The sequence below is a fragment of the Cyprinus carpio genome, chromosome A12 (assembly GCF_018340385.1).
Source record: "Cyprinus carpio isolate SPL01 chromosome A12, ASM1834038v1, whole genome shotgun sequence".
NCBI classification, from domain to species: domain Eukaryota; kingdom Metazoa; phylum Chordata; class Actinopteri; order Cypriniformes; family Cyprinidae; genus Cyprinus; species Cyprinus carpio.
In genome coordinates this window covers 20,394,953-20,467,041 of record NC_056583.1, presented here as the reverse complement: position 1 = coordinate 20,467,041, position 72,089 = coordinate 20,394,953, and the positions used below count along the sequence as shown (strand labels likewise).

At 36.2% G+C, this 72,089-nt stretch overlaps 4 protein-coding genes and 1 pseudogene across 7 annotated transcripts; all 5 read right to left on the bottom strand.

Moving 5' to 3' along the window:
- Positions 1-15,662: 15,662 nt before the first annotated feature.
- On the bottom strand, positions 15,663-22,467 carry LOC109103969 (forkhead box protein I2-A-like). Of its 4 annotated transcripts, none has more exons than XR_006161394.1 (8): positions 21,827-22,467; positions 21,513-21,607; positions 21,315-21,365; positions 20,825-21,203; positions 20,566-20,742; positions 20,338-20,426; positions 19,612-20,256; positions 17,244-17,474 (listed from the first exon to the last, which is right to left on the bottom strand). XR_006161394.1 is itself a non-coding variant. In XM_019117305.2 (7 exons), exons 1-7 carry the CDS (start codon positions 22,179-22,181, stop codon positions 20,245-20,247), a joined length of 1,158 nt encoding a protein of 385 aa, XP_018972850.2. In that variant the 5' UTR covers positions 22,182-22,467; the 3' UTR covers positions 19,005-20,244. The 4 variants fall into 4 exon arrangements, 2 of the variants coding, with proteins under 2 accessions (XP_042623972.1, XP_018972850.2); XR_006161395.1 differs by lacking the exon at positions 17,244-17,474 and adding an exon at positions 17,694-17,793; XM_019117305.2 differs by lacking the exon at positions 17,244-17,474 and having other exon boundaries at positions 19,005-20,256.
- A 1,007-nt stretch (positions 22,468-23,474) lies between these two features.
- On the bottom strand, positions 23,475-29,604 carry zgc:112964 (uncharacterized protein LOC503764 homolog). Its single transcript, XM_042768036.1, has 9 exons — positions 29,452-29,604; positions 26,425-26,545; positions 26,300-26,323; positions 26,061-26,194; positions 25,704-25,982; positions 25,516-25,611; positions 25,278-25,434; positions 24,268-24,350; positions 23,475-24,176 (listed from the first exon to the last, which is right to left on the bottom strand). Exons 2-9 carry the CDS (start codon positions 26,474-26,476, stop codon positions 24,096-24,098), a joined length of 906 nt encoding a protein of 301 aa, XP_042623970.1. The 5' UTR covers positions 26,477-26,545; positions 29,452-29,604; the 3' UTR covers positions 23,475-24,095.
- Positions 29,605-29,776: 172 nt separating this feature from the next.
- On the bottom strand, positions 29,777-36,457 carry LOC109046694 (sushi, nidogen and EGF-like domain-containing protein 1). The gene is made up of 18 exons (XM_042768075.1): positions 36,352-36,457; positions 35,883-35,975; positions 35,727-35,771; positions 34,143-34,184; positions 33,946-33,978; positions 33,782-33,820; positions 33,564-33,599; positions 33,386-33,442; positions 33,192-33,224; positions 33,028-33,066; positions 32,130-32,150; positions 32,001-32,027; positions 31,780-31,913; positions 31,382-31,678; positions 31,199-31,294; positions 30,982-31,123; positions 30,811-30,893; positions 29,777-30,594 (listed from the first exon to the last, which is right to left on the bottom strand). The coding sequence occupies exons 2-18, from the start codon at positions 35,935-35,937 to the stop codon at positions 30,514-30,516; spliced, it is 1,260 nt and encodes a 419-aa protein (XP_042624009.1). The 5' UTR covers positions 35,938-35,975; positions 36,352-36,457; the 3' UTR covers positions 29,777-30,513.
- A 6,374-nt stretch (positions 36,458-42,831) lies between these two features.
- On the bottom strand, positions 42,832-46,946 carry LOC109099234 (sushi, nidogen and EGF-like domain-containing protein 1). The gene is made up of 12 exons (XM_042768035.1): positions 46,927-46,946; positions 46,392-46,480; positions 46,259-46,285; positions 46,049-46,081; positions 45,933-45,950; positions 45,811-45,828; positions 45,567-45,700; positions 45,172-45,471; positions 44,992-45,087; positions 44,769-44,907; positions 44,589-44,671; positions 42,832-44,499 (listed from the first exon to the last, which is right to left on the bottom strand). Exons 2-12 carry the CDS (start codon positions 46,438-46,440, stop codon positions 44,419-44,421), a joined length of 978 nt encoding a protein of 325 aa, XP_042623969.1. The 5' UTR covers positions 46,441-46,480; positions 46,927-46,946; the 3' UTR covers positions 42,832-44,418.
- A 2,473-nt stretch (positions 46,947-49,419) lies between these two features.
- On the bottom strand, positions 49,420-58,484 carry LOC122147049 (annotated as a pseudogene).
- Positions 58,485-72,089: the final 13,605 nt, after the last annotated feature.

Sequence of the window (72,089 nt, the reverse complement as noted above, 5' to 3'; positions counted from 1 at the left end):
TCATCTAATAAAAAAAATAAAAAATAAAAAAACAGTGTCCCATCCAATATTTAGTTTACCACTAAATATTGGGTGGGACATTTTGATGACAGGCTAGCAACAATAATATTCAACAGTAATATTCTCAGTGCGCAGGAAATGTGCAATGACTCCTGCATGTTTATTTGTTGTGCTTCATGAGAGTCTTAAAGGGCCTCTTTGTGCCGAAATGAAATGAGTTCAGCAGGTGACTCCAAACATTAGTTCTTGTAATGGTAAATCCTGTTAGATTGACAGCAGCTCTTTGGGTTGGAATGGCTCCTCGGCCGCGGGGAACCCGCTCTAGCTGTCAACCCACATGTAACTCAACTAAAATTAAAGAACTAAAAGCTCCAGGAGTCACACTTTCTAGAAACAATCCCATTCTACAACTGATTCTGTATGGAGTCAGTATGGCCTATTGAAACATTAGACTAACAAATTAACCTAGAGAGCATTGGTTCTCAGTTCCATTCCTCACGTACCACCACTCTGCATATTTTGCATGTCTCTGTTATTGAACACAACTGATTCAGATCATCAGCTTGTTAGAAGAGAGCATGCATGAACTGTGTTCCCATTGACATGGTCCCTCATTGTTCATTGCTCCCTACTCCCTGAGTTTACTTCACTTTGGAACTATTATTTACAGATTTGCGCTACACCACTGTCTGTCTTCACACATGGATGAAACTTATTAGAAACTACACTATAAACTATAATATAAATAGCAAATCAATAGAATTTAAATATGTGATGTTTATAAAGATATTTAACATATATTTCTAAACATAAATACTATATATATGATTTATATATATATTAGTGCTGTCAAATGATTAATAGCATCCAAAATCAAAGTTTTTGATTACATAATATGTGTGTGTACTGTGTATGTTTATTATGTATATATAAAAGCATACACCTACAATATATATTTTGAAAATATTTACATGTATTTACATGTGTTTATTTATGTTCATTTAATTTATATTATATATAAATATATTTAATAATATAATAATAATATAAACAATACATATTTTTCTTAAATATATACATGCGTGTTTGTATTTATTTATACATAAATATACACAATACACACACATATATTATGTTAAAAAAAAAAAAAAAAAATATATATATATATATATAAAATCTACTTTAATATTATTTATATTACTTTAATAATAATAACATTATAATAATAATTTAAAAAAAATATGAAAATATAACTCACTGAATTTATTTTTATGTTGATAACATAATTTACTATTAAACAGTTTGTATTACATAAAAAAAAAGAATGCTAACAGATGCATTTCCACTGATGGCCTCTGACATTTGGACCCCACTAACTGCACAAGAGAAACACAGAATACATTGACATTAATCCTAATTCTGAGATGTCCTTCTGCGTCTGTTGATCTGTTCTGATAATCTTTCCACACAGTTGCAAACAAAGCACCTTTGTTTTAGCAGTGACTGATGCTTCACAGATCCTAAACATGAGTGTGCTGTCAGTCAGGATTCACACGTGTTTATCTGAAGGCCTGTCCTACCAACTCTAGCTTCAGGTTTCCCTAGCAGCTCTAGGTCTCACTCAAGCAGCAAAGTGGCTGTTCTTTTTGGTTCAGCTTATCGATGGCTTTGTCCCTCAAATTTCTAGTTATTTGATCTGGCCTGTGCAAAGACGTTGGGGTAAATGAGGTATTGTCTTGTGAGCAGGTTCCCTTACCTCTCACACAGCTTTCTGTGCCACGGCAGGATGAAACCTGGCAAAGCGTCAGAAACAACAAAGAAGATTCCCTATAAGTAGAGAGGTAAGCTCAGCACAATCACAGCTTTATTTTAGGGGCTTCCTCCTACTTTTGAGAAAAAAATAAACACAACACCTTTCATAGTCTTCATGCATGATTGATCACTTCTGAGCTGAAACTGAAGCACACATTCTGATTTTTTTTTTGTTCATAAAATGTAAGAAAGATGCTTTGCCAAAGGGCAAGTTATTTATTTTTCATTGGCTCAAGTTAAAAAAAATATAGATGTGAATCATTACCCTAAAAATTTTTTTATAAAAATATAAATGTGAATCATTCAGTGCATGTATATGTGTGTGTGTGTGTGTGTATATATATATATATATATATATATATATATATATATATATATATATATATATATAGATTATATATATATATATATATATATATATATATATATATACTTTTAAATCTCAGCAATTTGATAGAATCAATGGGACTATAACACACACATTTTATGCCTACAGCCCTTTAAGACTGGAGCAGCGTGAAAGATAATAGTGTTATACATGAGAGTATCCTGTCAGCTGCCGTTTCATTAGGTGTAATTGCTCAACGATTGCTCTGTTTATTAAAGGTGACTGCCATTCGCCACTGCGGTCAGCAATATGTGACGGAGGTGATTGCTGTGTGTGTGTTCAGGAACATGCAGCCCTCCAGCACTGGCCTAATAAAAGAGCTGAAGAGATTGAGCCATTACCATGTCAGACCTCCTACTATTATGACCCATTAAAAGTGCTCAACCCCTGATTCAGACCCATTATATTTATTGAATCTAGAAACTGATTGATGTTGCGCTGGCCAAAACACCTCATACCATGCACACTTGCCCCAGCTGTGCTTAAAATCATCCAGCGATTTCTGTGGTTAGACTAGTTTTAAATCTACACAAGCCTGCATCTCTCTGAATCTGTTCATGCACAGATAGCCAATGCCAAAAATGAATTTTTAACAGCAGGTCTCAAATGAATAGGTCTAAAAATTATATCAAATATATGAGAGTTTAGAAATGGGAATAACAGAACTTACATAAGGTTGACGTTTTCAGAATTACAGTAATTAGATTTTTCGTTGAGCTTTATACATGCTTAGAATCAAATTAAATTATTTTGTTTAAATTATTTGTTTCGAGGGTAGTATTTTTTAATTAAATAAACATTTTAATTATGTGTGTATATGTGTGTGTGTGTGTGTGTGTGTGTGTGTGTGTGTGTGTGTGTATTTTGTATTTTTGAATTTTGTAATTCCTTAAAAACATTATTTCATTTTACTTAAAAATCTATTAAAAAAAAAAAAAATAGTCTAATACAATGGGTTTATCTATAATACATAATACAGGTACTTCACAAATATATATATATAATTCCAGCAAGATGTGAATGCAACATTTTTTAACTGTGTTCACTCTGGAATTTCTAAAGACTTAAAACCACAATACTGATGTTCAATTTGTTGAAATTTAAAGGCCTGGACTTATCATGATTCACTATTAATGAATCAACATCGTAAACATAGGGCTCTACTAGATGGGGCACAAATGCTTCAATGCTACTGCTAATTTAAAAAAACAACAGATGCATAGTTCGCGAGAGAAACTGAGGCAGATCCACTTTAATAAGTCAATGTATGCATTCTAATCTACTACAATGACAACATGAAGATAATGTGCCTTTTGATGGCGTTAGATAAAGCTAATGTGGCTAAACAACAGTGTATTGCACACTCCAGAAAGAGCATGCTAATCACAGTCACACTTCTGCTGCTGTTAACATGTACACAACCCACCTTCAGTCCCACAACCACGAGACACAGAGTCTGTCCTAAAATGAGTCTAATTCATGCAGAACTATTCCTTTTTTTTTAAGTACAAATTTAGCTTCGTTCTCCACTCCATGCAGTTACTATGGATTTTATGTTTAGTTAAATTGCATTTATGTTTGTAAACTTTAATAAAGTCAATTATATATATCATATATTTTACATATTTGTAATTGTAACTTTTTAATTTTAACAGATAAAAAGGGAAAAAAATAAAAATGTATTTATATATTATTAAAATTGATGTGATATATTATTATTATTATTATTATTATTATTATTATTATTATTATTATTATTATATTATTATTATTATTTATTTATTAAATTATGTATATATATATGTAAGAGAATGTATGTAAGATTTTTTTTTTGTTTTATTTATGTAAATATTGCTATATATATATATATATATTATATATATATATATATATATATATATATATATATATATATATATATATATATATATATAAACTAATTTAAAATTAAAAATATATAAAATTATATTATTTTGTATTATTTTTATTTTTTTTAATTAATAATGCAAATCTATTTCTTTTCTAAAAGGACAAACTCCAACTTAGTTCTGTTTGAAATACAGTTAATATGGGTTTTAGCTTCTATTGAACCATAGTTACAGATTCAGTATATTAGAAAGAAATGTAATCATAAGGGTTGTAAACCCTCATATCAAAGAGAGTGGATTCCACTGAATTGCCTGAATCATTGTAGATTTGCATTCATTTTATATTCAAATTTGGGGCTAGAGGCCCCGGCAATCCAAGCCCCCCAAACAAGCCCGGGCCCGAACCCCTCTAGCATTTTCCTTCTAAGTCTCCGAGCTGGTAGACGTGCCCTGGCACACCTCCCTCGGAGACGTGTGGGATAGTGGACCTGCTGGGAACAGACAGACAGGCAGTGCAGACAGTCTCTGGACTCCCCCACACAAGCCGTCCAGCGCTCCATTGATCCATTACTGCAGGCAGCTAACTGCATTTACATAGTGATCAGATAGTCATGCCTCTCTTTGAGTTGCATCAGGGCAGAGGGCAGGGTAATGATGGCTAATAATTACTCCATTTAGTGAAGGAGGGGCAGAGACAACGCTTAAGAATACAGCGCTGTTAGATCTGTCAACATGCAGTTGACATTCAATAATAAAGAATCCATACTGGCTAGTAGAGAATGCCTAAACTGTTTTTACACACAAACACACACAAAATTATTTTATGGTATTTGGTTGTTATTGAATTTCAACTAGTTACCAAAGAAATATTTCTCATTGTTTTTAACTTGATACACTAAAACTGAAATAAAAGAAATAAAAAACTAGGCATATTTAAAAAATAAATAAATAAATAAAATAAATAATAATAATAATAATATAATAATAATATTTTTAATAATATTAATAATTATAATAATAATAATAAAGGAGAAGTAAAACTAATAATGATAATAATAACAATAAAAACAAATTAAAATGATTAATAAAAATGATAATAATAATATCTAGAGATCACTGAGATGGGATTTAGTTTAGTTTGGCTTAGTTTAGTTTAGTTTAGTTAAGTTTTTTCTTTTTCTTTTGTTTTTCAAGTACCAAAAGTTACACTGAAGATTATACTTTGGCATTCATTACTTACAATAAAATTCTGGATTCATTTTTATCCAAATTAAATTACTGTTTTGTCTAATCTACTTATTAATTTTGTCAATCATATATATATAAAAAATCCAGCTCATATATATATATATATATATATATATATATATATATATATAATCCAGCTCATATATATTTATATGGATTTTTGATGCTGGCCATTCCTGTCAGGTAGCTCACAGTAGGGATGAGCCCAGTGAAAAGACTAAAGCGAGTTGTCAGTGGTGTCGCTGACCCACAGGATGAATGTTTGCTTAGGCTTAACCTGCTGAGAGGCAGCAGGAGTTAAATCAACTACAAGACCTTAAAAGATCTCTCCCATGTCAGCCTTAGAGGTACGACAGCACAGCTGGGCATGAATGACACAAACACACTCACAAATGTACAGAGAAATCTTACTTGGTAATGTGTTCTGGTCCAAAACACAGTGAACGCTATGTACGAAGATTTTAAGGCAACACAGATGCACTCCCACTGTCAAAAGGTAGGCAGCATAATTTTACTGCCTTCTAAGAGACCTTGTTCTGGCATCTTACAATGCACTTCAAAGAGCTAAGTGAAAATATTCATCCAAGATGATAGACAAATTCTTATTTATATATTGCATTCAGTACCAAAAATATATAGATGAAAATATTTCAATTTCATTAAAAACGCTATTTCACACATATACATTATATTAAAAAATATAATATACTGTATAATACACATGCAGTATAATATCATTTTACCCCATATTCCATATTATTGTATTGTTATCTAAAATGAAAACGATTACAAATTGTTTTCGATAATTGAAATAAAACTAAAATAAAATATTACATTTAAAAATTGCACTGAAAATGGGAAATGTTGCCTTGGAATAAGTTTAAAATAATCTAAAGCACTAAATTAAGTAAAATGAAAAACGTAAGAAATTCAAGCTAAACAGAAATCTTAAAAAAAGGAATAAAAAAAGTAAAAGCACATAACAAAATGAAAAATAACTAAAAATAAAAACTGAAAGAAGTATCAAAATTACTAAGCCTCAACAAGAAATCCAATCTAAAAGAAATAATAAAAAAGTAATAAAAACAGGAAAAGCACATAATAGAATGACTAAAATGAAAACTAAAATAAGTACTAAAATTACTAAAAGTAAGCTTAAAAAGAAATTAAGCCTAAATAGAAATAATAAAGTGATAAAAACAACAAAAGAACATAAAATTACAAAAATGAAAACTGAAATAAGTACTTCAATTGTTTTAACTAAAACTGAAATTAAAAAGACATTAGAGCTAAAAATAATAAAGTAATATAAATGACAAAGGCACATAACAAAATGACTAATCTAAAACTTTACTGAAAAAATATAAAAAGTTAATTCAAAGTATTAATAAATACTATAATCCTATATAAATAATACATAATAACACTGTGTAAAGCAGTCAAAGCTCATAGTCACCTATGAGGTTCCAGTTCATTTAGAATGCTCCCTTAGAAGGCAGCTGTCTAGGCAGTATTCAGACAGATTACTGTAACAGAGCAATAGTTTCACAGTATGATGTAAAAGCAATCTGACAAAACAAATCATGATCATTCAGTTATTCTACTCAGAGATGCGTGACAGGGTCGTAAAGAAAGTGTAACCTTGTCTTAGTTTATTAGAAACAAGTGGTTCTTTGTAAAACACCAGTAAACTATTATAGGTCCCTTTATGAGGAGCTGCAAATCCAGATATCTTTAGTTTGGATTGAGACGTCTGTTAGCCATTTTATGAGGAGTTGTGTTGGTAATCGAACCCCAGTTCGTTCTCTATGACAACAGCTGAGAATGCTGCTCCTCTCTCACTCTTCCTCACCATACATCATCCCTCTCTATTTCTGATCTTCCTCATGGACGGTAAACCTTCACACTTAATACTATCTGAAGCTTCAGTCTGCTGTCTGAGAGTTGTCCAGTGCATAACGCTTCTTTCTGGGCTGCTAAAAACAGGCCGCTCATCAAAGCTGAGCATGGCCCATTTGAAGTGAGGGCATGCAAAACATTTGTGGGATGAGCTGTCAACATCACCCGTCTCTCGGTCACCGCTCACTCACTCACTCACTCACTCACTCACTCACTCACTCACTCACTCACCCGATATGATGTCAAGGGAATGGAATGTGGCCACATGACAACATCTTGGCCAGAATGGCAAGAAATGATGTTGTTTTGTGTACCTATCAACCTTTACAACACATGCAACAGTGACAGAGATGTGCGCACAGTGAGTGTTTTAACCAATATTTTGCATTTAATTGTTCATTTGCATTCACATTTTTCTTAATATGTTGCTGTCTTCCATGGTATATGACTGTAAAAGTAACAATACGTAGCAAAACAATACGTAAAAGTAGCTATACGTAATACTTTTGTCTATTGCAGATTGTCATGCATGGCAAGTGACAATGCAGAGATTTTTTTAATAAAAAATTACAACAAAATAAATGATTTAAAAATCTACATTTCATAATAATAATAATAATAATAATAATAATAATAATAATAATAATAATAATAATAATATTTTACTTAATAAAAAATATACTATAAAATATAAATACACTTTGGGGTAATTAAGATTTTTTTTTAAAAAATTAATTATTTAAAATTTATATTTTTATTCAGCAAGGACACATTAATTTATTTAAAAGTTACAGTTAGACTTGACTTGACTTAAAGACATGTATAATGTTTCAAAGTATTTCTATTTTAAATAAACGCTGTTCCTTTGAACTTTCTATTCATCAAAGAATCAAGATTGTTTTAAAGTTTTCAAGACTGATAATAATCTCAAATGTTGCTTGAGCAACAAATCAGAATATTGAAATGATTTCTGAAGGCTCACTGAAGACCGGAATAATGATGCTGAAAATTCAGCTTTGCATCACAGGAATAAATTACATTTTAAAATATATTCAAATAGAAAATGGTTATTTTAAACTGTAAAAATATTTAACAATATTATTGTTTTTACTGTACTTATGATCAAATAATAATGCTATATTTTACACTACAGTAGAACAATGTGGATGGTTCCTTTAAACAAGACTCAAATGTAAAAACACCCTTAACATTTCCATTGTGTTGTTTTATAATCAGTTTATCATCAGATTTTTGTTCTTCCTGAAATTCAGTGAGCCCTTTGATGTTGACCACAGATGGTTTTTCACCAAATATATAATAATGAGTGTTATGAGGATGAGCACTGAGGGGGTGTGTTTGGTGGGGGGTCACTCTCTCATTTAAGGATCTTTCTTCTCTTCTTTAGATTGAGCAGATTCCTCAGAAGTCCGGCCCAGCCTTGAAGTGCAGGCTGGATTAGTCCAGAACACAAAGGGTGTGGTGTGGAAGAGGCATGTCTGGCCTCTTTTGAAAGGGTATCACTTAAAGTCCCCTCAGCAATGGATCATCTAAGGCTTACACAGGCCGGCAGAGGACACAACACTCTCAGACTGATGCATGGCATTAAGGGAAAGGTTGGGGGTTAGGAGGTCTTATTCTACCTGCACTGGGATGAAGTTAAGACAATGAAAACATGACATTTATGTGTGTCTGTATACCTACTTAACCATATTTTGGGGACAAATTTGTACCAAGAGTGAGCTAAACGTGAGAAAATCCTGCCAAAGCTATTTTGGGCGACGTCCTCATTTGTAAAAAAGGTATAAAAATAAAGTAAATAAAGTTTTTTTTAAAAAAAATGCTTGTACTATAATTGTAAATTGGGGAGAAAAAGAAAAAAAAGGAAAATTGTAAAAATGTAATTGTTTTGTAAGGATTAGGTCACAGTATTGATAACTAGCTATATATAAAAACAGCAGAAATCTATGCAGTGTCACCATTTATATAGCTAAGTAAACGTCTGTGATATTAAAAAAAAAAAAGTGTATAGTTTTAAATGCATGCTCAAAACAAAAGCAAAACAATATAATATGAAAGTAAATCTCACACATCCATTTCATCCCAAAATTCAAAGACAGAATAATGATTAAAAAAATAATATATATAATAAACAATTTATTTCAGAACTAATATTTGGCATTTAGCATTTAGCATTTAGCATTTAGTATTTAGTGTATATATATATATATATATATATATATATATAATATATATATATATATATATATATATATACAGATATGATACACGGATGTGAGGACTGACCTTTCACAGTCACAGTCACTCACCTCGTCAGACAGGATTTGTACACTTTGTAAAGAAAATGTGTGGCAAAGTCACCATGATGCTAAGATGTTTCTATATGGTTACTAAGGTGTTCTAAGTGGTTTTGAATGCATTGCTATGAGGTTTCTAGGTAATTTATTACTGCAAACAACAACATTCTGGTCCTAGATATGTCCTTCAGTGTAAATTTAAGAGATTTGTATGCATATTTTATCATGCATACGTTGAAAATTGTATGTCTGATTACTAGAAAGTTAAAAACATCTTAATTATGGTTTTTATTCTTACAAGGACACTGATTTTTGCTTCACAAGACATTAACTGATGGACTGGAGTGGTGTGGATTACTTGTGGATTGTAGTGATGTTTTTATCAGCTGTTTGGACTCTCATTCTGACGGCACCCATTCACTGGAGAGCATGCATTCGGGAGCGAGTAATACAATGCTAAATTTCATCAAAAACGTTCAGATGAAGAAACAAACTCCTCTGCATCTAGGCCTGAGTACATTTTTAGCAAAATTTCATTTTGAGGTCAACTATTCCTTTAATGTTGCTAACAAAAAATAAAGTAAATGATTATAAAATAAATGAGAGAGTGAACAATTTCTCTCACAACTGTAGAAAAGTCAACACTGACTTTATACTCAACACAATCTATCAAAAAAAATAAAAAAATAAACTGTTTTCCACAGCAAAATGATGAAGAGCTCAGCATGAGGGTGTGAAAATACCTTGAAACTGCATTGCACTGCCTTTTTTATAGACATTTTTTTCTTCTAGTCACTGATGCACACAGTATTTCCCAGTAGCCATATATGAGACCCATAACACACCAATATTCCCAACACAGTGGCTGAAACGTCCCTAAATCATTTTGCATGTCAAGTGCCGACAGCTCTGAGAGCTTATACGGGTCTGCCTCTATGAAACGCATCCATATGGAAGCTGCTGGACTGTTCTCTGGATCTCACGCCATTATCAGCCCATACATTACCTTTTTTATGGGCCCAGTAAGGAGACTGATGAAACCATACCAGAGTCATGCCAGTAGATGAGGATTATCCTCAGATATCGAATGTATGCTTCATGTTTTTTACAGAGCTGTGAGGAGCCCGATGTTCCCAGCCGCGTGTTGCAGCCTTAAATATTAAACTTCCTCCAGAGATCTCGCAGCAGTATGAGATATTAGCCTCCTAATTCCCGCTGACTGGTACAAGCAGATGTTGAACGTCAGGTTGAATGAAGACAGAATAAGTGTCTGAACTATCATGTTCTCCAGGTCAGACAGGGGTGGTTTTCATATCGCGTGTTCATTTGGTGATAAAGCTTGGTTACGAGGCTGGACACATTGCCCAGGATCCAGACACAACATTTACTGTATTATGGGTTTGACAGTGATGAACAGACCATAGGATGACTGAACCATCACTACTGTAAGTTATGGGTCTGTTTTGATAGAGCTGACTGGGCAGTAATGCTATCATGTACATGCATCAAATGCAAGATAAAATGGTTAAGTCAGGGTTTCCAAAGAGGTCATGAAATCTCACACAGATTTGAATCTTTATAAAGTCTATATATTAATGTTTTAGCAATAATCTATCATCTACATCAAATTGATTGACTTCAGAGAGGTTATTAATGCAACGGAACCATGTCAAATAAAATAAAATGTGTTATTAAACATATAATAACAATATCATAATAAGCACCTTTAAAACTATATATATATATAGATAGATATAGTTTTAAAGGTGCTGTGTAAAAATAAAGAAATCATATATTTTTTATAATGTTTTATAATGAAGTTATTCAAAGCTGTTTTGGCTTTTTAAATCATACTGAAGGAGTTCACATATATTTTGGCCAATTAAATTAATACATTTATTATTATTCTTAAATATAGAAAATAGTCATAAAAAAGAATGAGCAGGTGTGTGTAAACATTTAATTGCTAATTCATTTAGTACATTTCATTGATTGACTTCCTATAAATGCATGTCTACAGGTTTAGTCCAAAATAACCATCTCAAAGTCTTTGTCTTGACCTAGGATATACTTTTTCCCGTTCTTGTGTCCCTAACAGGTAAAAGCATCTGTCGGCTAATGGCAATGGTGTTTCACACTTCCCAGAGTGCAACACTATCCTCCAGTTACTCATCAGTTTGGTCTCAATCTGTGAGTCGCTGAGTGACTGCACTTCCCCAGGCCGAGTCTTATCAGTAACATGACTCCTCAAACACTGTTTTATCTTTACAAACCCACGCTTAGTACCTGATCTCTGAACTATTTGAGAATTAAAAAGCATAAAGGCACAAAAACAATAGTATATTTTCAACATCCTACCAGCATTGTACATATAAATGCATTGATTTTAATGAACTGATGCATGATTTCTGGTGCTACAAACCCCTCACCTTACACAACATCCTTTTTCCCGGGATTCTTGTGCAAGGATTAGGTGTCAGATGTTAGTAGAAAGTGATATTTCCTCTTCCTGCTCTGGGAAAACAGGATTAGATTAGATTAGATCAGATTATCAGATTAGATAAGATTAGAATAATCTTTTTCAAACCTCTTGCACTGAAGTCTCAACAGCCCGTGCTATGATGAAGCTCTAGTTTAGGTTGCTGAGTTTAAATCTCCGATTATGGTCTTTCCTCAGGAAGAGGACTAGAAGAACATCAGCACCCTTTAAGACCCCCACTGAGAGGCAGGCTGGCCAATCCCTGCCCCAGGGCATCCTCACCTCACATACAGGAGCCTGGCACCTGGGAGATGGGAAAGGTGAAAGGTGAGGGCCCCCAGGGGGCCCCGTGAACAGCATGCCTGAAGTGTCCATCTGTGGGTAAAAATATTCATGATTTACTACATGACACATAGTGGTGAAGGTCAAGGAAATAAAAATGTGCATAAATTGTGACTTCTTGTATTGTCTTTTAAATGCAAGAATAGAAAGTGATCAGACAATCTCAGAAATGATTACACGTACTATTCATTATAGAACATAAAAACATAAAATATAATATTATATATTAATAATAATAATACTATATAATTACACATTATATATGCACTATTATATTACTCCAGTTAATATTTCTTAGAGTTTATTTTTGAGCCTATTTGTGCATTGTAGCCTATTGTAATAAAAATAAAAGAAATAGAAATTTAATATTGTTATTGCCAATAGATCTATCTATCTATGCCCCAAGCTGTTACATTAACTGTTGTCTCAGTGGAATTTGCCATTAAAAAGCATATTATAACAAAATTTATATAATAAAACAGCAAAAATATAAAAACATCAAATCATTAATTTGGTCAACAAATATTGTAATTTGTGAATTGTTTAAAATTGTGGCCTATCATTTAAAACACATGACAACTTGTTCTATGACAAACCTTCCTGCTAATGTCGATTTTTATTATATAGCTACTTGCTAGACAGCTAGCCTGAAAAAAAAAAATGATGATAGCCTATTTGAATTTTAGATTTCAGAATTTGCAAAAATCAGCATAATCTGCCAGAGTTTTAAATGCTCATTTCACATGGCCGTTGTTTGATGACAGAAATCACAGAATCTGAGTTAAGTGAACCATGTTAATCCTACCTGTACGAACAGGCTGTACAAACCTTCTTCGTGTCACATTAGCATTAGCGAATTAATATTATTGCTATTTTAGCATCAGCTATCATGAGGAATCCCTGTTGGTATCAATCTGTAACATGCGTCAATACTTTTTTTGTATGCATGAATAAAAGAACTTAAAGGGATAGTTCACCCAAAAATGAAAATTCTGTCATTAATTACTCACCCTCATGTCATTCCAAACCCATAAGACCTTCGTTCATCTTCGGAACACAAATTAAGATATTTTTGATGAAATCCAAGAGCTTTCTGACCCTACATAGAGAGCAATGCAAATTAAACATTCAAGGCCCAGAAAGGTGCCAAGAACATTGTTAAAATAGTCCATGTGACATGAGTGGTTCAACCGTAATTTTATAAAGATTTGATTATACTTTTTTGTGCGCAAAAAAACAAAAGAAAAAAAAAAACGACTTCATTCAACAATTCTTCTCCACAGAGTTATCATCTACCACCATATTACTTTTAAGTGAACTATCCCTTTAAGGCACATGTAGACTAAACTAAACTAGATTTTGAACATAACTTTACTTTATCTTAGGCATTATCATTGATTAGCTGGTCTCCTGAGATCGCATGTTCTTTTTACCACAGATATATTCTAACAGAGAATCCATCCTGCAATAGTGGAACAACAATGTCCTTTGTTAGAATAAAGGCACACAGAGTGAAATGCACTTTGAGTGCTTTCATTTGTTCTGTGTTCACTAGAGAGCAGCAGGGTGTCTCTGCTGATGCCAGGTCCGTTTGCGTTCCAGCACCGTGGACACGAATCTCCTGTCAGTTCTGCTTTATCCCAAACAACAGAGACAAATTAGTTGTATTGCAGTCAGGCCTATGTGTTTATTTTCATGTTCTTTCTTTGATATGGGACCTGAAGTAGACTGACTTTGAAATGAGATCAGAATGAACAAGAACCATACAAGCCAGAAAAACCAAAGTTTGTGGCACAATCCTCTAAACTGAACTTCCTCTTGAAAAATCAAGATTCATAGTAGAACAAAGGGTGTTTACAGTCTGATGCCATATAGTGGAACCTTTATAAAGTCAAAAATTGTGCAGTTTGTTAGAAAGATGATTTAAAGAGTTTTAAAGCACCCAGAAATGTTCATATGAAGAACTTAGAATGATTCAGGAAGAATTTCTCCAACACGTCAAAGAGCTATTCGACAACTCAAGAACCTTAGAACCACTAGATTTTTTTTTAAAGAGTGAGGATGATGTGAACCTTACAGCATCCCAGATCATTCTCAGAATGTCCTGTCAAGGTTCTCCTAAAATTATGAACAAACATTGTTCCAGTAGAATGCTTGTTTGTTTGTATGTCTGGATTTTAATGTTGTTATGAATCATTTTTGTATGGTTTGTTTGTTGGTTTTTTTTATGTATTTTTTTTTGTTGTTCTTCTGTTTTTAAATATTAAAGATACAGGTTTCAGTCTAAAAAATAACATTCCCATAAATTTGAAAATTATCAAATGGAATGCTCCCTTAAAGTTTCCTCTAACATTCTTTTTTTTTTTTTTAATATTCAAGAAATTAAATGTCCTGAGAATGTTTTCATAACTTACCGGGAACATAGTTATGTTAGCTGGGATTTTGATACACCATTAAATAAGCAGTGTAAATAAAAGTTCACAGACAAACTTTTGAACTCTCCAGATATGAAGCTGTGATGACTTGTCGAAATCAGCTGTATGCAAAGCGACAAGCGGAAAATGTCTCAGTCTCACCTACTGTTTTCATGCAGCTCAGCCTGAATGTAAGTTAATAAAAGAACGGGAAGTTGAATCTCTAGATAAACCAGCGGATCATATAAAGTAATTTACACCATCACCCAACTGAGTCTGTGCCATTCAACACCAGAGCTTGTACAGTAAATAAACAGGCTGAAAAACATCCCTGAGATAATGAGGACATTGAAGAGTTAAATGTGTTTGGCTTTTTGCAGAAAGCAATTAGGAGAGGACACAGTGGGGGCACAGATTAATTCAAACGCTCGATTAAACCTTAAATTCTTTTGATAAATAATTGTCAACTCAAGATGTTTGCTGGAGTTGAGCTGTTATGGGAAAAAGATGGGCGCTGGTTAAATTACTTTGAAATGTAGGGATTCAAAAAGCCTTTTTTGAACACATCAACCCATTTTCACTCAAATTTCAAGTGTAATCCGATCTTTCTGTGCTTCTGTTTAAAACTAAACTGTACTTTAGTGCAAAAGCTAATTAAAAGTTGTCAGTAAACTGCCTGTTTGATTGCAGCCATCCACAAACAAACAATATATAATTGCGAGCTACTGTAAACAAACTACATAAACATGCAAACATGTCTTAATTGCTGTTACAGTCTTGTGCATCTCTGTGGCCACCCGCTGATTGCGTGGGAACACTGAGATGCACTAGGTGTTTGTGTTTGTTGTGCCATTGAGCAGATAATGGGAAAACATGCATATAAACAGCAAATAAACAGAAACTGATGCTACAGACATTTTAGATATATGCATGTTTATTTACAAATCAAAAACATTCCATTTAAATAAAATATATCTACATTTGTTCTATGGTGGCCTAGGAAATAGACATGTGTGGACTTGTTAAGTATAACAGTTTGGTGTAACAATAGCAGAATAAATGTAAATGACGCACTTGCTGATGCATCCCAAAACACCAGGCAGTCTGAATGAAAATGAACTGTGCAACCAAGGTGAACATGTATAGAAATAAAGTCTAATGTAAGAACAGATTGTCCATGTACTCACAGAGCACATCAGAGGTTCACAAACTCTAAACTTCTGTTCCGTCCCGGCTGTATATGAGATTATTGACACTGAAATGGTTGGAGATTGAGTTGATCAAGCCACTGTTATTATGGGATGCTGAGTAGTAGTTTAGTCTGTTGCTGCTGAGATGGCCTGGTTCTGATGGAGGGGCAATTTCATGTCCTGACATGCTGTGCGTAAAATCCCCCAAGTGTCCAGAACTGACGTCTCTGCTTCTGATCCCGTTGCTGTTTCCAGCCACTATCGAGTTCATGTTACCGATAAAGTTGTTAAAACACGGGCTGTGCTCTGCGGATGGTGAAGGGGACGATTTGGGGTCGCTAGTGGTCGGAGAGTTTTGGAGGCTCTGCGGGGACGCGCTCATCAGACTAGACGTGTCCGCCAATTTGAGCGCGTCCTCGGACTTTACAGACAGGTTACTGGCGTTTCCGTCAGCTCTTCTCTTTCTCTTCCTTCTGAAGTTGCCGTTATCGAACATTTTCTCGCAGTTGGGGTCCAAAGTCCAGTAATTTCCTTTCCCTTTAAAGAAAAACGGAAAAAAAAATGTTAGCATATCACTGAACTCGAATGCGTAATAATTATGCACGCTTGACGAAGTCGAATTTTTGATCTGTGAATAAAGAACATTCAAACTTACCAGGGTCATCCTCATCCCGCGCGACTTTCTTGAAGCAATCGTTCAAGGACAGATTGTGTCTTATGGAGTTCTGCCATCCGGCTTTACTTTTCTTATAAAAAGGAAAGTTGTCCGCCACATACTGATAAATCTGACTGAGCGTCAGTTTCTTATCCTGCGCGTTCTGAATAGCCATCGCAATCAGCGCTGAATAGGAATAAGGCGGTCTGACCATCTTGAAAAGTTCTTGTTGACTTGAAATGGACAGCCAACTGAGATCTGCGCTTCCGAAGCCCGTGGGAGGAGGAAGAAACTGCCGCTGGTTCGACCCAAATCCTGACTGAATGTAAGAGCCTCCGTTCGGGCCTGAGAGATAGGGGGATGAGGTGATGCCCGGGCTGTTCATCCACAGGTAAGGGTTGGCTGTGGGTGACGTGTATTCGCCCAGGCCGTAGCTGGAAGGATGCGCGGGTGGCCTCTGCGCGTGGTGGTGGTGATGGTGGAGGTTCTGTTGGTACATGCTGAAGTTGGTGTCGCAGTACACGGTCATGTCCAGGATGTCCTGCGCGCTGTGGTGCTGGAGAGGACTGGTCTGCTGGCTCGACGGCTGCTGCCCGAACGCGTTCATAATCCGTTCTCCCTCTAGAAACATGAGTTTCACCGATCAGCACCGCTGAGTGTGCTCGTCTCGGAGGGTTTACTCGAGAGTGCCCGAGTGCGCGTCAGGGGAGGGGTATTTAAAATTAACCTGTCCGGGGAGCATGCAGTGAATGAACTGCTGCTTGGCAACCCCTCCCACTGTCACACTTCTCCTCACTTAACTTCATCCAATATGCATCAATCTGGCGTCGAGATCATTCATGTGATAAGCATCTGAGATTCAAGCTGAAATCGAAAAAGAAAAAAAAAAGAAGGAAAAAAAAAAGAAAAACGTGTTTAACAAAAGATTAAAACCAAGGATACTTATTAATTTAAAAAATAAAATAAAAAGAATAGGTTGTAGATAAGCGTGGTCAACCTTTAAATGTCTCAGGTATGTGTAGATACAACCCTTAAAATCTTGACTATATAAATAAATAAATAAATAAATAAATAAAACCCACTGAACTTTTTCACTGTTAATGCCCGGAGGGGAGAAATATACAGTTCGTACGATAGCGGGCATGTTGTCACACTGTAATGTGTTAGTTGTTTACGTTGGAATCTGCCATTGGAATAACAGGTTGTTAGCAGAATATAAGTAAAACGGTTTTAAAACGAAAAACAACTCAAGAAACATCCCAACTGTAAAACGTAGGTTAAAGCATAGAACCACTGTTTAAAAAAAATCGCAATACATTGCATTCATTTTAAAACGACTTGTCACTACCTGACATATATTTATTTTAAGTATAGCCTTAAACCTGCCATGAGTATTGACTGAATGTAGGCCTACGCTAGGTCAGTGTGGTTTATTGTGTTCCCTATCCAGCAGCTATAACACAAATTATGGAATTAAATTTCGGATCATCACAACCTTATTCTAATTTGAGACGATTGAATTCGATTATTGAAACCAACATATAGGCCTAAAACAACTGCTAGAGAAAATAAGCATTTGGACATTTGACTCAAAATCTCTGATGACAAACTTCTCGTCTATGTGGTCATGTTTTTGGTGGAAATTGTAGCGTTTATCAATTAAATGAGACGTTTAGTTTGGACAGAAGGTAATTATGTATTATCATCACTGAACATGAAATTAGTCTTAATTGGACGAAACTCCCCCACCCCCACTATATAAATGCAAATGAACAGGACATTCATCTGACGAGAACATCTAAAAACCAACCAACATGTAGAAAATGTTGGTCTACTCTGGAAATTATGGTCTACTCTGGAAATATTTCTCTCACTATAACTACTGTAATTTAATAATAGTCGTGAATATACATCTAGTCTGGTGAATATAATTAATAAAAATATGCATAATTATTTAAGATGTTTATATATTTTAAAAAATAAAATGTTATCTTGCTTAGTCTTTGTTAACTACGCCTAGTTAAAGAGTAAACAAACATTTAGGATAAAAATAAAATACCTGAACGAAATGATGGCGATGCTATTATTAGCTTACATCATGTGCACATCATTCACATTGTGATAAAGCTGATAAAAGTATTTAACGGGCAAAAAAAAAAAAAAGTATTTTACGGGCCTGGTGGAGGTGCACAGAGATGCTTCTCTATCGCCTCCTTCTGGAGGACATGAACATTTCAACTGTGTAAAATGGTGACAGATGCAGTAAAAATAAAAATACAAGACGTAGAAAATGACAGAAAATTACAGATGAGAAGTAGATCTTTTAATCTTTTCTTTTTGACATGAGACAAGTATTTAAAGAGCAGGTCAAATGGTATTTTAAAGTGACCTAATATTGTGTTGGAGTCCCCTACAACAGGTTTAAATGCATCTAAGATCAGAAAACATTGTATTTTCTCAGCATATACATTTAAAATTAGAATCATTTTTCAATGATTTCGAAACAATTCGTTGGAAGCAGTTCTGAGTTTAAGATCTGTAATCTGCTTCCATCAGCCTACTCTGCTCTGATTGGTCAGCTGGCCAAGTCTGTTGCGATTGGTCTTTCCGTATCCATCTTTTTCCTCAACGCGGAAGTAAGCCTATGGGTGAGACTTCCATTTCATTAGCCGCTATAGGTAAATAACGAGGAGAATAACAACGTGCAGTAAACGGTAAAACTGTTTGCAGTACAAACCAGTGTGTTCTTAATTAAGATAACTGATTAAAATAATATGATAGGACACATCAATTATCAATATCAAGCAGCAAAACTAACTGTTCTGGACGCAAATGTACTAGACCCATAAAATTTACAAATGGCGGCGCCCATTTTTACGTCCGGAAAAATGTGGATACAATGCTTCGGAAAGGATACGCCCATTAGCATAATTATTTTTTGGCTCCGGAGGGTTACTTAAACAAAGATGCTATATTCTTACAAAAATGGCATCGATATTACCTTATCAATTCGAGAAGAACATCTGAGACGGGACCGTGGCATAAACCTCTCTGAGTGGCCATTGCTAGAACCTCTGGGACCCAGCTGACTTTGCAGCCACCTCACTGTCCAGGGCAACTTTTGAGAGTGTGCAGTCATGACAAGGAGCTTGAAGACCAGATAGCCACTACAGAAAGTTCTGGTACCAGAGCAGCAAGACTGGGAGACCCAGAGCACCGTAGAAGGAACCTCTGGGACATCAAAATTTGGACTTGTGTGTAGCCATGAGAGGAACCACTGAGGAACCAGGGCAGTGGAGCTCTGAGACGAGGACGCCCGTTACATGCCTTTAAGCTGGCCATGGCAGGAACCTCTGGTGAGCAGTGCAGTTGAGACAGGGTCCTCTTGGACTGATACAGTCATGTTGTAGAGGCAGTGATGGGACAGAGACATATGCATGCCTAAGCGAGCAGCACCGCCAGACGGAAGTACTGCTGCTTCAAGCCATGGCACAAGACGCAACCATGGCCTGCCGGCCCCGCAAGACGCTGAGGCTTCACGGAGGGATGGAACGTCTTCCTGCCAGCCCGCAAGACGCAAAGCTGACAGGAGACTGGGGAAATGTCTGGGGTCGAAGCTCCTTTTCGCCACGACTTATATGGAGACCTGAAACATCACACCAAACAAAACATTAGCCTAAATACATTACACTACAAAAGCAAATGTGGCTGATCTCAGGCTCAGTACCTGAAACCAGTCGTGGTGAAGGATCTTCCCCAGATCGAGCCGTCCCTTAGGTTTATGCTGCAGGAGACTACAGATCAAACGGCAGCAGTCTGTGCAAAAACATGGAAGCGGCATCTCATTATGACCCGAAGCCTTTACATCTGCACTATTCACTTGTGAGATCAAATCTGGAAGAGCATTTGTATGATAATTGGAATCAGACTTCTTTTTATGTGATGAAGAGCTCACCCTTCGACAGTCTAGGCTCTGACCAAAGGTTTAGTTTGGTCTTCTGCAGGTCCTCGCCAGTTGGAAAATGGCCGAACAGCATGGCGAACAAGATGACACCAAGAGACCACGACATTGCAGACTTTGCATGGTACTTGCCCTTGACCCTGTACTCAGGAGGGTAGTACTCCATGGTGCCTGGAGGAAAGAGATTTCATCTCGTATGCAAGTTTGCATTACCAAAGCATTTCCTCTGTCAGCTTTGAGGGATAATTCATACCATACAATGTCGTGTAGGCGGACTTTCTCATGATGTCCCCACACCCAAAGTCAATCAACTTGACCTGCAGGGTGTCCTTGCTCACGATGAAGTTTTCTAACTTTATGTCACCATGGAATACGCCACGGCGACAACATGTGCGAGCTGCCTGCGTTGCCTGCCGCATGATGTGCCGAACTAAACCTTCATCAAGCCTGCCTCCGTGGCCCTCCAAGAAGCTGACTAAGTTCTCGCAGGGCGATGGACACTCGAGGACCATGACATAGTTGTCCCGAAGGTCCTGCCAGTCCAGCAGCTTTATAATCTCTGGCGCACTGGGTCCCTCGTTGGCCAGGAGTGTAAGGGCGATCTCCACAGGTAGGGGGTTTGGATGACCAGGCTAGAAGATGGACAGTTTTAAAATGGTTTGTTTACTTAAAAACCATTTATAGTCTGCGATTAAAGTTTACCTGAGATGTTTTAAATGAAAATAGTGAGTGAGATGCCTTACAATAGTTAGATATTCCATGTCGTGCGTCTTCATGACGTCTTTCACTGCCACCTGATCAACAAAACAAAAGTAAAACAGTTCACATGTGTGTAGATGTCATACAATTCCACTCATTAAACCTGAAGACTGTGGACAGGATGTGAAAAGGATGCGAAAAAAAAAAAACAGTTTCATAAGTTCTCATTTATTTGTACGTACCTTAAGGCCATCCTCCACACGACACGCTTCATGAACGACGCCAAACCCGCCTACCCCCAGACGATCACCGAGCTCATATCGGCACATAATGTCATCTATTAAAAGAGAAATAATTGCATTTGACACTTTTTATGTGGTTATTTTCAAGGGGACCTAAATAGTTTGGGTGAGGGAAAGCAAGGCCCTAGATATTTTATATATATATGAAAATCATCCTAGTGACAGTCTTTATTTAATAATTAATTATGCAATTAATGGATACTCATATCAAGGTTAATTTCTGTGTGTGTGTGTCACACAGTCATATCATTTACCATCAGCACTGCTGGCTGGCGATGGTGACTCAATAAGCTGCACCTCAGTCTGACCCGGGCGGATCATCTTGAGGTGTTTTCTGGCAGCTTTAAGGAAGGAGGGCAGCCTCCAGAACCTCTTTTCCCTATTCTTCTTCTTCTTCTCCTTCTCCTCCTCCTCCTCACCCCATGCCTCTCTCCGCTCCTCCTCCTCCCTCCTCTGGGCGTCTCCCTCACCGATATCGACAAGCGGCTCATCGCACGGATGTAAGTGTTGCTCCGCCTTGTCGGTGTCGGGTGTCGGGGGTGTACTGGACTGGTGATCGTACACCGCGCCATCATTCACCGGAATAACTCGAGAAATTCGCTGTCCCATCACTCAGATAACCGCTAACCACTCTCGTCTTCGAACACTACTACCAACCCACAAAATGTTTCACGGAATTCCATGGCTTTATATACCGCGCGCGCCAACATTCTAAACTTTTAAATGCGCTTTATGGCGTCATAATTGATGACGCACTGTCTTAATAATAATGACTTTGGATATGTAAATTACAGTACATACAAATAAGACAAAGATCATTAGCTAATGAAAACGAGGAAGAAGAAAAAGGTAAAGAAAAACGGTTATTAAGTTGTCATGACTACCTGCAATTAAATAGTCATATCGTGAAAAAAAAAAAAAAAAAAAAATGAATGTATAAAAATGTAAATGTATGTATGTTTTTTTTTTTATTCAGTAAGGTAAAAAGTAAACATTAACTAAAATAATAAAATATTGAAAATATTAAAATATATAAAGATTTATTTAAAAAAATATATTATATTAACACATAAAATAGGGTAAGAATAGGACCGTATGTTATCTTATGTGTTTCTAAAGTCTGACCAGCAGATGGAGACATGACTTTATCATGATCTTTGATACTGATATCTCACTGTGATATGATCTCTATCGCTTAGGTTGAGACAGTGAAACTTTCTCCGTCACTGTAATAAAAGTACATATATATGGGGAAATATTAAAAAATACAACAAATTGAGATCTCACCACCAACCTAAAACCTTGACATGAGCACGTAAATAAAATGCTTCTTCATGCTTGTTTACATAGTAACTTAAAAACGAGGTGTATTTGAGTGTAGTGTTTTAATAAAAACAAGACATATCGTGTGATTCAATTTATCCAACAGACAGCTCAGCATGTCCTGAAACAGCCTCGTGTGTGGGCTTTTTGTGTGTGTGTGTGTGTGTGTGTGTGTGTGTTTGTGTTGTGTGTGTGTGTGTGTGTGTGTGTGTGTTTGTGTGTGTGTGTGTGTGTGTGTGTGTACAGTAGGCCTATTAACATTGGCAATGTCATGTCAGCGTTTTCTGAATTAAAAAGCCCTGTGTGTAATCAGATAATAGTTTAAACAGTTTAAGTGTGAAACTGTCAGAGCGCATAATATTACAACTAGAATATCATAATAAATTAAAGAATCTCCTAATCTAATAAAATCACAAACAACTGGTTGTATTGCAAAGTTTTAGCATTTCATGTAGCCTACCCTGAGGGGAAAAAAAATGTGTATAAACAAATGTCACTCAGAAGTTACTAGAAAATTTCACAACTAATTATAAAGAAACAGTCAGTAACTGAATTAAGTATGAAATTATAAAGTAGAAAGACTGGAATAGTATTTTATGGACAATCTTTACAGCGTAAGTATCTCACTAACTCTCAATAAGCGTCTGTCTCCTCATGGTGAGAACATATACATTATATTTTATATTCATATATTCACATTATAAACATTTATAATTTGCTGTTACAGTTACCACACACCTCAGGATGTAACATCAACCTTTTCTGAGGAGAAAATTCAAAGCTAAAGCTAAATAGCAAAATGCTTCACTATATAACAACTAAACTGCTTCTTGCTTCAATATCTCATCAATAAAAGTTGATATTACAGTAAATATTATGATTTTCTAGTGAATGGAGCCATAGAGGAAGAACAGGTTTACTTCAAATATTCATATACTCTAGGTTATCTAGGTTAAACTCCTGCTACACGTCATTTGCATTTGAGAACACATGAATGTTCACCCTCCTGTAGAGTGACATTCCTGGAGACAATGACAAATGACAATGATTTACGTTCCATGTTAGATCTGTTTTTTTTTTTTTTTTTTTTTTTTTCCTCTGGCTTCCCTGTAAGTTTTATTTTAATGGTGGGTATATTTGATGTAAGAGATTTAATGAACAGGTCTCTGTTAGAATTTCTTTCCTTGTACGAGGCTGATATTACGGTTGAGTCTTTTGCACCCTTCTTAATTTCAGTTTGACGCTGTTTGGCAGCCCGTACTTGATCAGCTCCTGTTGTAGCTAAAATATAGATGGACAGAAAGATCAGAATGTCTATTAGCACCATTATTTGCATAGAAACATACTATGTTCTGTAGCAAGTGCAACTTACTTTCTCTAAAACAGTCTCAATGTTTGCACTCTCTCTTAGGTCTGAAAATGAAGTAACTCTCATTTGAATTCCTATGATGTTTTCTAAGGGAAACAATGCACACATAAATAGTATGTTTAATTAATCACAGGAATAGTTTACTCAAATGAAAATTTGCTTACAGTTTACTCACCCTCAGGCCATCCAAGGTGTAGATGAATTTGTTTTCATTGGAACAGATTTTGAGAAATGTAGCATTCCATCATTGCTCATCAATGAATCCTCTGCAGTGAATGGGTGCCGTCAGAATGAGAGTCCAAACAGCTGATAAAAACATCACAATAATCCACACGACTCCAGTCCATCAGTTAACATCTTGTAAAGCGAAAAGTTGAAATAAACAAATCAATCATTATGGTGTTTTAACTTCAAACCATTGCTTTTGGTTAGTCTTCAAAGTCCTCCATCCAAAATATTGCTTTCTCTAGTTATTAAAAAAAGTTGTCATTGATTGAATCAGAAGAGAAACATGCACAGATCAAGAACCTTTTGGAACCATTCAGAAGCAACAGTGTAAAGTTAAAACACCTTAATGATGGATTTGTTTCTCACAAACACAGCTTTTCACTTCACAAGACCTTATTTGATGGACTGGAGTGGTGTGGATTACTTGTAGATTTTTTTGTGATGTTTTTATCAGCTGTTTGGACTCTCATTCTGACGGCACCCATTCACTGCAGAGCATCCATTGGTGAGCAAGTGATAGAATGCTACATTTCTCCAAATCTAATAAAGAAACAAACTCATCTACATCTTGGATGGCCTGAGGGTGAAACTATTAAAACTTGTTTATTTGCTTGTTTCTGGGTGCACTGGGTACATTTTGCATCTGGGTGCATTGTAGCATTTGGCAGACGCTTGTAGCATGCATGTTCTCTGGAAACTGAACCAGTGACTTTGGCATTGTAGTGCATGCTGAGCAACAGGAACCTTGATATTATGCCACACCTAACTACAATTTAATTGTGTACCTTGTAGATTGTTTTGATCTGGTCCACCTTCCACCCTGAAGGCCCATCGGCCTGGAACATTGACATTGGTGGAATTCTTGAGGTTTGGAGTAAAGCTCCCATTGTCTGACCCAGGAATCTTAAAGTAGGCCGTGGAGTTTATTGTGTCATAACCAGCCTGTACAAACAAGGAAAACACATATTATTGAGAGAAATTATCAAGTCATATTTGTTCCACTGATACAGAATCTTGTTTTACCTGCACATTATTATATCCCACAGCACAGTCACCATAATTCATGAGAATAAAAGACAAATCACTGCCCGAGATCAAAACCACTTGAAACGATGTTTCCTGCAAAGTTGGGGAACATTGATTGTCATGCATCTCTGGAAATATCACATTTGTAACCTTGAGCCTGGAGGAGTTATGACAAACTAACTCACTGTGCCAGAGTGGTAAAAGTACGCAACTCTATCCCAAGTTGCAACAAGGACACATTTAGCCGTGAAGCTCAGACCTGGGAAGTACTGGTTTATATCTCGAGTGGCACGAGTGAGAACACTCCCGGTTGAGTATTGCTGATATGAGATGATGCCATTTATACTGACGTCAACGTCGGTCCAGAGGGGAGCAATGATGTCTTCGCTTCCATTGATGGGAAAGTATTGAGAAATAAACTGTGATGAAGGCTGGTTGAATGTAAGGTGTCCGTTATTGTTAACCTAAGTAATAAAAGATATTAGTTATCCATGCCACATTTGAATCATTCACAGTTTGTATTAACAGAACTAGATTCTCACATATGTCCTGTTGTACATACGCCCGAAGAACACAAAAGGACTCCACAGGTTGATAAGCGTGGAGTTTTCATCCTCAACGGTAATATTAACAGTGTCTCCTGCCACTGAGCCGAATGGATAGAATATCGCTGGCGCTGCAAGTAAAAATGGACAATTTCAAGCTCAGTTCATGTTAACTTCATACAGTTCATTCTGACTTTTTATGTGTTCTAGTTCTAAGTTCTAAGGTCAATAAATACCTGCCTGTGCTTCTGTTACCCTGCCTGTTGAAGAAAAAGGTTACATTTGAATATGATTCTTATAGACAGTACATCGTCTTTGCCATATAATGAAGGACATTATTCAAATGGATGTTAAAACTCACTCAGTGACAGGACTGATATGAACACCAGCAGATAATGTGAAACTGGAGACATTCTCACAATAAATATTTGGATGAGATCAGAGATACCAGAATGCCACTGCTATAAATTCATACAGAGCAACTAGAACACAAGAGAACAAAGCCATCTTAATACATTTTTTGATTTAAAAGTTATACAAACACTTGTCTCTTCAGATTAAAAAAGACAATATCATATTACAGGGTTCCTACACATTTTTAATTTCAAAATTCAAGACTCAAATTTACAAGCCTCTTAGTAGATTTTCAGAAAAGTTATTTTCAGCTTTATATTTGATAGATTCTGCAGAACAGTCATCTGTAAATATATTTATTTTCTCAGGTTCTTTTTTAGTTGAATTTCTCTAAGTGACTGCACAGAGCACATAAAAAAAAATGATTTAAAATGTTTTTTGCATGCTTACAAATTACAATTTCTAGTTTTATATATAACCTATTTCATTTGTGTGTCACTGCCACAATTGATGTTTAATTAACAAGCTTCGGGAGGAGCATGTTCAGATAATCAATCAATTCAGCACAGGTGGAGCTCGTCTAGATAATCAACTAGCACGATACGTATATATATATATATATACACAGACACACACACATAGATAGATAGATAGATAGATAGATAGATAGATAGATAGATAGATACAAACCCGATTCCAAAAAAGTTGGGACACTGTACAAATTGTGAATAAAAACAATGCAATGATGTGGAAGTTTCAAATTTCTATATTTTATTCAGAATACAACATAGATGACATATCAAATGTTTAAACTGAGAAAATGTATCATTTTAAGGGAAAAATAAGTTGGTTTTAAATTTCATGGCATCAACACATCTCAAAAAAGTTGGGACAAGGCCATGTTTACCACTGTGTGGCATCCCCTCTTCTTTTTATAACAGTCTGCAAACGTCTGGGGTCTGAGGAGACAAGTTGCTCAAGTTTAGGAATAGGAATGATGTCCCATTCTTGTCTAATACAGGCTTCTAGTTGCTCAACTGTCTTAGGTCTTCTTTGTCGCATCTTCCTCTTTATGATGTGCCAAATGTTTTCTATGGGTGAAAGATCTGGACTGCAGGCTGGCCATTTTCAGTAGCCGGATCCTTCTTCTACGTAGCCATGATGTTGTAATTGATGCAGTATGTGGTTTGGCATTGTCATGTTGGAAAATGCAAGGTCTTCCCTGAAAGAGACAACGTCTGGATGGGAGCATATGTTGTTCTAGAACTTGGATATACCTTTCAGCATTGATGGGTGCCTTTCCAGATGTGTAAGCTGCCCATGCCACATGCACTCATGCAACCCCATACCATCAGAGATGCAGGCTTCTGAACTGAGCGCTGATAACAACTTGGGTTGTCCTTGTCCTCTTAAGTCCGGATGACATGGCATCTCAGTTTTCCAAATAGAACTTCAAATTTTGATTCGTCTTACCACAGAACAGTTTTCTACTTTGCCACAGTCCATTTTAAATGAGCCTTGGCCCAGAGAAAACGCCTGCGCTTCTGGATCATGTTTAGATATGGCTTCTTTTTTGACCTATAGAGTTTTAGCCGGCACACATCCTGTATGTGATGCAGTGCCGTCTTAGGGCCCAAAGATCACGGGCATCCAGTATGGTTTTCCGGCCTTGACCCTTACGCACAGAGATTGTTCTAGATTCTCTGAATCTTTGGATGAAATTATGCACTGTAGATGATCATAACTCCAAAATCTTTGCAATTTTTCTCTGAGAAACTCCTTTCTGATATTGCTCCACTAGTTTTCGCCACAGCATTGGGGGAATAGGTGATCCTCTGCCCATCTTGACTTCTGAGAGACACTGCCACTCTGAGAGGCTCTTTTTATACCCAATCATGTTACCAATTGACCTAATAAGTTGCAAATTGGTCCTCCAGCTGTTCCTTATATGTACATTTAACTTTTCCGGCCTCTCATTGCAACCTGTCCCAACTTTTTTTGAATGTGTAGCTCTCATGAAATCCAAAATGTGTAGCTCTCATGAAATCCAATATTTGGCATGACATTTCAAAATGTCTCACTTTCAACATTTGATATGTTATCTATATTCTATTGTGAATAACATATTAGTTTATGAGATTTGTAAATTATTCCATTCCTTTTTTACTCACAATTTGTACAGTGTCCCAACTTTTTTGGAATCGGGTTTGTATATAGACAACAAGCACGCCATATATATTTACTATTTGCTCAGTCCGATTATGTAAGTGCAGACTCTTGAATCTTACCATGAAGAAAACTAAAGCATTAATAGAGATCTACTTGCTCAAAATTTGGCTTTCCTTATGGTAGTACCTCTAATATCAAGGCCTAATGTCCAAATTAACACATTCTCTATGGTAACAGAGAAACCGTAGCACGAAATGGGCTGTGTTCATTTGCCAAGTTCAAGGGTCTATAAAAAAAAAAAAAAAAGACTTGTACTGTTTTATAAAAAAAGTGTTCAAAAGTTCCCTTTTGTTAGGGCAATACATCATATTTTTAAGGCCTGATGGAACAATAGGTGGCTCAGTGTGCATTGTCCTATATACAGTATAAAAGTTACTCGTGCGCACACAGTTTATTTTTTATTTTTGCAAAGGTCCTTTTACAAGCTATTTAATACGGTGGTAAGAATGTTGTGTGAAGAAACCCAAAATGCTTATAACCTGCATTTTTGCATAACGTAACAGTGCACTTTGAATTCATTCAGTCATGTTTGACAATCACTGAAAAATCACTAAACAGCTGCCATGAAAACACACTTTTTTATATGACACGTTTATTTGAATTAAATTCTTAATTTTCTATTACAGAAAACTAAATAAGGGCAAAAGTTCCATGCTCTGCTTTCTTTTTTTTTCATGCTTTTCAAGACCTGGAAATCAGATTTCCATACTTTTTCAAACTACGTTTAGAAACCCTGATATACATACATAACATTAGAAATAAGTTATCAAAACACCATATAGACAAAAAGCTAGACAGTACTTACTTCAGACGGCTTCATATGGAGTATGTTCTTGTACTTGCATTGCTGTAGGTTAAAATCTGGCCCTAATTATCATAGCACCAAAGGGAGGGACATGTTCAGGGCGAACAATGACTGACCTTTTCACAGTAAAACTCAATGTTCTACATTCTTCTACTAATGCTAAACAACAAGAGTCTCCATTGAGTTTGTATTTTTTGTTTTTTCTTTTGTCAAGATTTCATCCCATTACAGTTGTGTCTGGGTGAATTCCTTGTGCTAGATTAAATCAAGAAATCATAAAGGTCATGCTGTAATTTGCAAAGAAAAACAGTCTTATAGTGGAGTGTTTTGAGTATATCATTTATTAGTGATAATAAAAGCAGTTTGGAACAGAACAGCAGAACTTTGAAAAAGAAAGGAGAAAAAGCTTCCTGTACTGTTTGTAATTGATGTCAAAGGCTGGGCATCAAATCAAACTCTACACTATTTTGGCATCAAACCATCTTTAATGTGGCAGAAGAAAGACAAGTTAGACAGGTGCCAACATAAACAGGTTGTATGACATGCATTCATCCTCAAAAACTATAAACAAAACTTTAAAATGATGACCCAGACTACATTAATTATGAGGAGTTTGCACATTATGTTTCCATCTGTGCAAAACCAACTGAAAACTGCTGTACTAAAGTACTGGTAACATCCTTTTCACAGTAAGTCGATTACGTGAAGGAATTTTGGATGAGTAATGTTTCTAGTAAATGGAGATGTAGAAGAACAGGTTTAATTTCATTTTTCAAATACTACAGATCAGTTTGATTAGATAAAACAGGGAGAATAAAAAGCACAATTTATTCAAGCTAAATGAACATGTTATATAACTCATTTTTATACATCATTTTATTATTTGTGCTGAATCATATGTGTGCATCAGTGATTAATGTGTTAAAAAAATTAATGATGTTGAAGAGTGAAAAAACATAAAGGGTCCCTTCCTGTAGAGTGACATTCCTCTCGTTTCTACATCAGTTTCTACATCTTCAATAGCAACAGCATTGAGATCAAGTTTTAATTCCCATCCATGTATTAAGGATTTATCTTTTGGAGTTTTCTTAACTTTAGCTCAAATTTACTTGACACTCCATATTTGATCAGCTCTTGTTTTATCTGAAACAAAGATGGACAAACCAATCAAAATGTGTTTTATTTCCATTCTACTCTACTGGTCATAGTTACTGGTAAAATTTCTCAGAGTAAAAAATAGAAAAGGCCACAAATTCAAATATGTAAGATAAGAGACAAAGGTTTCTTTTCCCCCCTAAAAGACAGAAAAGGGCTTGCAATGACTTCCAAATGACTTTTATTATGAAAAGTGCAACTTGCTATCTGCAAAACAGCATCACTGTTTTCTCTCTGTGTTAGGTTTGAAAATGACTGAAGTTTCATTTGAACTCCTATGACGGTTTCTAAAAGGACACACACACATAATAAGACATTCTAACATGATATAAACAAACTGATAATGGTAAAACATAATTTTGATTAAAGTTCTACCTGATCCGTTGTTCACAAGAAAGGCCCAACGCCCCGGAACACCTACGTTAGTCGTGTTCTTGAGGTTCGGGATGGAGTAGCCACCATATGGATCATAATGAATTTGATAGTAGTCAGTGGAGCCTTTTGTGTCATATCCAGCCTATCAAAATCAATCAAATGTTATTACATACAGAGCTAGTAAATCATTATTTCAATACTGTAATGTTTGTTTTACCCCCACTGCATCTGGTATCCCAGCACAGTCACCATAATGTATCTGAATGTAAGAAAAACCACCATCTGAAATTAAAACCGCTTGAACTGTGATTGCCTGAAAAGAAAAGAAACAACATCAAGATTCATAGTTTATACAGCCTTCAGTCTTGTCCCTGAAAAAAGAAAGAAAGGAACTATTTACCGGGCCTGAGTGTTGATTAAATACATTCATATCCCATGTAAGCACATAGTCCCATGTTGCAACAAAGACCCAAGAAGCAGTGAAGTCCCTTCCAGGGAAATACTGGTTTATATCCTGAGTGGCACGAGTGAGAACACTTCCACTGGTGTACTCCTGATATGAATATTTACCTATACCAAGGTCATCAAGGTCAGTCAAGAGCGGAGCAATGTAATCTACAGCTCCATATGCGGGAAAAGGGTAAGGGTTTGTTTCTGGTAGAGAGTGGTTAAATGTAAGGAGTCCGTTATTATTAACCTGAAATAAGAGAAATCAGTTCAAATACAGCAGTAAACTATGAACTGGCGGATCACAACATTTGCATTCATATTAGACTGGCCATAGAACTGGATTCTTACGTATATGCTGTTGTATGTGCGGCCAAAGTATGTAAATGGGGTGGAGAAGACAACATGGTAGTAGGTATCACCACCATTTTCAAGAATTTTAATGTCCCCTGCCTTCGCGCCGAATGGATAAAATATTGCTGGTGCTGATGAGAGAAAGAACACAAATTCAGAAATCTGAATCTTGTAATTACAGTGGTTCCGACAAAAACAATTAAAAAGTGGATAAATACCTGTCCATGGAGTTGTTGTTGCAGCGGCTGTTAAAGAATAATAGTGTTTAATTATAAAACACTTCTGTAAATAACAGTAAAAAACACATTGCATAGTCATACGATGAGTCTTTAATCAATCATTATTACTTGTTGAGACTGTGGTGGTTTCTGAAAGAATGAACACAAATTAAAACACAGTAAAATACTGTTCATCATGGTCTCACTTCATCGGTGGAGTTTTTATATATTTCCTACTAAAACGGGAAGCATTTGGGGCATTTGGCTATAATTATTTAATTAGATGACAGCGTTGTTGGTTCAGGTGTTGCTGTAATGACTGTTGAAGAAAAGAGTATTAAATTATAAAACACTTCTGTAAAATACATAACATCATTTCATGGGCTTATAATATTTGACCTATTTCCACTCTTCAGATGTCCCATACTTAAGAAATAAACACAAATCCACACACATTTTAGCTAATATTTTATTTAATAGGATTTTTTAGATATTTTTGGAGAATATATTTTTATGAGTAAAAATATCCATGCCCTTGGTTCCACTTTATTGACGTTGAATGTTTGCACTGAAAGCAATGGGCTTTAGTGGCCGCATCAGTAAATAGCAGGTTTTGAGAAAAACATTTTTAATTCAAAGGTCTGTATCTACCTGCTGCTGCTGTTGTTATTTCAGGTGTTGCTGTAATTTCTATTAAAGAAAAGGAACATAAAATTACAGCAATCTTTTGTAAACTGTAAAATGTAAACAAAAATGTTTTTAAATTTTAAAACATTGTTTTAATTTTTTTTTAAAGATGTGCAGTTTTGTTACCTGATGTGGTTTCTGTAGTGGTTTCTGGAAGAATGAACACAAATACAAACACCATTAACTACCTTATGAACTCACTTGATGAGTGCAAAAAAATAAAAATAAAAAATAAAATCTCTCCTATAGATGATGCTCATTGCTCACTGATTTCTTAGGTTCATAATAGAAGACGTTTTTTAAAAACACATTTGGTTCTAATTCAAAGGTCTATGCGTACCTTTCAGTGTTGTTGTTGGTGCAGTTGTTGTTGTAGTTTCTATTAAAGAAAAAGAGCAAAAAATTATAACAAACTTCTGTAAACTACATTAGAAAAAATTAAACCAAACAAAAAATGCAGCATAACCGTATGATGATTTTTTAAATCACTTGCAGTTTTATTACCTGGTGTGACTGATGTAGTTTCTGTAGTGGTTTCTGGAAGAATGAACACAAACACCACAGAATACCTCATGAACTCACTTGACAACTGTGGTTTTCTTTCCTGGTAAAGATTCTCACTGATTTTTCAGGGGGGACTTAAAAAAAAAAAAAAAAAAAAAAACATATCTAGTTCTAATTCAAAAGTCTACAAGTACCTAATGTTGTTGTTGTTGGTGGTGGTAGTGGTGGTGATGGTACAGCTGTTGTACTTTCTATTAAATAAAAAGAGCATAAAATTACAACAAGCTTCTGTAAAAATCATATGAAAGAAATTAAATCCAAAAATGCTCCATAGCAGTATGATGATTCTTTTATCACTCGCAGCTTTATTACCTGCCGTGAATGATGTCGTTGCTAATATAGTGGTTTCTTGAAGAATGAACACAAATACAAACCCCAATAAATACCTTATGAACTCACTTGATGAGTGCAAAAAAATATATAATAATCTCTCCTATAGACAATGGTCCTTACTCACTGATTTCATAGGTTCATAATGGGAGATGTTTTTTAAAAACACATTTTGTTCTAATTCAAAGGTCTGTACGTACCTGTCAATGTTGTTGTTGGTGCAGGTGTTGTTGTAGTTTCTATTAAAGAAAAAGAGCATAAAATTATAACAAACTTCTGTAAACTACATTATAAAAAATAAAAACAAACAAAAAATGCTGCATAACCGTATGATGATTTTTTTAATCACTTGCAGTTTTATTACCTGGTGTGACTGATGTAGTTTCTGTAGTGGTTTCTGGAAGAATGAACACAAACACCACAGAATATCTCATGAACTCACTTGACAACTGTGGTTTTCTTTCCTGGTAAAGATTCTCACTGATTTCTCAGAGGGGATGTTTTTTTTTTTGTTTTTTTTTTAAACAGATCTGGTTCTAATTCAAAAAAATCTACAAGTACCTGGTAATGTTGTTGTGTTTGGTTCAGGTGTTGTTGTAATGCCTGTTTAAGTGAAAAAAAAAGTGAAAGTGAAAGTCGTGACATTTGCCAAGTATTGTAACCCATACTCGGAATTGGTGCTCTGCATTTAACCCATCCAAGTGCACACACACAGCAGTGAGAAGTGAACACACCGTGAAGTGGGCAGCTATATCCAGCGCCCGGGGAACAACTGGGGGTTTAGTGCCTTGCTCAGCCATGGGTATTGAGGGTGGAAGAGAGCGCTGTTCATTCACTCCCACCCACAACTCCTGCCAGCACCGAGACTCGAACCTGCGACCTTCCGGTTACAAGTCCAACTCTCTAACCATTAGGCCACAGCTGCCCCATGTTTTATTTTTTTTAATGTTTTTTTAAAAAAACATTATTACATTTAGAAGAAATACATTTATAAATCGTGGTCTAATGGTTAGAGAGTTTGACTTCCCACTGCTCCAGGTGTGCGTTCACGGTGTGTGTGGGGTCACCATACTTGGCTGTTTGTCATGTCACTTCACTTCATTTTATACACAGCTCTCTGGAATAGTTGATTCTGATTGGTCAGTTATGACAAGATAACAATCTTCTTGCCAGAATGATTGTTTTGTATGGTGTAATGGATTTAATATACTAAACTGGTAAGATTTATAAATGTATTTCTTCTAAAATAACATTTTATCTCCTTTAATGTGGCGAAAAGCTGTGTAATTAGTGATACTACTGTACATTATGCCTTAACCCTTTAACTGTCACCTGTGGGACGCTTGGCGCTCTTTTTTTTTTTTTGTCCTTTGTCTCTATGAAATCTTTTAGTAATCATCATAAATTATGTATCATTTGAAAGCTTAGAAACATTCATCCCGTGAAAACCATTTTGAAATCGGACATTGCGTTACCATGGAAATGGTACTTTAAAATCTTATAGCTGTCTCCTCCCTCTTAGTGGGCAGTGTCAAGTGTCATATTACAAAATGATCATATTACATAGAATAAAAACTTTTATGATCTTGGCAACAAACATATAATTGGAAAGGTCTGAGTCTCAGGATTCCATATTTGGTGGTTATTTTGAAATCTAGAGAAAAATTCATTAAACAAAATTCAAAGGATTTTTGATGGCACCCAGTGGCTGTTTGTGGCATGACGCGCTAAATAAAATCTCACAGGAACCTCATTTTTTTTCATATCAACTTCAAATTTGTAACATAACTTATTCAGACACAAGGCTTTAATTTTATACCAATTGTAGAGTAAAACCTGTTATGTAAAATATTTATAATAAATAAAATAAAATAAAATTAATATAGCGCATTTTATTTACAGTACATTTAAACTTCTATAACTTTTTGATACTTAATTTTTTGGAAAAAATTCCACTTTTGACAAAATCTGCTAATTTTCTTCTTTAAAAAGAGCAACCTTAGGTCACTTAAATGCCTATAGTGCACTTAAATGCCTATTTTAAAAAATGGGGGTGACAGTTAAAGGGTTAAATGTCCACCTGGTCTGAACTTCATCTAAGCTTAAAGACATTTGTTAGGAACTGTTTTTCTTTGAGGAAAGTACCTTCTGTTGATAATGTTATTGGTGCAGATGTTGATTGTGTTCTGGCTGTCAAGGAGAAAGAGAGATTATTAAATTCCAAAACACACATTTGTTTGTCACATGTTTTTAGTCTTTTTCACGTTAAGACCGATAATCAAACGGATAACAAAATCTTACTCAGTGACAGGACTGATATGAACACCAGCAGAGGCTGTGAAACCAGAAACCTCATGATGAAGTCAGAGATAAAACCACAATGTAGAAGTCCTTCTGTAATCAGAAAGAGCTTTATTCTCACTAAGCAAATGGTAATCTGGAATATCAGAAATAATAATAACTTATTAAAAATGAGATATTTCCAGATTTGAAATTCAATATAAATTGTCTGAAATACATATTAAAGCCTAATTACACCTATATAACGTGGAAGATGATTTCATTCTGAATATTATTCATGTATAAAGGTAAATATTTTTTGTACACTGATATCTTCTATCATATTGCTTCTATTGTTTTATCATCTTCTATTTTATAAAATCATAAACATGATAAGCAACTTAACTGCACAATCCATTACACATGTAAGGATAAATTGAAAGAGCATATACAGTAGCTTAGTAATATTAAATAGAAAGATTTGACTTACCTCATACAGCTTCTTCTGAGCTGGTCTTGCATCTGCTGTGAGTTAGCAGGAAGTTTCATGAGTTATTAAGCACGTCCTGGCACTGTTTACAGGGAAACATCTCCTGGAATGGAAGAAAAAAAAAGGTTTTGTTGGAATTTGGACTTATAACCCGAAGGTCGCAGGTTTGAGTCTCGGTGCTGGCAGAACTTGTAGGTGGGAGGGAGTGAATGAACAGCGCTCTCTTCCTCCTCAATACCCATGGCTAAGTGCCCTTGAGCAAGGCACTGAACCCCCAGTTGCTCCCCGGGCGCTGGATATACAGATGCTGGTCATATAATTAGAATATCATCAAAAAGTTGATTTATTTCACTAATTCCATTCAAAAAGTGAAACTTGTATATTATATTCATTCATTACACACAGACTGTTATATTTCAAATGTTTATTTCTTTTAATTTTGATGATTATAATTGACAACTAAGGAATATCCCAAATTCAGTATCTCAGAAAATTAGAATATTGTGAAAAGGTTCAATATTGAAGACACCTGGTGCCACAATCTAATCAGCTAATTAACTCAAAACACCTGCAAAGGCCTTTAAATGGTCTCTCAGTCTCGTTCTGTAGGCTACACAATCATGGGGAAGACTGCTGACTTGACAGTTGTCCAAAAGACGACCATTGACACCTTGCACATGGAGGGCAAGACACAAAATGTCATTGCAAAAGAGGCTGACTGTTCACAGAGCTCTGTGTCCAAGCACATTAATAGAGAGGCGAAGGGAAGGAAAAGATGTGGTAGAAAAAAAGTGTAAAAGCAATAGAGATAACCGCACCCTGGAGAGGATTGTGAAACAAAACCCATTCAAAAATGTGGGGGAGATTCACAAAGAGTGGACTGCAGCTGGAGTCAGTGCTTCAAGAACCACTACGCACAGACATATGCAAGACATGGGTTTCAGCTGTCGCATTCCTTGTGTCAAGCCACTCTTGAACAACAGACAGCGTCAGAATGGGCTAAAGACAAAAAGGACTGGGCTGCTGCTGAGTTGTCCAATGTTATGTTCTCTGATGAAAGTAAATTTTGCATTTCCTTTGGAAATCAGGGTCCCAGAGTCTGGAGGAAGAGAGGAGAGGCAGACAATCCACGTTGCTTGAGGTCCAGTGTAAAGTTTCCACAGTCAGTGATGGTTTGTTGTGCCATGTCATCTGCTGGTGTTGGTCCACTGTGTTTTCTGAGGTCCAAGGTCAACGCAGCCGTATACCAGGGAGTTTTAGAGCACTTCATGCTTCCTGCTGCTGACCAACTTTATGGAGATGCAGATTTCATTTTCCAACAGGACTTGGCACCTGCACACAGTGCCAAAGCTTCCAGTACCTGGTTTAAGGACCATGGTATCCCTGTTCTTAATTAGCCAGCAAACTCACCTGACCTTAACCCCATAGAAAATCTATGAGGTATTGTGAAGAGGAAGATGCGATATGCCAGACCCAAGAATGCAGAAGAGCTGAAGGGCACTATCAGAGCAACCTGGGCTGTCATAACACCTGAGCAGTGCCACAGACTGATCGACTCCATGCCACGCCGCATTGCTGCAGTAATCCAGGCAAAAGAAGCCCCAACTAAGTTTTGAACCCTGTACATGCTCATACTTTTCATGTTCATACTTTTCAGTTGTCCAAGATTTCTAAAAATCCTTTTCTTTGTATTGGTCTTAAGTAATATTCAAATTTTCTGAGTTACTGAATTTGAGATTTTCCTTAGTGGTCAGTTATAATCATCAAAATTAAAAGAAATAAACATTTGAAATATATCAGTCTGTGTAATGAATGAATATAATATACAAGTTTCACTTTTTGAATGGAATTAGTGAAATAAATCAACTTTTTGATGATATTCTAATTATATGACCAGCACCTGTATAGCTGCCCACTGCTCTGGGTGTGTGTTCACGGTGTGTTCAGTTCTCACTGCTGTTTGTGTGCACATGGAATGCATTAAATGCAAAGCACCAATTCCGAGTATGGGTTACCATACTTGGCAAGTGTCACAACTTTCACTTTCACTAGGGGAAGTCGTGGCCTAATGGTTAGAGAGTTTGATTCCTAACCCTCAGGTTCTGGGTTCGAGTCTCGGGCCGGCAATACCACGACTGAAAGTGCCCTTGAGCAAGGCACCGAACCCCCAACTGCTCCCCAGGTGCCGCAGCATAAATGGCTGCCCACTGTTCCAGGTGTGTGTTCACGGTGTGTGTGCACTCTGGATGGGTTAAATGCACAGCACAAATTCTGAGTATGGGTCACCATACTTGGTACATTGTCACATCACTCACTCACTCACTCACTTAGTATTCTTCTTAAAAAAATAAAAATAAAATAAAAAAACTCTCCTTGATGAATCTTTCCTTCAAATATAATCTCACCTTTACAGTATATATCAATATAAATACTTTATATTGGACTGTATATCCTTCACTTACTCTACTTACTAAAAATAAGTATCAGAAACTAGTATGTCCCATGATGCAGTACCTGCAACATGCTGTATTAAAATATGGCATTACCCTGTACAATTCCAGTGAGTTTTTTAGGCTTTACACATTATAAGACCTGAGAATGACTGAATACACATTCCTTGAGGGAATTCAGAAAGCACAGCCATATGATTTTTTACAAAATACTAGTAAACACTGGGGCTTAATACTGCTGACTAACTGGTAATTTGACACCTTTCCTTCTTCTGACTGCCATAATTCTATATTTTTTCAACACTTTTAAATGTAAAGAATAAACTGAATGAGGATAACACAGAATAAATATCAGCTGACACATGAACAGGTGATAAACCAGAATTGATATTTTGTGTTCAGAACACTGTAGCACTGATACAGAAAACGAAGATGATAATATCAGTTATCAATATAAGTCATTGTAGGATCTATTTTCTGTCAATCATGGCACGCAATTTTTAAAGGTCCTAGATCCCGTTACTGTTTTATTAAGTAACTTAAAATAGCATTCAGAATAGAATCAATTTCACTTTCACAATGAGAAAGTTATTAGACTTCAACAAACGATTTACAAAACATAACTATATAAACCTGTTGTTTATTCAGTATTTATGTCTTATAATATTGTTTTAATTATTAAGCCACATATTAAGATGTCTGATAAAACACTTGTTAAGTACATAAAACATTGCACAGGTGTCCGCCATTAATCACAGATGACTATCTGGTAGGACTGTGGTGGTTTCTGAAACATTGAACACAAATACAAACACCATCAAATACCTGATCAACTGACAAGTGCAGTTTTCTTTCCTGATGAAGATGCTCACTTATTTCTCAGGTTCATGTCAGGTTTGCTCCACTGATAGGTGGCATTTTTAGTTTGTGCAGATGTTGGAAAACTGGAGACAATCTCATGATGATTAAGTCAGAGATAAAACCACAGTGTAGGAGTCTTCCTTCTGTAATCACAGACATTGTATTTATTGTTCTCACTGCAAATGTTTGTAAGAGTTATGAACCTGTACCGTACCTGTTGGAAAAATAGTATGTGCATTATAATCATTATCTACTAATAAATAAACTGCGTATCCACCCAACTTTATTTCAGACTACTCACAAAAACCCTCTTGCATAATATCCAATGAATAATTAAAATCCATTGGTTATAACTGAGCTTGTCAAACTGGAGTTTTTTCCTTTGTAATAGCAAATCTTATGAGAATTTTGCAAAACAGCATGCACACATTGATTAGATTTATCAAATGCTTTAGCAGTGTGACCGAATTTCACATTTAAGTGTCACTTTGGCCTACAATTACACCTTATGCTCATTATTTGACTCTAAATATAATGAATAAATATATTTATTGGTGTCTTGTCATAATGCTGTTTTACAAAATAATGAAAGCATTAAGCTACTTGATTGGCTTTATTAGCCTCTGTTTTCTCAATTTTATACTTTTAAAAAAAACAGCAAAATATAGTCATTGTTATGTCTTTAGTCCAATCTATTACACATGGAAGGATTTGTTTTCTAAACATATGAGTGTAACATTCAAGATCAAGATATGCCTTTCCCTCAGACAGCTTATTGTACCTCATGTGGTTTAGCAGGAAGTTAACATTGATTTAAAATGTTTAACATTAAACAAATGGTCTTTCACTACAGATATAATCTTACAGTTAGATAAATAGCATTGCAAACCTGTACACACACACACACACACATACAGTATAAATATATATATATATATATATATGTATATATATATATATATATATATATATATATACACAGAGGTGTAAAAGTGAACGTGAATAAAAAGAACTGAAACATCAGTGAAAATCTTACTCAATTAAAAGTACAAGTATCTGGCTAAAAACATACTTGAGTAAAAGTAAAAAAGTAAAACTTTAAATTGTACTCAAGTATTAAAAATGTAGAAGCACTTTTTTTTTCTGACAGACATACAGAAGTTTGATTAAAGGGAGAAAACAAAACAAAATGTCATGGCACAGGTCAAACACATATATCTAGTGCAACTACAAAAACAATTAAAATGCAGTACAGTGGAACACACACATTCACACACACACACACAAAAAAAACATAGAATGGGATTAAAAGGAAACTCCATCCTTTCCACCCTCATGCCATCCCATATTTATATATGACTTTCATTTATCAGATGAACACAAACAAAGAGTTTTAGAAAAAAAAAAGAAAAAAAAACATCTTTCTTTGTATAATGCATGTGCATGGGACGTCCAAAAATGACACTTCAAAACCTACACAAAGTGAATATGACAGTAACTCATACAACCCCTGTTGATGAATCAGTGTCTTCTTAAGCAGAACAATAGATTTGTAAGAGAAACTAGAAATACAAATACTAATATTTTAAACTTGACCTTCTTATTACTCTGTGTGTGGTTTCTGAAGTGGCCCTGTCCCTTTGCATTATATGGACTAAAAATCTTTGCTTGTGTTCATCTGATGAAAGAAAGACATAAGCATCTGGGACGACATGAGAGTAAGTAAAGAATGAGAGAATTGACATTTTTGGGTGAACTATCCCTTTGAAGAGCAAGATGTGATGCAGAGGCTAGAAACATATTCCAGACAGAATACAAGAGTGATGAATTAATGAGGAGAGTCATGGAATTAAAACAAACAACATTAATATTTTGAAAGGCCACTTTGTGTGTGTGTGTGTGTGTGTGTGTGTGTGTGTGTGTGTGTGTGTGTGTGTGTGTGTGTGTGTGTGTGTGTGTGTGTGTGTGTGTGTGTTGTCTATTCAGCTTCACTGTCTAAAGGGTAATTAAACTTCAAATAGTTTATTTGGGGACATTTAGAGTTTTTTCTCTGCAAATTTTGATAAGTAATTATTTGCGACTAATTTGATGAATTAATGAGCAAATCATGTAATTATTAAGATTGCTATAGATAGATAATTGCTATTCAATGTGTCATATTATTCACTACCTGGTAAGAACATCACTAAACATGAATTACAATTAATTTAACATACAATGTTCATTTAAACACTTTTTTGGTTTGTTACATTTAATATATGTTTAATTTAATATAAAAAAAAACAATAATATTAATTTTATTTATATTACTTTTTTTTTATTTATCTTTTTCATTCTTGTGATGTATTACAAAGCTAATAGCTCTCTCAAAACAGAAAATAAAACTCTGCTACCTCAATTTGCTTCCTCAGATTTGATGGTGAACTTTTGAAGTCAGACATTATCTGATGAAAGTCATAACTGAAGTAGAAATGTGTGTAATTTACTTTTCAAGATTAAATAAAATTGTAAGGAGTAAAAAGTACTTTTTTTTTCTTCAGAAATGTACTCAAGTAAAAGTACAAGTAGTCATTTAAAATTTTACTTCAATAAAGTGCAAATCCCCCAAAATAATACTCAGTAATCAAGTAAAATTACTCAAGTATTTTACAACCCTGTACATATATATATATATATATATGTACCATATCTCAAAATCATGATACCACAGCACTCTTTATTTTACATTGCTTGAGGGAATTCAGCAATGGCAACGTAATACTGTTTATAAGCACAGCTATTTATTAGCACAATATTATAATTATTGCACATGTATTTAATGCCACCAGTTACTGTTACTGTCCTAGAGCTCCAATGGACTCTTTTCACACTATAATGAAGCATTTCTGCAACAATCATAGCATCGTAAATTTGGTAAATTTTCATTATACTGTTTTGTTATATTACCGTGGTATTAAAAGTCCAGAAAACCCACTACACTGTGTAATGGGGTTTTTAATGCAGCTGCTGAGGGAGTGACTGTAAACTTAATATATTTGTATCTTCTGACTGTCATAATCGACCATTTGTTTTCCCTCTTGAAAGCTTTGGAAAACCTTATAGTGGGTTTATTTTCTTTTGCCGTTGGAGGTAATGGGAATGCAAAAATTATATATGCAAATATCCTGTATGAGAATCACAAATAATAATATTTATTCAAAAATCCCACTGACACATGAACAGTTGATTCTCTAGAAACCATAAATTATACTTTGTATTCACACACTTTAGTAGGCTACTTACAGAAACTGCATAACACTTTTTAAAATTCATTATTTGTGAGTCAGAGTGACTGAACAATCTCAGTATCAGTCACTGTATGATGATGATATATCAGATCAGATGTCACTAAACGCTAAATAAACAACACAATAATATCTCTTTTGTGACGGACTTTGTCGCCACCTGCTGTTCAAGTGAATTAAATGAAATTAAGACTAGAGTTTTTCTAGACGCAGAAACACAATCAGTTTAGCCTGAAGTTTTTAGTATGGAAATATAGATATTCAATAGTTTAACTATCATTTTAGGGCTAGAAAATGACAAACGTATGACACTAACAAAATGAACAGTGGGTTTAGTCAGTGGTAATAGTATTAATGTCTGATTACTAAGATTTCCACAGAAAACGTTGAGTTTATCACTGTCAAATGAAATCAATAAAATAAATCAAACATCCAAAAAAACATAGCTACCATTAACAGTACCCAAAAACTAAAACATGACGTTAGTAGGCTAATGAATACAATGTAAAACTATTTTGTGAGCTAAAATGGCATTTTATTTTCACAATAAGCATGTTACATATTAATAATTAAAGATTATGACAGCAACATTATTGTGATGTAAAATGTTGAGCTTATCAAACTATTTCACAAGCTGTGTCCAAAATTGTGTATTTTTTTGCAAACTTACATTCGTCTTATTATAAGTCAGTGCACCACCAAAATGATTTTGAAACTAATATTAAAATTAAAGAGTTGTTTTAAAGTAACTCACTCATCGTCACTAAGCTGCTGTCTCCTTCTAGAGGTGAGTAAAGAAATATACAATTTCCCCTCCCTTCCGAAAACTAACCATGGTTTTACTACAAATAAAACCAAAAAATTAAAAATAAATAAATAAAAAAATAAACCCTGGTTACTATAGTTAGATCTTGATAACCACAAAGTAATCATTGTTTTGCTACAATAGCCATAGTTTAACCATGGTATTTGAAGTAAATCTGTGGTTATACAAATGGTAATCAATACACCAAAAACAACAACAACAACAACAACAAAAACATGGTTACTTCATTCTTACTATAATAAAGCAGTGACCATTAAGACCATTCAAAGTTTAAAAGGCAAAACACATATTTTACAGCTTGGTCAAGTATTTGTCTTAAGTTCTGTTTTAGTAAATGAACTTAGACTTTCATTTCTTAAGTTTGAAGAGTTTTAAACCCAAAAGCAATTAAAAAGACCTGATATTACAAAACATGATGTGACAAAGAAAAAGACTGATGGATCATTTTTTTTATGCTCAATTATGTATGTATATAAATGAAACAGAAAGCAAGTTGAAGAGTGAGACATTATACAAGTTCCTTTTCTGTGCAGTGACATTCCCCTCATTATCAGTTTCTGCATCTTAATAATGTCAGTGAAATTCATCATCATAGACTTTATGAACCAGTTTGTGCTTTAATTTCCCTCCATGAATGAGGCTGATGTTACGGCTGTGTCTTTTTAACTTCCCTTAACTTCATCTGGATGCTACTTGACAGTCCACGACTGAACAGATCTTGTTTTATCTGAAACAAAGATGGATAGACAGATCAAAAATCAAAATTTATGCTTTTTTTTATATTCAATGTTAAATTTAATTGCTTTAGTGACTTACTCTCAGCAAAACAGCCTCAATGTTTTCACTCTGTGTTAAGTCTGAAAATGATGTAAGTCTTATCTGAACTCCTATGATGCTTTCTAAAGGGACACAAAGACATAATAACCCATTATAACATGATATAACATGGCTGTATGTCACGTCACTTGTGACACATAATCTTGATGAAACTCCTACCTAATCCACTGTTTGCACTGAAGGCCCAACGACCAGGAACGTTTACATTACTCGTGTTCCTCAGGTTTGAGACGGAGTAGCCATTAGTTGAACCAGGAATTACAAAGTGGTCGATGGAGTTTATTGTGTCGTACCCAGCCTGTTGAAACATGAAAAACAAATTATATGAACACATACGGAGCCGATATAGAATAATATTTAAATCCTGTGAAGTTTGTTTTACCTCCACTTGATCATAAATCACAGCGCAGTCACCATAATTTATCAGAAAGAAAGAAAGACTGCCATTTGAAATTAAAACCACTTGAAACGTGATTGCCTGAAACAATAAGAAAGTAACATCATGAATCATAGTCTATACAGTCTGTGACCTTGTGCTAGGGTTTTTTTTTTTTTTTCTTACCTGGGCTGAGTGACGAATAAATGAATTCATATCCACCGCATCAACATAGTCCCAAGTGACGACAAACACCCAAGAAGCAGTGAAGTTCATCTGAGGGAAATACTGGTTTATATCCTGAGTGGCACGAGTGAGAACACTTCCATTTGTGTACTGCTGATACGAGAACATGCCCATCCATCCCATGTCATCAAGGTCACTCCAGAGCGGAGCGATGAAATCTTCAGCTCCTCTGGTGGGATTATAGTTAGGTCCAGATGCTGGTTCAGGTTGGTTGAACGTAAGGAGTCCGTTATAATGAACCTGTAATATGAGAAATCAGGTCAAATCCACTAGAAAAGGATTGCTCATCACAACATTTGCATAACTGTAGACTGACAATGGAAATGAATTCTCACATATAAGCTGTTGTATGTGCGGCCAAAGAATGTATATGGAGTGGATAAGGCAACAGATTCATAGCTTTCATCACCAGTAAGAAAATGTTCTGTGTCTCCTGCTGCTGAGCGAAATGGATAGAATATAGCCGGTGCTGCCAAGTGAATGAGCATAAAAAATACAAATGAAGATGTGAGCAGTTTTTGCAAGAAACCTCATAATTAGAGACATAAACACACCATTAACTCAAAGGTCAATAATTAACTGTCCAGGGCTCTGCAGCTGTTTGTGCAATGGCAAAACAAGATTTTAATTATAAAAGATTTTCTTCTACAGTACTTTGTGTAAGTGTATGATGGGTCTTGCATCATTCGCAGCATTATTACCTGACGTGGTTGCGTTTTCTGAAAGAATGAACACATGAAATACATTAAATACCTCATGAAGTTGGGGCACGATATTTATTCATTTTTGAGGCTTTCATTACTTGTAGCATTATTACCTGCTGGCGCTACGGTGCTTTCCAGTGCAGTGGCTGAAAAGGATGAACACAAATACAACCACTATTAAATACCTCATGAACTTGAGCACAGTTTTCTGTCCTGATGGAGATGCTCTCTGATTTCAGAGTTCATATTGGGTTTGTTCAGTTGACACCATAGGCAACATTTTTAAAAACAGATCTGTTTCTAATTCAAAGGTCTATAATTACCTGCTACAGTTGCTGTTTGTGCTCTAGCTGTTAAAGAGAAAGAAATTATTCCATTCAGAAACACACAGATGTGTATATTTTAATTGTCTTTGCAACATTAAGACTAATAATCAAACAGTAAATAAAACCATACTGAGTGATAGGACTGATATGAACACCAGCAGATGCTGTGAAATCCTCATGATGATGTCAAAAATAAAACCAGGTCTTATAAGAGTCCGTCTGTAAACAGAGAGAGCTTTATTATTCTCACTGGAAAATGCAGTTAAACTGATCTTAATCTGGAACTCTTGATAAAAAAAAAAGTTTTATTATTTATATTACATTTGAGATATTTCCAACTATGGTTATGAAAAAGCTAATATTCGATATGAAACCAGGTCTCACTTTATACTGGGCATCTTTAAGTATGTGCTTACCTTAAAATGTATTACAGTGGACATTGTGTAGCTACATACACTGCATGAGATTAGTACAATACAGTATTAACTATTGAAAATATGAATCTTAATTTGTACCCCCATGCACTGTATATAAGCTCTAGGGACTAACTAACCATAATCCCAAATGTTCCTTTATTATTCAAAGAGTTTTTTTCTTTAACATACTTTCATGTATTTATACGCCTACAGTATATGCAGTGTATCAGTATAAACAGTGTATCTGACCTTGACAGCACAAATGCAAATTCTTATGTACACACACACACACACATGTATATACACACGCACCGTCTATCACACACACACACACACACACACACACACACACACACAAAAACACCTGAGGATACAGTTTAATATTAATTAATATAAATAAATATTAAGTTAAATATTAATATTAATTAACGTAATATTAAAGAGATTTTACTTACCTCTGCTTCTCAACCTCTTGTACCTGATGTGGGTTAAATTACTATGCATCAAGTGTGCATTGACCTTTAAACGTGTCCCGGCCCTGTTTCAACAACAGAGCATCTCCAGGAATAAAATAAAAATATGTTTTCATTGGAACACTGCCAGGAATTATCACAAAAACATTGAAACAATAGGACTTAATATATAATGTTTAGAATTTAGGTTTTACCTGTAAAGACTTTATCACAAGCCTTTATTTGTAAACAATTGTAATATTAGTTATATATTAGAATCAATATTAGTTATAATTATTAATATATTTATGAATTAATTATAAGAACATTTATATCAGTAGACAGTGACTGCATTCAAAAAGAATGTACAGAATGAGTATCACACAGACTAAATATAAAGCAACTGACGCAAGTGAGGCTTTAAATGATTTCAATATGATACTTTTTTTTCAGTGCTACTTTAAATAACACTGTATTTTTGTATTTTTTTTGTAATTATTTCATTAGTTAAGTGAATTACTGGTCAGAGACTGAATGATTGCAATACACTGACAAAATGTCATAATCTGCCAAAAAATAAATAAAAATAAAAAAGAACTGCTCTTACAGATTTATTTCCACCTCTTCAATGTTCAATGTTCTGTTAAATTGAATTAAATTCAAGCACTTTTAATGTAATTTAAGCACTTTTATTTTTTTGTAACTTGCCAATTATTACATAATTACTTGTATTTCTAGATGAAGCAAGTGTGCACTAAACAGATAAAAGTAGACACTGTAAACATTTGTACTCAGTAAAGTTGATTATTTGAATTTTATTGACGTAAATGGTAACCAGCAATACAAAAGAAAATGCATACAAAGATTGGCATACCAGAACAGGCAGTTTCCTCATGTATTTATGTTAATATCTTTAACTATAATGTAATCTTGCACTTATTCCACTTTTTATGTATTGTCCACTTATTAGCCCATATACAGTATTAAGATGTTTTTAAACATTTCAGAATGAAGTATATGATATTGCGGTATTATTCCTTCTTGTCCAGCTTCATGTCTATTTTTAATATTTACAGAGATGTTTAAACATTTTACATTCAGTATTGTAATCTACTTCTGAATGTTCTCATGGCTGAGACTATTCAGGGTGTTTAAAAGCAAAAGCAAAAGTATGCAATGGTATATTTTTTCTTACGTAGGTTTGGGTAAAACAAAAGAGTGGTTAGCTAACATTTGATAACACAAAGCACAATGAGGAGGATCAGTGATAACTGCTAAAGCACATGCTGAATTTATACATAACGAGTTCTTCCTGTTGAGTGACATTTCCTTTTTCAGAACACACTGGGTCCCAAGAGACAAATAGGCATATCAACATTAAATGCAGTTTTCAACCTGACAGAAAAAATAGTTAATCTAAAACCAGAGTCCAGAGAAATTAGTAATGCATGTGTTGGTTGTTGTTGTTTATGAATCAGATCACTGCAGCCAAAATTTAACTTGAGGAACAGATTAGTCAATTTGTGATCAGATCATTCAGATTAGGTTTGTAATGGCTTCAGCTATCAATTGATTCATTAAAAATATTTGAATAAAAAGAAAAAAAAAAGATTTTTCTAAATGGATATTGTCACATAAATGAACTCTTATAAGTGCAGGTAACCTAGGGTGGATGTCAGTACGTTATACATCTTAACCACTATACTGTACCTAATGCAAGACCACTTTAACTCTTATGTGCTGTTCGTTTGGGGTATACACTCGTGCTGTTTGGGCCCAGACATCAAAATGTGATGATAATGCTTTTTTAAAAACAAATGTAATTTTACTCGGTTTATTAATGATTTTCCTCTACATTTGTGCACTTTTGGGAGAATTTATGGTAATTTTTTTTTGACGTATATAAATAAATTAAAACATATTTTAAATAGTTTTATGTAAAATACACTTTATGAAAGACCCACATTCCTAATTTTAATTCATGGGGATAACATGGCCAATGTGCCATAGCATAATGGGGAATTGTTTCCATTTACTTGAAAACAAACACTTTTAAAATTAGAAAAACATGAAATTTCACCAGATGGCTGTAGAGCATTACTCGATGGCCCATTTGCCATTTCCACATACGTATAGATCTTTTCACAAGTTTTTTTTTTTTTTTTTTTTTTGATTTATGTTAAGAGATTATAAAATCATTATTGTAATAATAAAAAATGAACATATGTCAAAGTTTAGCAGTTTTTTGTTATGTTTTGTTTTTTGTTTCCATTTTCCTTTTAAATTTTAAAGCTTCAAATAAAAACCACATTAATCTCAGTCTTCACAAGATCAGTTAGATATTTGCTGTCAGTCGCTAAGTGAACAGAACGGTTTTATTTCTTTTCCTGAAGGAGAATGATATTATGGCTTTATCTTTTGCACATTTCTTAACGTCAGCTCTATGCTGTTTGGCAGACCATACTTGACCAGCTCCTGTTTGATCTGAAACACAGATGGACAAACAGATCAGATTTTCTCCATGTTGTATATTAGCACCGCATTCTGTATGAATAGTCATGTTTGTGTCTTACTTGCTGCAAAACAATCTGAATGTTTCCAGTATCTGTTAGGTCAGAAAATGAGGAAAGTTTTGCTTGAAGTCCAGTGATGTACTCTAAAGGGAAACACACATACACACAGACTGATTAATTATTTGTTGAATGTGTATATACTGTACATATGTGTTGGTTTCTAGTACAGCCAAACGAAACAAGTTATATGTGGGTGAAATCAAGTTTGACTTGTTTGTTGTGTTGGGACGTGTCATAACATTGGTTTATAAAGTACAGTGGCCGAGAGAGTTCAATCTGCTGCATATTGATTACCATTTGTATAACCACATTTGGACAAATACCATGGTTAAACTGTGGTAAGTGTAGCAAAACCATGGTTAATCTGTGGTTACCTTGGTTTAACTGTACAGTAGTAACTATGTTTATATATATATGTATATATATATATATATATATATATATACATATATATATATATATATATATATGCTCATTTGTAAATGTTTATATTATGTTAAAAGTTTATCTATATATACATATATATATATATATATATATATATATATATATATATATAAAATATGGATAATTTTCGTTGTGAAGGAAGGAAGTTGTGAAAATTTGTTAGCCAACATACATAACTTTTCACAGTAACAGGAATTGTGTATTTCGTCAGCTTATTTATTCTAATGATATCCAAAAAGATCAGAATGTTAAAATAAACAAAAATCTCACATTTAGCAGGCATTGATAAACATGTCCAGACCAGGTACGCCACTTGTTGCTCTCCCCATAAACATTTCCTTTGTGGACTGTGCATATTAACAGCATATTTCTTTATTTGGTTGTGAGTATTTTCGGTGCATGTGCTGTCAAACTGATGAAGATGTTTTCTTAATTTGTTTTGTTTTTTTGCGCGTTGAGCTCTCTCGGCCACCGTAGTAAAATAATTTCTGGGTATAACACATTGTGATGATGAACAAACTGATGGTAATGTGTTGTAAGGTTACCCTTGTTTGACTTTGATCCACCGTCCACCCTGAAGGCCCATCGACCGGGAACATTACCATTACTGGAGTTCCTGAGGTTTGAGATGAAGCTGCCATTGATTGATTCAGGAATCACAAAGTAGTGTGTGGAGCTTACTGTGTCATAACCAGCCTGAAAGTGTGTAAAAACATTTTTCATATAAATAGTATTTATAAAGGACATGAACTTTTATACAGTAGTGAACTGAATAGTAACATTTTGTTCACAATACAGAAAACAAGTTTCTTTTACCTGCACTGGATGCTCTGTTACAGCAATGTCACCATAATTCATCAGAATAAATGAAAAATTACTGCCTGAAATTAAAATCACTTGAAATGAAGTTTCCTGAAAGATTGAAAAAGATAATCACTTTAGACTTAGTGCTCACTGTTTATGAGCATTATTACACAGCTCTCTGGAATGATTCTGATTGGTCAGTCGTGACATTCTGAGGTTTGCTATTCCCTGATAACAACCGTCGTCATTAGCAACGCTGAATAACACACCAATAATACAGGTATTTGAGGCTGGCGCTTCGTTCATATCTCGCATAACACACCACCAAACTGTGTCATCAGTAACTGCTATTATCTTGTGCCTAAGTTATCAACTGTATTTACTGTCATTTGAAACAAGAGGACTTTAGTATTAATAGTAGGCCTGCAGTATTATTGTTGAGGTGTTCGGTTTGTTGCCAGAGTGATTGTTAATAAATTTAAGGATTTAAGATTTTAAAACGCTTTCTTCTCGAATAACATTTTATGTCCTTGTCATTATTATTGTGGTGAAGAGCTGTATAATTAGTGATACGACTGTAGATTATGCCTTAAATGTCCATCTTGTCTGAACTTTGTCTAAGCTTAAAGCTGTTTTTTGTGGAAGCTTTACGTTTAAAGAGCAATATTCCTTGTCTAATTATTTACTTATGTGCCACATAGCCATTTAATAAGTTGGATAATGTACATAATGAACACATAAGGTGTTCAATAAAGTATTTTGAAATTGCATTGTGGATTAAGTAAAAGCATTCACATTTCAGAAGAATATCAAACTTACTGTACTGGTCAAAGCATAGTAAGCAACTTTATTCCATGTTGCAACAAACACCCAAGAGGCAGTGAAGTACAGATTTGGGAAATGTGTGTTTATATCCTGAGTGGCGCGTGTGAGGACATTTCCACGGTGTACTGATGATATGAAACTACACCTCTCAGGATGTTGTAAAGATTTTTTCAGAGACCAGCAATTATATCTTGGCTTCCTCTAGCGGGGAATGAGTAGGGAACATATTCATTTGAAGCTTGGTTAAATGTGAGGTATCCATTATTATTAACCTGAAACATGAGAAATGCTGTCAAAATCACTGATCACAGATGAGTTTATAAAGAATTCAGCAAACATTTAGACTCAGAATCAAGATGGAATGAAATTCTTACATAAATCTGCTGGTAAGTGCGGCCAAAGAACAGAAATGGACTCAACAGCTGAATAACTGAGGAGCTTCCATCTTCAACAGCAGTATTGTATGTGTCTCCTGCTGCTGAGCCGAATGGATAAAATATTGCTGGTGCTGCCAAGAGAATGAATAAAAAAAATATATATATATATATTTTTTACACTGATTTATGAGGCTCATTTTTGATGATGATGACTTTTAGGGCAGTACATTTTTCAACCATTATAATCTTTAATAAATATAAAGATAATATAAAAATATTACAAAAAATACAGAACCTGTACATTATGCATATGAATCTGTCCGGTTAGGAAGCATAAGTGATTCTGAATCAGTTCCTCTTGCTTTAGTGCAAATGAAAGTGACAACAGATGCACTGGAGAGGCAACAAGAAGACAACCCCCCAAAATGGAATGGTTTTGTAGGAAGTGGCCACAGAAAATTGCTCTTTCCCTATGCTTCCTGACTGATTTGCCCCTAGTTTTGACCAAAATCGGGGGGCATGGAAGAGAAATTCTCAGAGCCATTGTCAAACCTAATGATGGTGCAGTGGGCCCTGGGTTCTTTCCTGCTGCATGACAATGCCCGGCCCCATGTTGCCAGAGTTTGTAGGCAGTTTCTGGATGACAAAGGCATTGATGCCATTGACTGGCCCTCAAGTTTCCCAGACCTGAATCCAATTGAGCACCTCTGGGATGTTATGTATCAAAGCATCCATAAGTAGCACCACAGACTGTCCAGGAGCTCACTGATGCCCTGATCCAGGTCTGGCAGGAGATCCCCAGGACACCATGTGCCGTTTCATCAGGAGCAGGCCAAGACATGGTCGAAAGTGCATACAGGCATGTGGGGTCCATACACGCTACTGACTTACATTATGAGTTGCTTTGATGAAATTCTTGCACATTCATTTCAATTTTTACTTTGATTTTTGGTGTGACTTTGAATCCAGCCCTCGATAGGTTGAAGATTTTGGATTCCATTGACCGTTGTTACATTATTTTGTTCTCAACAAATTTCACAGTAGGTAAAGTCACAAACACAAGACAAGAAGAAACAAACACACCCCTAACACACAGATTTTCATTATTCTGTCCTAAATTCAGCAGTATGTAGAACTGTAGAAGCAATAGCAGACTACATTTACCTGCCAAGGTTGGCTCCGGAGTGACAGTATGATTACTGATGCTAATGTTCCTAACGTCTGAAAAAAAATCAAATGCATTAATTGCATATGTATAAAAGGCACATGTTAATGTATTTACCTTCACAGAATGCCAAAAACAGACAGATAATCTAACAAACGCATAAATGTAATACTTTACACGAATGCTAAATATGCTTACCTGCACAGTATGCCAAGTAGCAGCCTACTGGTCTCACAAACTCATAGACATAATAACCTCCTGAGCAGGCTTTGACTTTAATGGGATTCGACTGGAAACCACAGCAGTTATTCCCCCAGTGACCGCAGACACTTCGAGTCACCACCCCATCCTCAATTCGTGGGTGTGCTCCATTCAGCCACAGTGGGGCATGAGTTCCGCAACTTAACTGATCAACACATGTGTCAGGCATCTGAACACTCTGACCCCGAATGAAGAGACGATACCAGCCGACCCAGTTGACATCAGTGTCACACAATAATTTAGAGGTATATTGAGCGTAATATGATGATTGTAATTGATTGTTGGTTGCTCTCCGTAAATCATCCAGCACAGTGTAGTTATAGCAGGGATCATATGGGAGGGCTGTGATAAAAAAAAAAAAAATTTAATCATTGAAATTACTATTCATATGTACCTCCTTGCACCTAGGAGTGGAGTAAAAAATAGTTTTTTTCTTTCTTTCCATGAGTTTTAAGTTTATACACAGCAAACTGTAAAACATCTCTTCATTTAGAACACAACCTTACTAACAATTTTGCATGATGGTAATAACAACGTTCCACTTACATTTCTTTATCATTTTTAATTGATCAAAATTAGCCAAACATACAATCGCAAATCTTATAAAGGAATAAAGTAAAGTGCCCCTATTATGCTATTTTAAATTATTTTAAATTTGACAATAGGTTTAAATGCATCTCAGGTCAAAAAACCTTAGTTTTCTCATAATATACACTATACAGCATCACCTCTTTTCTCACAGTGTCTGAAATGGTTCAATCAAGCATCCAGTCACTTTAAACCCCTCCTTTCCAAGAGCCTACCGTGCTTTGATTGGTGAGATGGCTCAGTCTGTTGTGATTGGTCGACAGACCAGATCTGAATTTCTTTTTCTAACTTGAACATAAAATTAAAATATCAAATAAATGTAATCTTACCACCTCATTTTATCTTTGTATCTGATTTAATTATTAATAACTAACAAAAATAACTACTTTTATCAATCCAGTCAAATTTTGCGTTGATAACATCACTAACAGCTTTAACTTGTCAGTGCTGGCAATATGACCATGATAAGCAGCTCAAATCCACGGCTTGTGTGTATTACACAGTTTTAATAACAATATATTAAATACCCAAACAAAACAAACACCTCCTGATGATGAAATCAGAGATAAAACCAGAATGTCAAAGTCCTTCTTCTGCAACATTATTCTTTTGTAGAGCAGAAGCTTTGACATACAATGCCAGAAAATTACTTCCTCAGCACTGTGAAGTCCAAATGTGAGTCTGATGAAGATGTGAATGGTTTTTACAAATAGCAGTCTCATAATTGCAGTAGTTCTGACGTGAATGTATGCCGTTAATTTAAAGGTCTGCAATTACCTGTCAATGGCTTTGCAGTTGTTGTTGCTGCTGCTGTTGTTGTAATGCCTAATAAAGAAATAACAGCATTAAAGTCACCACCCTACATTTTTTTTTATATATAATAATATATATAATTACTGTGCCCTCATAATCTTTGATTAAAATAACTTCCACAACCATCCAATCAATTCCCAATGGACAAAATCAATTCCCTCCCTACATTTTTTCTTGTTCGAGAAGCCATTTCATGCACTCAGATATTGAGTTGAGTTAAAGAGAAGAAAGACTATTGTTAGGTATTTAAGCAGGGATAGTATTGCACGGGATTAGTATTACCTGGTGACCTCCAGTCATTTGTAATAATTGCGGAGGTTGTCTGTGATCTTAAAGGTGCAGTGTGTAATAACGGCTCAGTCCCCCGCTCACCCCTCCCTTTAGAGAAGCTACGGTGGTAGCTTTACACAGGTAAAGATGTCGATGGGTAAAGACAGCAGAGAGCAATGAGATTTTTTTACAAAGGTAAATCAAGGAATTATATTTACTTAAATATTCAATAAATCGATGGTATTGCGAATGTTAATGTACTTTTTTTATTCACAAGAACAACAAAGTGATGAAACACGCTCTGTAGAGCAGTTTGACCGTTAGGGCTACTGTAGAAACATGGTGGCGACTTCCAAGTATGGGGACCCGCGGTGTACTGTATGTACATGGAAATAGCTCAATCTAAGGTAATAAAAACATAACGGTTCATTAAGTAAGGTCTTTATACACCTCTGAAAAGCATAGTTATGTATATTATATTGCATTTCTGTATATAGATTGTTGTAAATATTACACATTGCACCTTTAATCCCGTGACAAACGTCCATGTCTGTAATTTGTAAAGTAAAAATTCCCCCGCAAATGACCTACCATTTTTCACAGAGCACTGAGGTCCTGTGGTAATATTAGTCCCGTGCGAATCAACATCTCTGTGATTTGGCCAGCATTTGCCAGGTTGTACAGCATTTTTAGAGGTTTTCGTTTCCTGTGTGCCTTTTTATCCATCTTTTGCAAAACATGGAGCTGCATTGGATTGTTTGATAGTATTTCAGGTGCTGTCATATCGCTACACAATTTACAGAAAGCAAAACTGAAAAGGTTTTGAAGTTAATGTGTTACAAATAAATCAAGCATAAATCTTGAGATATATTTTAACCTGGTGAAATGTAAATGACACAGGGCATGAAACTATATTAGTTGTTTTTTTCTTTCCTTTCTTTTTTTATCCATCTACCAGACCACAGAATGGGACTCTCAGAGCAAGTCAGTAAATTCGAATAAAATCACAGGTGAATGCACCACACAAAATACAGATTTGGGAGGGGGGGATTTCAAAATCACAAAAGGTCCCCATTTTGCTTGTCCTAGCCTCAAATAGGAAAACGTTGCGAAAACGTTGCCTGTGTGTTCACACGTGGATTAAAGCTCTCACCTCAAATCGTGTGCCCTCCTTTTGTTAGCAAATGATTTCTTTTTGTTTTGGGACTATGATTATCACCGTGTTTTTACATAAAAAAAAAGAGAAAAAATAAAACTTGGAAGAAAACCGTATCCAAGCTTGGCCTGGACTGAGAATGCGGGACATCTATGCGTCACGTCGCCAGGGCAGAGTGAGGTTGGGGCAAAATGCACGTGAGAAACCTCTCTCTGGGTACTGTTAGCTGACACACACACCCTTGCATCCCTGCATCTTGGTCTCCCAAGTTACTTCGCATAATGTAGGGAAAGTTGGTTGGTGTTAAGACCGATAACTACAAAAATAAAACCCCTGGACGGCCATAATAGGGATATATATTTGGTTTGTCATATCAGAGGTAGCTTATGTCGTAACACTATCGTAACTTTGTTTCATTCTGACATTATATTATAAAACATTTCCAGGATACATAAAAAATGTGGCAGAGGTTCTTCTTGGGTTTGTTCAGTTCATACCACAGATCTGATTCCAATTCAAAGGTCCATATATATATATACAACTTTACAGAAAATTACGTTTCTTCAAAATTACCTGCCGGATTTGTTGATGCAGATATTGTTAATAGAGCTGTTATTGGTGCAGATGTTGTTGTTGTCAGTAAAGATGTCATTGTCATGGGTGTCATTGTTGCAGATGTTGCTGCTGCAGATGTTGTTGTTGCAGCAGGTGTTGTTGCAAATGTTATTGGTGCAGATGTTGTTGTTATCTCAGGTGTTGTTGGTGGTGGTGCAGATGTTGTTGTTGTAATAAATGTTGTTTGTGCGGTTGTTGATTGTGCCCTGGCTGTTAAAGAGAAAGAGAGATGATTTAATTCAGAAAAAGAAAATTCAGAAATGTGTGTATTTTTACAAAAACATTAACACTGAAAATCAATCAGGAACAAAGTCCTTACTGAGTGACAGGACTGATATGAACACCAGCAGGTGTTGTGAAACCAGAGTTATTCTCATGATGATGAAGTCAGGAAAAACCAGAATGTACAATAGGTTGGGAGTCCTGTAATCAGAGAGCATTAAAGCGTCATTCTAGAATCTCTCTTAAACACTTATAACAAATCAGATAATTCAGTCACATCTGACTGAACTCATTCACAGCCATTCAAAAACAGCTAATATTCTTTATTAAACACTGTACACTACTGTATGTACTGTTGTAAATGTGCATCTTTATTTCCACCACAATGTGTAAAGTAACATATAACTATAATGAGGGAGACAATATTAGTTTTTTAACACAACCTTTTTAAAAAGTTACTCTAAATAGTGCAATAACCATCTTTCAGCTCAGAGTTTATGTATGTCCACATGCATGCACTTCATACAAGCTTAAACAGTTCAATTAGTTCACAAAGAACTATTGATGTGATGTACAATATAAAGTTACTGTGAATAAAAAATAATAAAATTCAGTGTAAGTAACTTTCATGCCATCAGTCAAATGATCCACTCACTTGAGCTCCGAGGGTCTGGTGGACACTGTGATAATATCCCTCATAACAGCAAATGCCAATTTTGAGTGATTGTTTTGTAAAACTACATGTTCTGCTAATTTTAGTGTGAAATTATTATTGAATTCAATAAGGATACATTCAAATGATCAAAGTGACAGTAAAGACATTTATAATGTTACAAAAGTTCATCATAGTTTCTACAAAAATATTAAGCAGCACAGTAGTTTTCAACATTGATAATAAATCAGCATATCAGAATGATTTCTGAAGGATCATGAAGACTGGAGTAATGATGCTGAAAATTCAGCTTTGATCAAAGGAATAAATTTGATTTTATAATATATAACAATAGAACACAATTATTATACCTACATGTAGATGTTACTTGAATGGAATTTTGTTTTACTGCATTGTGTCATCTTAAATTATAACCTTCAAAGAATAACAAAATATAGATTTTTTTTTTCTAATCCATTCACCAGGTAATGATAAATTGTCCAATTTGAGAATATGATTTGTGGTGCTTAACATTAAAGCGAAAGATTTTGCTTACCTCAGCTTCTTCTGAGCTGCTCTTGTACCGAATGTGGTTTAGCAGGAAGTTTCATTGATTTTAAATGTGTCCCAGACCTGCGTACAGTGTATGAGGAAACATCTAGAATGAAAAAAAATTGGGCTGCAGTTTTACGTCTGTGTTTAAGTGGTTAATACAAGTTGTACATTTCATATAATGACATATTCAATTAATTTAATATTATAACAAATATTCTTTTCTTCCATCACACTGTAATTAATTTTGCTGTAATTAATGAGTCATTTTGTCATTTCAAAGAATTTCTCAAATTGAATCAATTAGAAAGGGGTAAATGTAGTAAATACACGGTAATAACTTGGGAAACATGTGTTTTTGTATTTATGTGTGTAGGAGACAAAAAGTGAGTTTTGGTCAAAAAGCTTCCTGAGTGACATAACTTCTATTTCCCAAAAAGACAAATTATTAAAGGAATCGTTCACAAAAAACTCATTCTTGATGCACCTCACCCACATTACAAAACCTTTACGACTTTCTTTATTCTGTTGTATATAAAGTGAAATTTTGAATAGCCTTTCCAAAATGTAAAATGCAAAAGCACAATTAAAATGTATCATGGAAATGATCCATACATCCTGTGCACTATATTTTAATTAAACTGAAGTCATACTTGAAATTTGTGTGTAAGAAAAAGACAGAAATGATGCAAGTCCAATGACTATTGTCTAAAGTTAAAACAAACATATAGCACATATATACATTATATACATGTTGAATTTTTTGTTAAATGTGTACATGTTTATGTATGTCTGTTTCCAGTATAGCAAACGGATAGTAAAGTTAGCTTGTTACTGGCCCACTATACTGGAACTCTTGGGGTCACTTTTACTACATAACCTATAAAATGAAATAATTAATAGTCAATTCTGTTTTAATCAGTTTTAATTTATATACAGTAATTCAATTTATATCATTTAAAATGAATAATAATATCAAAATGCAAGATATAATTAAATAAGATGTCATTAAACAGTTGAAACCATGGAGCATGCAAACAATGAGGATTCTTCTTTCGGGTTTTGTTATTATTTCGGCTTATCACGATTCTTTTTCTTGCTCTGTCCTCTGCGTCTACCTCCGTCACACCAACCACCTGCATGTCCTCCATCATCCACATCCACCCCTCCTCTTTGGTCGTCTTCTTCTCCTCCTGCCTGGTGGCTCCATCCTCAACACTCTTCTCCCGATGTACCCCGCATCTCTCCTCTGCACATGCCTTTTCACTTTGTCTACAAACTGTCCTACCTGCACCGTCCCTCTAATATTCTCTTTTCTGATCCTGTCCATCCTCGTCACTCCCAAAGAAAATCGTAGCATCTTCAACTCTGCCACCTCCAGCTCCTTCTCCTGTCTTTTTGTCAGTGCCGCCGCCTCCAAGCCACACAACATAGCTGGTCTCACTGCTGTCTTGTAAACTTTGCCTTTTACTCTTGCATGTGCCCTTCTATCACAAAGTCACACCTGACACTCTCCTCCACCCACTCCACCCTGCCTGCGCTCTCTTCTTTACTTCTCTACCACACTCTCCATTACTTTGGACAACTGAACTCAAGTATTTAAACTCATCCACCTTCACCACGTCTGCTCCTTGTATTTATGCCACCCTGCTGCCCTCTCTCCCATTTATGCACATGTGCTCTGTCTTGCTCCTACTGACTTTCATTCCCCGTCTCTCCAGTGCATATACCTCCACCTCTCCAAACTCACCTCAAAGGTTTATGAGCCGCATGTTAAATTTGACACAGGTTTTACGCCGGATACCCTTTCACCTCCCCATTTGTCCGGGCTTGGGACTGGCACTGAGAGTGCACTGGCTTATGCAGCCCCAGTGGCTGGGTTTTCTTTTACATATATATAAAAGCATTTATGCCTTTAGTTCACATGTTCATTTGTGATCACATGGATTTCAGACATTTACACCACAAAAAATGTTCCAAAACCATGTGACTGCACATGTGAAATTCATGTGGGGCTGTGAATTTTCACCACCTACTGTATCTATCATCGCTTAACACCCAGATAGGCCAACTATCCCATACATCTTCAGTACAGAGCACCATTTTGTCATGCTTTATCTGTGTATTCAGTTCGGTACTGTGGTGTTTGTTCACCAAGAGTGAGTGTTTTATCTTTGTTGAGATGCTGTGTAAAATGTAAATAAAAACAGAATGCAATAATTTATTTTGAAATTGTTCCATGATTTGTAGACACATTTTGGTGAACCTCTGTCTCGCTAAGATACTCTTTTATATCCGGTAATGTTACTGACCTGTTGCCAGTTAACCAAATTAGTTGCAATATGTTCCTTCAGCTGTTTCTTTTTATAACATTTACTTTTCCAGCCTTTTGTTGCCCCCATCCCAAATTTTTGAGACACGATGAGGCCATCAAATTCAAAATTACATTATTTTTGCCTTAAAATTGTACATTTCCTAACTTTAAACATGTAATGTTGTCCATGTTCTGCTGTGAATAAAACACAGCTTATGAGATTTACAAATCACTGCATTCTGTTTTTATTCACATTTTTTACAGCGTCCCAACTTTTTGGAATTGGGGTTGTAGGTTCTGTAATGAGACTGGTGAGGTAAAAACAGCATAGTGGATTTGCATTATAATAATTCATCTCAGGATGGATGCATTACTGATGTGCTGCCAAAAATCTCTCACATTCCAACAAACACATCACTCAGAACTAAAGCCAGAGCTGAGAAAGAGCACAGAAACAGGAATAACAAATACAGACACAATGACAACTAAAATTTTGAATTTACTCTACTAGAATTTACACGTCAAACATCATGATATCTGTGCATTTCTTAAGTGAGCTCAGAAATAACCGCAGTACACTTATTAGCACTACAAATATCAGTTCAGTATTATTTAATGCACATGGATTACAGTTACAGTGTATACTGCTCCAATTAATAACTAAAACCAGGAAAGTGTGACTGAAAGACTGATTGTGTTTTGCCTTAAAAATTTGTGGTTGACAGATATGGTAACCAGCAATACAAAAATGGTTTCAAAAGTCAATATGTCGGAACAGCTGATTTTCATATAGCTTTTATAGTTTGGATGTCACAATACTATAAATTTGTGTACTGTAAACTCATTCTATGAAGTGGTACCCAGACTGAGTCTGGTTTCTCTCGAGGTATTTTTCTTCATTTTTGTCACCTGATAGAGTTTGGGTTCTTTGAAACTGTCACCTGGGGATTAGAAGACACTTCACATTCGTCTATCATTAGTTTTGATGCCACTGACACTGACACATTACATGAGAGCTGTATTTAGCTGAATAACGACACTGTTGTCATTCTGTAAAGCTGCTTTATACCTAAATTTGTTCCACCTTCCATAGAACTGCTTATAGCTGAACTTGCTTCATAATTTATTAATTTTATGGTTACTGAATTGAATTAAATCAACACTAAACTGAATTGAGCTGAAAAATGACATTACTGTCTCATTAGTGCTGATATACAGCAAAAGTTTATCACCACTGATTCTGGTATTTCCCTATTTATTACTGTGAAACTGCTTTAAAAAAAATCTTTGTTGTATAGACTTTGACTTGACTTAACATAGTCCAACAATGTTATTTTTATTAAGCCACAAATTTAGATGCCCATATTAAAAATTTGATGGAATTTGACATTTATGCATTTGGCAGATGCTTTTATTCAAAGCGATGTATGTTCTATTCAAATTATACTGTTTACAAGTTATGGTTCTAATGAAGGTGAATAAGACAAACAGTTTAAACTTCAGCAGCTGACATTTGATATAAACAACATGATTGAGATGATTGCTAATGGACCTCTTCTACGATACTTTTATGCTGGTTTGAGTCTTTTGTAATCCTTTAAATGAAACCACCTTAATCAAAAAGTTAAGCTTTTTACATAACCAGTCATCAGGGATATTTGTTGTCAGATGCTAAACAAACCGGTTTTACTTCTTTTCCTGAAGGAGAATGAAATTACGGCTTTGTCTTTTGGAGTTTTCTTAACTTCAGTTAGTTAAGCCCCTGATGTTTTGTCAAAAGCCCCTGATCTTTTTGAAGGTGGATCATGTTTCATTTACCAAATATGTTTAATAACTTTTAATTTGTTCTCCAAGTATAAGCAATCCATGATGAAAAGCAGTATGCACTGCTGTACAGCGTGAAATGGATGAAAAAAATCGGTCTGTGCAATTAATAAATTTAGCAGCACGCGTGCGATACAGTTTTGTCATGTGTATTATTGTAGGAGCTAAAATAAGGTTTATTTTTGTTTGTTAAATAATTAACTATTGCACCCAATGTTATGTGAGTTGGCACCACCTAGGGGTTAAAGCAGGAGATGGGAATAAAGGACCTGTGACGGCACTTGAGGGCGTGGCCAGAACCGGAAGTAACAGTCTTTGACCTCACGGCCTGACTCCATAGGAAACAGATTGATTCAATCCACGTTATATCTTTTCAATCCTTTATTTATATGAGAGTTTGATTTTTTGATTTTGTATAAACATACTTTTTTGTAATAAATATTATTTCAGTTTGGAAATCTACCCTGTGGACAATGGAATAATTTTGGAAAGTGAGCGTCAAGCCTTTTTTTTGTTCAGCCACCAAAGTGGACTATTTATCTGCTACAAAAGTCAAAGACTGTTTCCTACAAGCTGAAGATATTTTTAAAAAAATGTGCTTGTAACTGAAGAAGTGATGTGCATGGATATCAATGAACACATGGACTGACTGTTTGTTTGGACCGCATGGTATGTACGGCTTTATGCATTTCTTGAATCAAGTCATTGAAATGATAGAAGAGGAAATAGAACAGAAATTCATATGTAATGGAAATCTGCTTATGGAGGGATTTGATTGTAAAACCGTGCAAATTGTTGGAAGTCTACTATAGGAAAAGTGGATCATTGGATGATTTTATATCAGTCTGCTGGGCCGGGAAACATAGCAAATCCATGCATATTGATTCCATGTGCTGAACTAGTAAACAAGTGGCAAGTATGGAGGACACCGCTAATGAGTTTGATGAAGAGAAAGTCAAGGGTGACTTATCAAGCACTGTTATGGATGTAGAGATTAGTGGTCATGCGCCTAAGCTACGAAATGCTAGAAAAGGAAAGCTTGCCCACTTAACGAAAAGAAAAAATATAATGCTTGAACTTATGGAAGATGCTTTGTGTGTGCAAGAAGTGAAAGAAAATTTGAATAAATTTGTGAGTCTATTGGATGATTTTAAATCTCTACATGAAACCTATCAGGAGTTGTTGTCAGAAGAGGAAGCAAGGCAAGATGAAGTAGAATGGTTTAAACCTAAAATGGCGGACATTAACACTTTTCTCTCTTCTGTTTCTGAGTGGCTGTCTGGAGTATCTAAGGCTGTGGAACCTCAGGAGATTGAAGTTGCCCCTAAAGACAGCATATCTCAAATTTCCAGTCGTGAATCCAAATCAAGAGCGTTTTTAGTTGCATCTGCAAGTCTACAGGTGGAAGCAGAGAGAGCTGCAGTTTTAGCAAAGGTGGCTGCACTCAGAGAAAAACATGACTTGGAGGATAGAGAACAAGCACTTAACAAAGAGAGGCAAGCATTAAAGGAAAAACGTGAAATTCTGGAGCTGAAAGCACAGCTAGATGCCTCATCAGCCAAACTCGCAGTTTTGAAGTCCGCTGGTAAATATTACGGAGCCTCAGCAGCAACAGGCTTAACATCTAATCCTTACGACGTGAACATGCCAAGGGAATCTTATCTTGCTGAGATGTCATCAAAGAGTTATGCTTCAGAGTGCGAATTCCTTTCTTTGGATAATCCTTACGACGTGAATTTGTGTTGTGAATATTATATTTGTTAGTTGTAATGATATTCAACCCAGTCCTAGCCCACAGCGTTCAAATGGCCACAATGCAATCAGGAAGAAAGCCAAGGAGGTTCAACCACCTGGTCCAGGTAATCTCCATGCACAGTCAAACCTAGCCACAGGCAGTGCATCTGACCAGTCTTCAGATCAGTCTTCAGAGTCTGTTGCGAGTTCTGGTGTACATCTGAGCAGCTTGGTAAACATCCTTCAACGCCAAAACGACATAACATCCCTTCTAGTGAAGCAGCATCAGCTTTCAAGTCTTCCTCAGAGAGAAATCCCAATCTTCGATGGTGATATTCTGAAGTACACAGACCATTCATAAGAGCTTTTGAATATGGCATTGAGCTAAAAAACGGATAGCAGTGCTGACCGACTGTACTTTCTTGATCAATATACCAGTGGCTTTCCCAGAGATCTGGTAAGGAGTTGTCTTCATATGACCCCAGATAAAGGTTATGAAAGAGCAAGAGATTTGCTACAGAAAAAACTTCGGAGATGAATTCAGCATGTGTTCTGCTTATATGAAGAAAGCATTAGAATGGCCTACGATTAGACCTGAGGATTCCAAATCTCTGCAATATTTTTGAGGAGCTGTTGTAATGCAATGGCGGACATGAGTTACTCACATGAAATTAACTTGTCATCCAACATGAAAGTCTTGGTCTCGAAACTTCCTTACAAGCTGAGGGAAAGATGGCGATCAAAAGTGTGGGAATTTCAGGAAACCCAGAACAGTAGGCCTCAATTTAAAGATCTTGTCCTTTTTGTTGAAAAGCAAGTGAGAGTGGTTTCAGACCCAATATTCGGGGATATTCAAGATAAACCCCTAATCAAAACTAAAGACAAGTTCCCCACTAATGTCAAACCGAAGTCTGGTGGAAGTACCTTTGCAACTAATGTTGCTGCTCCTGCTTTCCATTCTACTCAGCAATCCTCTGACAACCATTTGCAAGTCTTATGTCATTTGTGTAGCAGCAGCAATCACACGTTGGAGCAGTGCAAGCTATTCGAGAAAAAGAAGCATAGGGAAAAGGTAGAATTCATCAAAGGAAAAGGAATCTGTTTTGGGTGCCTACATCAAGGTCACATCAGCAAATACTGTAGGAAGAGGCTCACTTGTACATCATGTTCTAAACAGCACCTAAGCGTCCTTCACATTGAGCAAACAGAGCAAAAGGTAAAGCATGAAAAGAAAATTGACACAAAAGAAAACCGTGAACTCCTCCGCCGTTGCGCAGCCAGCCGGTGGGCATATTGGGGCCAGTATACAGGATAATGTCCTTTCAGTGGTTCCAGTAAGAGTCAAAGCTGCTAAAGGTGACAAAATCATCTCAGTCTATGCTTTCATTGACCCTGGAAGTTCCGCTACCTTTTGTACCGAACGTCTGATGTCTCAGTTGAACATCAAAGGTAAAAGAACTAATATCCTGTTGAAGATAATGACAATGAGTCACGAGAAGTCCATGCCAACTTATGTAATCACAGGATTAGAGATCTCTGGATTGGATAAAACCAATTTCATACAATTGCCTGATGTATTTACACAAAAGGAAATGCCAGTCACCATGGAAAACATACCCACCAAAAAAGATCTTGCTAGATGGCCATACCTGCAAAAGGTTGATATCCCTGAGATTAACGGCAACATTGAGCTACTTATAGGAACCAATGCCTCAAAGGTCATAGAGCCATGGGAGATTGTAAACAGTCAAGGTGGGGGCACTTATGCAGTCAAGACTTTAGTTGGTTGGGTAGTCAATGGACCCTTAAGAGGAGGGAAATCCAGCATAAGTTATGACTCTCCATCTGCTGACATAAACAGAATATCTGTAGCAAATTTGGAAAAGCTTCTGATTAGTCAGTACAATCATGACTTCAATGAAAAGGCCTCAGATGAAAAACGCGAAATGTCATTTGATGACAAAAGTTTTCTTAAAATTGCAAATGAATCAATCTCACTATTGGATGGACACTACACACTCAACTTACCATTTAGGAAAAATTATGTGATAATGCCCAACAACCGTCACATGGCCATGCAACGTCTTCTGAGTCTGAAAAGGAAATTTAAGAGAAGTGATTCATTCCATAAAGAGTATACATCCTTTCTCAGTGACATGATAGATAAAGGATATGCTGAGGTGGTCCCACAGGAAGAGGTGGATCAAGTGGAGGGAAGAACCTGGTACATTCCACATCACGCAGTCTACCACCCTAAAAAGAATACACTTAGAGTTGTGTTTGACTGTGGTGCAACATATCAAGGTGTGTCCCTGAAAACGGAACTGTTGCAAGGGCCTGATCTTACCAATTCAATGGTTGGAGTCCTGCTTAGATTTTGTCAAGAACCCATTGCAATGATGGCGGACGTAAAGTCTATGTTCCACCAGGTAAGAGTCTCAAAATCAGATGTGAACTGTTTACGCTTCCTGTGGTGGCCAGAAGGGGACACTGAGCAAAGTCCTATAGATCATCGCATGTTGGTGCACCTTTTTGGAGCGGTCTCTTCTCCAAGCTGTGCTAGCTTTGCCTTGCGGAGAACAGCAGAAGACAACAGTTGTTTTAGACCTCTAGTAACCAATACAGTAATGCATAATTTTTATGTTGATGATTGCCTAGTGTCTCTGCCCACGGCACAGGAAGCAGTGCAACTGAGATCAGACTTGGTGGATTTGTGCAGCTTGGGAGGGTTTCAACTCACCAAATGGGTGAGTAATAGTAGAACCATCTTGTCTGCCATTGAGGAGGAGCAAAGAGGGAAGAACATTAGGTCCTTAGATTTAGATAAGGACAAACTACCAGTTGACCATGCCTTAGGACTTCAATGGAACGTGGAAGATGACACCTTTAGATTTACCATCATACTTAATGAAAAACCCCATACCCGTAGAGGTATTCTCTCCATGGTGAGCTCTGTCTTTGATCCTCTTGGACTTTTGGCACCCCTCACTCTTCCAGCCAAACAATTTTTACAGCAATTGTGCAAAGAAGGCTATGGATGGGATAAGCCGATATCTACGTCTCAATTAAGACAATGGCTATGTTGGATTCATGACCTCCCCAAGTTGGCGGCCTTCAGTGTGCCACGCTGTAAGAAACCCAATGGATTTGGTAAGCCACAGTCCTTTCAGTTGCATCATTTTTCTGATGCCAGCGAGCTTGGATATGGAACTGTAAGCTACATCAGTATGACCAATGAGCAAGGTAACATCCATGTATCTTTCATGATTGGAAAAGCAAGAGTTTCCCCTTTAAAAAGCAGTTGACGATACCACGACTTGAGTTGGCAGCTGCTGTGTTGTCTGTCAAAGTAGTAGACAAGATGCTCCGGTCAGAACTGCAGCTGCCATTGAAAAATTCACTGTTCTGGACAGATAGTGAGGCAGTGTTGAAATACATAGCCAATGACAGTGCAAGATTTCAAACTTATGTTGCCAACAGAGTATCATTCATTAGAGAAAATACCTGCACCCAGCAATGGAGGTATGTGTCCAGTAAGGACAATCTGGCAGATGATGCATCCAGGGGGCTGAGTGTACCAATGTTTCTGGAAAGTAAAAATGGATATGTGGCCCTGAATTCCTCTGGCAACCAGATCACAGTTGGCCAACTAAAGGGTATAAACAAGTGTCCCTTAGACAAGATGACCCAGAGGTCAAAGGTTTTACCATTGTGTGTAACACGGTCACTAAAAATGAACAGAATCCTACTTTCTTACTTCTCAGATTGGACCAGATTGCTTAAAGCTGTTGCTTGGTACCAAAAGCTTGGAGACAGCCTGTTAGCACTCGCTGCTAAAAGGAAGGAACTTTCCACCAATGTCTGCACTCGTTCTAGACATCAAAAACTGGCTTCCCAACTGCATACCTTCAGATCAACACTTAGTGGTCAGTTCTTGTCTATGAAAGACCTTGGGAGAGCAGAAAAAGAAATTGTATCCTACACTCAAAGACAAGCTTTCCCAAATGAGTTTGAAAAGCTAAAAATTACTCCACACAATGTTCAAAAAAAGAGTACCCTCTACAAACTAGATCCAATGATAAAAGATGGATTATTGAGAGTTGGAGGACGACTGTCAAGAGCGACGATGTCAGAAAGCATGAAGCATCCCATCATTCTTCCGAAACACTCCCACACCTCCAATTTGTTACTACGCCACATTCACGAAAGGTATGGGCACTGTGGAAGAAATTATATTCTTGCCCAGTTGCGTAAGAAGTATTGGATCATCAATGGCAACACAGCAGCAAGAAAAATTATTTCTAAGTGTGTGACATGCAGACGCTTGAAAGGCAAAACTGAGGAACAAAAGATGGCTAATTTGCCAAAAGAAAGAACTCTACCAGATCTTCCACCATTCACAAATGTTGGAATGGACTATTTTGGCCCAATAGAAACAAAAAGAGGAAGAAATTTTGCTCAAAAGATATGGCGTACTCTTTACATGTATGTCGTGCAGAGCCATTCATCTTGAAATGGCCAGCTCCCTGGACACTGACTCCTGTATCCATGCTTTAAGAAGATTAATATGTAGGAGGGGCCAGGTAAAACACATCTGGTCTGACAATGGTACCAATCTCGTTGGTGCATGCAGAGAGCTCAAAAAGGCCATTACCAATCTGAACAGCATTAAGATTCAAAGTGCCATGCTCCAAAGAGGTATTGACTGGAGTTTCAACCCACCAGGGGCGTCTCACCACGGTGGCGTGTGGGAGAGACTAATTAGGTCTGCAAGATGGGTCTTAAATTCCCTTTTACACCAAGTTGTAGACGATGAAGGTCTCCAGACATTGTTTTGTGAAGTTGAGGCAATTCTTAACAACCGCCCAATCACCACTGCATCCTCTGACCCTTTCGACCTGGAGGCTCTTACACCTAACCACATTCTCTTGCATAACTCACAGCCTGTTCTACCTCCAGGTGAGTTTTCCAAATCTGACTCATACACCAGGCGCCGGTGGAAACAAGTGCAATACTTGGCAGATTTGTTCTGGAGGAGATGGACACAGGAGGTATTTAACACTAATGCAAGAGAGACAGAAGTGGTGTAAAGCAAGAACTAATCTCAAAGTTGGAGATATTGTGGTGGTGGTTGACCCTACCTCTCCACGATCCTCATGGCCGCTTGCAAGAATACTAGAAACAAAACCTGACTCAAAAGGGATGGTCCGGTCAGTCAAACTGCAGACAAAGGTCGTATGCCTCTAGTTTGAGCTCCGTCATGTTATTCTCTATCTTCTATTTTTTATTGTTGAAATCTATTTTATACACCATCATTTTCGTTTCTATAACGTGTGAATATATCCTCTATCGTATTCTACAAAAAACAATCAGAGCGCCTTGTTATCACTAGTTTTATTTTGATTTCCCGAGTCCGCTAGTAGCTTATAGCCCATTAGCATCACCAGCGTGGTTGTCGCTAAACCTGCGTGCATCGCTAATACTCTATTCACACACATTACAATTGCTTTACTCACTGTTACTTGCTTTAATGGCGGATGTTTGTCTACCTTTGAGTGCAGGTGACGACACGTTTGAGCTGCATTCGGTGCAGCTCGAGCTGGAGGCCGTGGAGAAGCAGATTCGGGTCCTGGAGCAGAGGCAGTCCCAGCTGAGAGAGCGGAGAGCCGCGCTGGAAACCTCCCGGGCTGACGCTCACAAGTCCAGGGTAAGTATACAGCGCGCTGCTAACAGTCCCACCACCTCCACCCCCGTGTGTTTCTCTGCACAGGCCCGGTGCACCCAGGACGCGATCTGCCCAGATGTCCTTCACGCCGGCGCCGGGACACCACGGACCCTGGGTGCATCCGCAGCGGAGGACGCGAGCCAGGCCCCGGGCGACGACTTCTCCCCCCTCCGGTCTTCGAGATCTCCACACGGAACCGCGCTTCTCTCCCCTCCGCGAGACGGAACGCGACGCTGTGATCGTCGGAGACTCCATCGTCCGACACGTCCGTGCTACGTTAGCCGAAGGTAAAGTGCACACTCACTGTCTCCCTGGTGCTCGTGTTCTCGATGTTTCTGCGCAGATACCCGCGATCCTGAAGGCCGACGAGAGCCCCAGAGCGGTCGTGCTTCACGCCGGGGTTAACGACACCACGCAGCGGCAGACGGAGACGCTGAAGAGGGACTTCAGGAGCCTGATCGAGACGGTTCGCAGCACGACGCCCGCGGCGATCATCATCGTGTCAGGACCGTTGCCCACGTATCGACGAGGACACGAAAGGTTCAGTAGAGATTTTTGCTTTAAATGAATGGTTATTGTCATGGTGTAAAGAACAGAAACTGCTCTTTGTTAATAATTGGAATCTTTTCTGGGAGCGACCTAGGCTTTTTTGCGCTGATGGCCTGCACCCCAGCAGAGTCGGAGCAGGACTGCTGTCGGACAACATCTCCAGGACTCTACGCTCCATTTGACTAGTAAGCCAATTCTCAAATAACTGCTATGATGGCTTTTGTTCTACTTAAATAGAAGTACTTGCGCTGTCCAATCTATTAAGACTGTGTCTGTTCCCCGAATAGTGAGGTCAAAATATAAATTTAATGTAGGATCTAGAAAAAAATCTTATCGTGATTAAACCCAAAAAACATAAAATAAATAAACAAAAACAATTTTTAAAGTTTGGGCTCATAAACATTAGATCACTCACACCCAAAGCAGTTATTGTAAATGAAATTATCACAGATAATAGTTTTGATGTACTCTGCTTGACTGAAACCTGGCTAAAACCAAATGATTATATTGGTCTAAATGAGTCTACTCCATCAAACTACTGTTTTAAACATGAGCCCCGTCAGACTGGTCGTGAGGGAGGTGTTGCAACAATATATAGTGATATTCTTAGTGTTACCCAGAAAACAGGATACAGGTTTAAATCATTTGAAATACTTATGCTTAATGTTACACTGTCAGATATGCAAAAGAAATCTATCGTATCTCTTTCTCTGGCTACTGTGTATAGACCACCAGGGCCATATACAGAATTCCTAAAAGAATTTGGAGATTTCCTCTCAGACCTGTTGGTTACCGCTGATAAAGCGCTAATTTTCGGAGATTTTAACATTCATATTGATAATACAAATGATGCATTAGGACTTGCGTTTACTAACTTATTAAACTGTTTTGGAGTAAAGCAAAATGTTACCGGGCCCACTCATCGTTTTTAATCATACGCTAGACTTAATTATATCGCATGGAATCGATATTACTGACATAGATATCGTACCTCAAAGTGATGATGTTACTGACCATTTCCTTGTATCGTGCATTCTGCGTATTAATAATAATAACTATATAGCTTCGCGTTATCGTCCGGGCAGAACTATTGTTCCAGCCACCAAAGACAGATTCGCAAATAACCTGCCTGATTTATCTCAACTGCTCTGTGTACCCATAAATACACATGAACTAGACAAAATGACTGGCAATATGGGCACTATCTTCTCTAATACATTAGAAGCTGTTGCCCCTATCAAATTGAAAAAGGTTAGAGAAAAACGTACTGTGCCATGGTACAACAGTAATACCCACGCTCTCAAGAAAGAAACTCGTAGTCTTGAGCGCAAATGGAGAAAAATCTAACTTGGAAGTTTTTAGAATTGCGTGGAAAAAACAGTATGTCCAGCTATAGACAGGCTCTAAAAACTGCCAGGGCCGAGCATATCCACAAACTCATAAGAAAACAAACCAAAACAATCCAAGGTTTTTATTTAGCACAGTGGCTAGATT

Coding starts and splice junctions, on each gene's coding strand:
- LOC109103969 (XM_019117305.2), bottom strand. CDS start 22,181: ATGGGACAGCGAATTTCTCGAGTTATTCCGGTGAATGATGGCGCGGTG. Junction 21,608..21,826: donor GCCAGCCAGCAGTGCTGATG/GTAAATGATATG, acceptor CTCTTTTAATAG/ATGACATTATGTGCCGATAT. Junction 21,366..21,512: donor GTGTGGAGGATGGCCTTAAG/GTACGTACAAAT, acceptor TTTGTTGATCAG/GTGGCAGTGAAAGACGTCAT.
- zgc:112964 (XM_042768036.1), bottom strand. CDS start 26,476: ATGTCTCCAGTTTCACATTATCTGCTGGTGTTCATATCAGTCCTGTCA. Junction 25,435..25,515: donor TGGGATATAATAATGTGCAG/GTAAAACAAGAT, acceptor TTGTTTGTACAG/GCTGGTTATGACACAATAAA. Junction 24,351..25,277: donor AGATCAAAACAATCTACAAG/GTACACAATTAA, acceptor TGTTTCCCTTAG/AAAACATCATAGGAATTCAA.
- LOC109046694 (XM_042768075.1), bottom strand. CDS start 35,937: ATGAGGTTTCTGGTTTCACAGCCTCTGCTGGTGTTCATATCAGTCCTG. Junction 33,821..33,945: donor AACTACATCAGTCACACCAG/GTAATAAAACTG, acceptor TTTCTTTAATAG/AAACTACAACAACACCTGCA. Junction 31,679..31,779: donor GCACATACAACAGCATATAC/GTAAGAATCCAG, acceptor CTCTTATTTCAG/GTTAATAATAACGGACTCCT.
- LOC109099234 (XM_042768035.1), bottom strand. CDS start 46,440: ATGAGGATTTCACAGCATCTGCTGGTGTTCATATCAGTCCTATCACTC. Junction 45,472..45,566: donor GCACATACAACAGCTTATAT/GTGAGAATTCAT, acceptor CTCATATTACAG/GTTCATTATAACGGACTCCT. Junction 44,500..44,588: donor TTGAGGCTGTTTTGCTGAGA/GTAAGTCACTAA, acceptor TCTTTGTTTCAG/ATAAAACAAGATCTGTTCAG.